This window comes from Cajanus cajan, chromosome 5, assembly GCF_000230855.2.
Source record: "Cajanus cajan strain Asha chromosome 5, NIPB_CcT2T_4, whole genome shotgun sequence".
Lineage (NCBI taxonomy): Eukaryota > Viridiplantae > Streptophyta > Magnoliopsida > Fabales > Fabaceae > Cajanus > Cajanus cajan.
The window spans coordinates 21,997,778-22,069,866 of NC_138521.1; the positions used below are offsets into that span (position 1 = coordinate 21,997,778).

General features: G+C 34.4%; 1 protein-coding gene, 1 long non-coding RNA gene and 1 other non-coding gene across 3 annotated transcripts; all 3 read right to left on the reverse strand.

The window, feature by feature from the left end:
* Nucleotides 1-4,583: 4,583 nt before the first annotated feature.
* LOC145958266 (uncharacterized) lies at nucleotides 4,584-6,235 on the reverse strand. Its single transcript, XR_014433986.1, has 3 exons — nucleotides 5,525-6,235; nucleotides 4,939-4,989; nucleotides 4,584-4,817 (listed from the first exon to the last, which is right to left on the reverse strand). It is a non-coding gene; the product is annotated as an uncharacterized LOC145958266 (long non-coding RNA).
* A 12,222-nt stretch (nucleotides 6,236-18,457) lies between these two features.
* Nucleotides 18,458-33,761, reverse strand: LOC109789667 (receptor-like cytoplasmic kinase 176). The gene is made up of 11 exons (XM_083075087.1): nucleotides 33,578-33,761; nucleotides 33,211-33,461; nucleotides 32,740-32,875; nucleotides 32,507-32,649; nucleotides 32,047-32,110; nucleotides 25,368-25,427; nucleotides 24,324-24,838; nucleotides 23,870-24,008; nucleotides 23,643-23,785; nucleotides 23,015-23,138; nucleotides 18,458-18,657 (listed from the first exon to the last, which is right to left on the reverse strand). The coding sequence occupies exons 1-11, from the start codon at nucleotides 33,642-33,644 to the stop codon at nucleotides 18,473-18,475; spliced, it is 1,827 nt and encodes a 608-aa protein (XP_082931213.1). The 5' UTR covers nucleotides 33,645-33,761; the 3' UTR covers nucleotides 18,458-18,472.
* Nucleotides 33,762-42,104: 8,343 nt separating this feature from the next.
* LOC145958495 (small nucleolar RNA R71) lies at nucleotides 42,105-42,211 on the reverse strand. Its single transcript, XR_014434336.1, has one exon. It is a non-coding gene; the product is annotated as a small nucleolar RNA R71 (small nucleolar RNA).
* Nucleotides 42,212-72,089: the final 29,878 nt, after the last annotated feature.

The following is a 72,089-nucleotide window of genomic DNA, read 5'->3' on the forward strand; positions in this document are numbered from 1 at the left end:
TCAATTCTAAATCAGCTTATTTAACTAGTATGACAAATGGATTTAAATTGAGCTGAGTTGAATTAGCCCTTTCAATTCACCCATAATTCAATAATTCAATTTGTTAATTTTTTAATATATTTATCATTTGAATGGTATTTATTTTGTAGTTATATTTGAATCATTGAATGTCTTAATGAGAAAAATTAACACTTCTTTTTCTTTTTTTAAAGAAGGGAGAGTGGGGAATATTATTCAGCCAAACCAATATAAATATAATTTAATTGAATTGATTAAGATTAAAGAGAAAATAATAAAAATATCAAATCAATTCTAACTAATTAAAGTTAATCAATTTGAATATAGATATATTTGAAATTCAACTCAATTTAACCAATGGCTACCCCTAAATCTAATTATATTGTTCTAAAAATATTTTAATTATATTAAATATAATTATGCAAGACTAATAAACTTTTGTCTCTTTTTTAATTTAAATCTATACTAATAATAAATGATATATCATGTTTTTTGTGTATATAAATTCTGGATAATTTTATCCTTCTAACTTCTATATTATATAATATTTTACTTTTTATAACTATCTAAAAATTATCAAAACTTCTGATTACTAATTATAAATTATTATTAAATCTTACTTAATTTTATATTTATTTTTTTTAAAATGCACGCAAGCACAAAATACTTTTTATGCTAGTATTTATAACCAATACATTTATAATTATATATTTGTTGTGTACACAATAAAATATATAAAGAGAGGATAAATTTGTTTATTACAAGATGAAAGTTTATCGAGAATTACTTTATTCAATAACTTATACTCTAAATCAAATTTCAAATATTCAACCGTTGAATTTAAAGTTCTTAATGCATAGACCAAGTCTTCAAATTTTTAAAATTTTTTAAGACCATTTGATATTTCATTTCATTAATTCAAATCAATATATAAAATAATTTTATAATTATCCATTAATTTGAATTAATGAAATGAAATATCAAAAGATTTTTAAATTTTTAAAACAAATTTAGACCTAATCTATAAGAACTTTTAAATTCAACAATTTGATCATTAAAATTTAATGTAAAATATGAGTTATTAAACGAAATAAATCTAAATAATTTATTTTTGAAGTAAATGGATCTCTCCTTATTATATATATATATATATATATATATATATATATATATATATATATATATATATATTACATTGATTGACGTCCACTTATTAGTATAGCCAATCAACTTTCCATTTTTTTTTTTTGAAAGAAAAAAAAGTCTTATTAAAATGACATATTAGCATCAAAACAATGTTCCCTTATCTAACGTGCAAAATACTTTCCCACTTAAAAATGTAAATAATTCAAAAAAAAAAAAAACATACATGTAAAAGCCTTGTGAAATTATCTCCCCTCCAACCAGCACTAGTAAAAAGGGGAACAAAATAACATATTTTAAGCGACCGATCAAACAATTTATTCTTTAGACCAGATTACTCTTACAACACAGTGCTGAGGAGGATGGTGAGAATTGTTGGTTTCAGATTACTTGGAGTTTTATGGATGGATGGCTTCAATGCCTACCAATTCCTCGAGTACATTTTGCATAGAAGGACGTTGGTTAGGACCAGGTTGTAGGCATTTTAGAGTAAGTTGTGCTGCTTGCATTGCTGCCTTGGGTGAATATTGACCCTCTATTTTAGCATCCATAATTGTTTTCAACTTTTTCTTGGAAGAAAGAAGAGGCTTGGTCCATTCAACTAGATTTTGCTGCCCTGTTGGACGATTTGTGTCAATTGCCCTTGTAACATCCCAAATTTTTCTACTAATACTACAAATTATTATTATTTATTTTTGTATTTATAAAGATTATTTCCTTATAATTATTTTGATTAATTAAATGAGTTTGATTGAATTTTTAAAGGTTTTTAATAATAATCATTTATGAAAATTATTTTGTATAATATTATTAATTATGATATTTTTGTTATAATTATTATTTGAAGAAAATCATGTTTTAAATTGTATTGATATTTTATTTTGATATATATATATATACGTTATTTATTTATTTATTTATTAATCAGTAATTTGGATTTTCATAGCTCTGGAACGGGCCGTTCCACTTTGGGAACGGGCCGTTCCAAATCAAGCATTCGTGGGTAAAATTTTAACCCAGAACGGGCCGTTCCACTTTAGGAACGGGCCGTTCCGGATGTGATTTTAAAAGAACAAAGTTTGACTCAGAACGGGCCGTTCCAAATTGAAACGGGCCGTTCTAGAAACCCCAGAACGAGCCGTTCTGGTTTTGGAACGGGCCGTTCTGGTAGAGGCTTTTGTACCTATTCCGTGTGCCCAGAACGGGCCGTTCCGAATTCGGAACGGGCCGTTCTGGCCGCGACCTGATGCCTATAAACACTACTAGAAAAATTAAAATTAGAGAGGGAAAAAATCCGTCACTAAACTTCATAAAATCCGTCACAAATAAGTTAGTGACGGAATTTGTGACGGAAATGATTCCGTCACAAAATTTGGCGTCACAAAATATTTAGTGACGGATTATTTTCTCCGTCACAATTAGTGACGGAATTAAGGCGTCACAAACAATATAATTTCCGTCACTAATTTGTAACAATAAATGTTTAGAAATTAATAAAAATCCGTCGCAATTTGTGAGGGATTAAATCCGTCACAAACTGTGATGACTCTAATTAAGTAGAATCCGTCACAATTTGCGAGGGATTAAATCCCTCGCAATTTGTGAGGGATTAAATCCGTGACAAACTGTGATGACTTTAATTAAGTAGAATCCGTCACAATTTGCGAGGGATTAAATCCCTCGCAATTTGTGAGGGATTAAATCCGTCACAAACTGGGATGAATCCCTCACTAACTGTTGATGACTAAATCTGAGGAAACCATTGTTTTTAAGAGTCTGGTAATCGATTACCTATACATGTAATCGATTACCAGACATCATATGTTCGAAATTTACTTATTAAAAGGTTCTCTGGTAATCGATTACCCATTTCTTGTAATCGATTACCAGAGCAAAATATCAAAATAAGGTTCAGCTAAAGCAATATTGAAATCAGAAACCCAAAATATAACAATTCTAAAAAGCAGGGAATCAAATTAAAAGCAAGGGATAGTAGAGCCAATTCAAAAGGATAACCAAAGCCACTTAAAAGAAATCCAATGTAGTTAGTGTTTAAAAACATCCAAGTAAATACAATATAGCGCAATGTGACCAGAAATTAACAAGAACACAGCAATCACACTACTATAGGTTTAAAAACCTCACTCTGTGCCAAAATATCACCAATCACAGTACTCCCTCTGTCTCATTAGAACATAGTTACATATCTAGAATCACTAGTCAAATGAAAAGATCAAGTCAAGTGAGCAAAAAAAATTAGGAAACATGTATTAGTTGTAGGTCATAACAGACCAAAAGAACCTTCTTAGTAAATATTTATACGTTACTCATCAACATAAATTCCAATACCCCTTTTTCTTAACATATTTGTGCACAACAAATATATAAATCTAGTGTTCAATGAATTATGGAAGGGAGATCTTCATAAATTTTATACATCATACATATTAACAAACATAAATAAGGTACCTTGCTATCAACATCATACATATATAAAGCATTAGGGGAATTGCTAAGAAGGCATTATCTTGTATAGATTATAATGCCTACTTTCCCCATCTGGGATCATACATATATAACATATTTGTGCACAACAAATATCATAGAATGCCACACGCCCATTGCTAGTTCCAGCAGCCAGCATCCAACCATCATCTCTAAAGGCCAACGAAGAGAAAGGTGCTTCATAAGAAATGCAAGATGATGGTCTTCTAGCAAGGCCAACACTAGCAATGATCTGTTGATTGCAGAAAGATACCAGAAAGCAAAATCATATTAAGTTAAAGAAAAGTCTCACTTTCAAATCAAGCTTTTATGGTTGCACCCTGCTTCCCAATCAAGCTTCCTGCTTGTGTATCTGCCACTAGAAGCCTGGTAACAACTGAACGTGCAGTAGCCAAAGTGCTATCCCCAAGGTCACGGTCTACATTGATAACTTGCTTATGGAACCTTAACAAACCATCAACAGCAGGCGGTATGGGGCGATCTGGCTCTTCTTTTGCAGAAACCATTACCTTTCAAAATCATCAAAGAAAAAGAATTCAAAAATACTAAATAAGAGATGATGAAAACTAAAAAGTATCAAAAACAGGGAAGTTAAAATAGACCGAATTGTATTCAAAGAACCAAGGAGATCAAATAAATAAGCATGACAAATAGACAATGATATATATCCAATGTCATCCTTACTGCATAAAATAACAGGGAAATTGAAACTCACTTCTTTTTCTGAGATTCCAGGTGGGCCATCAAGAATTTTAATCCGCGCCTTACTCTCTCCTGTAATTTTTTTTATAAACTTGCCCTTTCGACCAATGATACTACCAACCTTTTGCACTGGAACCAACATCCTGAAAACATTCTCTCCCAAAGAAAACTTGAGTTTCCTGATTCGTTCTTATGATTCCTGAAATTATGATTTGAAGGAAATATGTAAGATTAGTGGAAAAACATTAAATAAATAATTTGTCCCATACATATTACCGGCAAGGCATAGTTTGGAAAAACAACTACTGTTGAACGATTAAAAACTCTTCTCCAATCATTCAAAAAGTTCAATCTGCCCATTAGCGGCATATTTCCTTGATCGATAAGCAAGAGCATTTTCATGAAGGATCCATATAAGAGGGATAGACTTGAAAGGCTCCTGCAAAAAACTGTAAGAACTAAAATCATATGTGCTACTTGAATACGGATATTCATGACAAAAAACCTCAAACACAAATTATAGGTGCAAAATCAGAAAGGATTCAGGTTAAAAAAAGTCAAGTATCATACCAAGAAAAGGCACCCTTGGCTTCCAGAGAGCTCACAATTATACCATCATAGCTGAAAAAAAAAAGATAGAATAATTCTTATCAGTTGCAATCAGAATTTGCTAATCCGATCAAAACAATAGCATTTTCTTAGTCGGCAACAAATTAAGAAACAAGTCAAAGTGAATTCACGTGAATTCAGATATACTATTTTCAATGTTCAAATATTATAAGGATTAATTCACATCATTAAAAAGACAAACTGAACGTAATGATTAAGAGAATCAAATAACATTTTTTTTCTCAAACTGAAAATAAACATAACTGAGTAAAGGATAGAGAATTAATCAATATTGTAATCTAGCCATATAAAAACAAATTATTTTACTGCAATTTTCCGATGATTAACTTCAGTATACCTAAAAACCAGAAGTTATAGAAGGTGCATCAACAACAAAGTAGAAAAGATATATAAAGCTTGAAAGGATTAAACAGACCGTCATTTTATCAGTTACCAAATAGTTGGTTCAGATTTCTAGACATTCCAATTATTAAAACCATGCAAAATGCTCTTAGTCCAGAAGTAAAAACTATAACAACAATCATACTTTAGCCAGTCTACAGAGTTGTTGCGCTTATCACAAGTTCTAATGACAGTGATTGGAACTCTTAAGTTTCTGCACACATTATGCCCTGGTCCATCTTGAAGTGAAAAGACCTGCAAAACATAAGACAATATTTGAGCTAAAATAAATATATTAAAAATAAAACACTGAAAGAGACGTGGAGGCAAACATCTTAATATTTTTTAGCCTAACTTCGATAAGTCACCACATTCTTAAGGACATCAATCAACAATTTTAAACCCATAGGCCTGCTTCAATTTCAAACACTTCTCTAGCAAGGTTCTACGTGGAAGGTGAATTAACATCTAGTAGAGTTATCTTCACTTATCTCGTGAGGTGTTTGAAAGTTGAAACCAATAGTAAAATAAACACACGCACACACATTTGCGTAAGAGGAACATTTGACTTATTATCGACTTGTTTGCGTTCTCCATCTCTTCCAGAAATCAAGAACCACATTCAAACCCACACCGGTGCATAAACCTAAATTCAGAAGTATATACCTGCAGGCAAGCAATAAACCATGGCCAACTTAAAAGCTATTTTTGCACTAGTGGCAGCCTCTAACTCGCTGTCAAATAGCCCCAGATATATATACCTGCAGGCAAGCAATAAACCATGGCCAACTTAAAAACTGAACTTTGATTCATCACGAACGAAACCAACCCAAGTAAAATAGCGTTTATGAAGAGTAACTCCCCTGTATTTTGAGCTTCCCCTCGAAAAGCCAGTGCTCTGTCAACGCAGAATATGCACAAACTCCTCCTTCGTGAAATTACTCATCTGCACAACACAATAACGAAAAACCGAAGCTAAAGTCACAAATTCCATTCAAGCTTCTAAAAATACCAACAGATTAAAACCATCACTTCATTCACCTATAAGAAAAAGAAAAAAAAAGAAAAGCGAACATAGCATGGTTTCTTCCGCTTTGCCATTGAACAGTTCACAGCGGCGTGACCTTCCTCGCGGCGCATCTCTTCGATGAAGGCATAGCCGTCGAGGAGGATGGTTTCCTTGGGGGGGCGGTTGGACCAGTTGGGGTTGGGGTCGTTGAGGGAGGAGGTGGTGGCGCGTGTAGAGAGGGCGCGAAGGGAGGGGGTGGCGGTCTGGGAAAGCTCTTGGTTGGGGAAGGCGAGGGAGTCGGAGGGAGAGAAGGAGGGGAGGGTTTGAGTGATGTGGCGGAGGAAGAAGGGGGTTGGGTTCGCGGAATGAAGGAAGGGGCTTAGGGTTTGGTGAGAGAGGGAAACCAAAAGATAAGTGAGAGGGAAATGAAAAAAAAAATTATCATTACAAAAATAAAAAAAAAATTTAAAAATTATATTATTAAAAATATATTTTTTATTTAAAAAAAAAAACTACCATTTTAACTCCTATAAATAATATGAAATAAATATCTTTAAAATATAATTATTTTTAAAATTAGTACCTTATATTTTTATTAATTAAATTATATAAATAATATTTTGAATTTAAACTTGAAAATAATGATTAATATAATTTAATTTAAATGCAAAATATTAGTATTTCAAATTTAAAATAATAATATATTTATAATAACAATAATAATAGTTCAATTTTGAAATTTTAACAAAATTTTAAAGTTTTATGTACAACACTTTTTCTTTGGATATAAAAAAATTATATTCTCTCTAAATAACTACATAAAATCTTCTAACAAAAACACAAGATCGAGTAATACCTGTCATATTAATATTCTCTCTAAATGATTTAACACAGCTGGAGGTGTGGTGGCCGGCGAGAGACTGTTGGAACGGTTTAACACAAAAAGAGGTGTGGTGGCCGGGTGAGGGACTGTTAGAATGGTTAAACCGAGAAGGAGCTGTGGTGGCCGGCGAGGGAGTGTGGATTCGTTTAACAGAGAAGAGAAAGAGGTCTGCTAGGGCAAGAGAGAGTGTGGATTCGTTTAACAGATTTTAGATTTTATTTATTATGTTTTATAATAAATAAAATCCAATATTAAATCAAAAGATTATAAAAATCATAACTCAAATCTAGGTAAATATTTTGATATTAAATTTATTATATTAAAATTAATTAAATATTTTTATCAAACAAACTCATTCAGATTTTAAATTTTATTTACTATCTTTCATAATCAAAAGAAATCCAATATTAATTCAAAAGATAATAAAAATTATAACTAAAATATTTATAAATTTTATAATATTAAATTTAGTATATATTAAAATTAATTAATTAAATATTTGTATTTAAGAAATTGTTAAAGATTTTAGATATTTATTTTAAAGTTTTTATTTTATTAAATTAATTAAATTTTATCACTTTTTAATAAAGTGAGTGAATGATAATGAATTAACTAAAATTCAAAAATATATTTTAATTAAAAATATTTTTTTGGTTAATACAGTAACTAAAAAGTATTATAATAAATAATTAAACTAAAAAAATAAATTTTATAATGGTTATTTTTTTAATGATGTTAAATTAAATATTTTAATTATTTTACAATAAATTAAATAATAATAATAATAAAATATGTTAATTGATATTTTAAATAAAATATATTAAAATATCATAACCAAAAGAAATCAAGTATTATATCGAAAGATGAATAATTGATTTAGTATGTATATACCTAATTTTATTTAAATTATATATTGAATTTAATTTTTACGTATGAATTTTTTATTACCGAAACAATTAAATTCTTTGTTTAAATATATTTATATTATAAAAAATATAAATTGTTAAGATAATTCTATAAGATATAGTTTAGATATACTAGTTTATACTCTCTTAATTTATTGTTTAGTTTCCTTAGTCAGTTTTATCTAAATTCCTAAACTTTAGGGATTGATTATGTTTTATGTCTATTTATTTTATTGTATCCATCAATTCAATAACATGAAAATCATTCGGATTCAAGTACTAAGGAAACTAAACTAGAAATTAGGAGAGGATAAACTAGTATATCTAAACTATATCTTATAGAATTATCTTAACATAAATATATAACAAAAAACACAATATTTTTTTAAAAATAATGTAATTTACTCTACTCACATACAAAAATTAATAAACGTACAAAGTAATCAAATATAAAGATAATAAAATAATTTAATTATTTTACAATAAATTAAATATAAAGATAATAAAATAATTATTATTATAATTACTAGCAAGAAAAAGGCACTTCGTGTCTGCATTGTATTAAAAAAAAGTAAAAGAAAAAAAATAAAAAATTACTCATAAAAAAGTAGTTATTAAAAGATAAATAAAGGATAAAATAATTCATGTAAAAATAAAAAGTAAAAGTAATTATTGTAAAAATGATTTATTAGTTTCAAATTCTTAAATTTGATTAAAAAAAAATTTTCTAACTTTTTAACATAAAAGGGTATAATGGTCCAAAAAAAAATGGAGACCAAAGTAGTTACTGAAAATTATATTCCCTTTATATATTAGTATAGATATTAAATTTACAATAATATATTGAATTTATATATACTTTTATTTATCTTTTTAAATATTAAACTTGTTGATTTATATAATAAAGTGAAATTTATAAGTCTAAAAATTTGTATACTTTTATTTATCTTTTAATCAATATTAAACTTGTTCCAGACATGGCTGTTGTACCTTAAAATGTGATTCCAGAACGGGCCGTTCTGGATATACATGCTTCTTTTGTTATTTTTCTTATATTTAAATATAAATGTATAATTTTAATATCTCTATGGTTCCTATGAGAAACCTAAGGGAATGCATTTGTAATTGTAAGAGACAATTATATGAGTCAGATGTTTATTGTATGGATTAAAGTGCTCTGTGGGTTCTTAAGAGAACCATGAGAGAAACAAACAAACTATACAAGTTTATATTTTGCTTTTTGATTGTTCTGTTGTATTCCTTGTTGCATGAGATGTATGAATATCTATTTAATTTCACAAATAGATGAGTTTTGATTTGAATTAAACATGTTTGATCTCTTATTTCATTTCAACTTTTGAAATATATATATATATATATATTATTTATTTTATATTTTTCAATAAATAACTAAATTAATACTTTTGAAATATATAAAATTAAAAATTATGAAATTAGAAAGATATTTTTTAATAAATAAATAAATTAGTTAATTATTATTTATTTTATATTTGTGGACATTATCTTCTTATAGTTATTTTAATGACTTTTATAGAATATTTTAAAGGTTTTTAATAATTATTAGTATTTTAATAATGAATATTTATGAAAATTAATTTTTGTAATATTTTGATTTTTAAGTAGCCCAAAACGGGCCGTTCTCAAACTTGGGCTTCTACGCTCTTAAGTAAAAACAGTTGCGCCCTGACTATCAGTTGCTTTTGGTTTAGTGGCCTACCATGGTCATGTAATCGATTACCAGTGCGTGTTTGCTTGTTCTGATATATGTAATCGATTACAGAGTAGTGTAATCGATTACCAGGGGCAAAATGCACAGAATCTGAAAAGGGGTAATCGATTACCATATTAATGTAATCGATTACTCGGCGCATCTGCACTTATATTCGTGCAGTTCGTCTTCTTCCTCATGAAAGAAAACCCAAATAAAAATTTAATCTTTTGATTTCAATTCCAAGCATTTGTGAAATTCTTTGAAATAGTAGAATTTCAAATTCTCCCAAAAATGTAAGAATTTGAAATTCCTCATATTTTTTTCCCTTATTTCACTTATATATTTTATCTTATATCTTCATATTTTTAATTATTGAATATTCAAAAATACTTTAAAAATTATTAAATATTAACTAAATTAATTTTCAAAATTATTAAATATTTAAAAATTGGTTAACATTTTTTTTATAAAATTTTATTTAAAAATCTCAACATATAAATATCCTTTTAAAAGCAATTTTATCATGATAGAATCATATTATCATATCCAAATTAACAATTTAAAATTTAAAAAAAATTGAATTGACTTATCCAAACAAAATATTTTAACAATGATAGAAATTGAAATCAAAGTAATTCAAATATCAAGAATTTCAAATTCCTTGAATTTGTAAAATTACTCATCCAAACACACCATAAAGGAATGCAATTGTAAGAGACAATTATATGAGTAAGATGTTTATTGTATGGATTAGAGTACTCTGTGGGTTCTTAAGAGAACCTGAGAGAAACAAATAAACTATATAAGTTTAAATTTTGCTTTTTGATTGTTCTGTTGTATATTTATACAAATTAATAATTTGATAAATATAACTTATTACATATTAATATACTTTTACAAAAATATAAATATACATATCTTATATATCTACTATATTTATATTTTTGTAAAAGTATATTAATATATACTAACTTATATTTATCAAATTATCAATTTATCTATAAATATACTAAAAATATTATTGATATTAATTTATTAGCAATATTAAATTATTAATAATATATAAATTTTATTTATTTAGTAATAATAAATATATATCATTTGTTACATTAATAAAAATTATAGTATATGTTAACTTAAATAAGCAAATAATTGTATAATTTTAAATTATTATTATTATTATTAAATATATATATATATTAAAATTTTAAAATTATTAAATTTTTAATGGGAGAGATTCAAATTGCACAATTATGATTTTTGAGGGACTATAATTGTTCAATTAAAAATTAAACGACTAAAATTGCACAATTACAATCCTTTAGGGACTAAAATTATCCAATTAAAATCTTAGGGATCAAAATTGCACAATTACAATACTTGAGGGATCAAAAATGTAATTAAGCCAAAATTAAATTAATATTCTTTTTTTTTTTAATTTCACAAGTTTTTTTTTAAATATTTTTAATGAATGTCTTAGTTTCTTATGTTCAAAATTGACAATTTTTTATTTAATTAAATGAATTTCATAATTTTTTCAGTCCTTTAATGAAATAAAATATTTTTAATTTTATTATTTTTTTAAAAAAAATTTAACATATTTTCTTTAATTATGCATAATTCTTAAATATAAAAGTTTCATAAATAAAATTTAATATTTTGAGAGGAAACAATTTGTCACAAATTTTTCACAAAATATTTTAACCTATTTGTGACGGAATTTTCAGAGGGAAAAATCCGTCACTAAATTTTTTTATTTTAGTGACGAACTTTGTGACGGATTTTTTAGAGACGAAATTCATTCCGTCACAAAATCCGTCACAAACATTTTTTTTTATTTAGCGATGAAATTTGTGACGGATTTTTAGAGACGAAAATTTTTCCGTCACAAAATCCGTCACAAATTTTTTTTTTTTGATTCAGTGACGAAATTTGTGACGGATTTTTAGAGACGGAATATATTCCATCACAAAATCCGTCACAAAAGTCAATAAATTCTAGTCCGTCACAAAACTTAAAATTCCCTCACAAAATCCGTCACTATTAGCGATGCTATTTTTTCCGTCACAAAATTCGTCACAAATATGAATTTTTCTAGTAGTGAAATAAAGCGTTTTGCACTCTCTAAAACTCATTTTTTCATTTTCTAATCTTCTTCCTCCTTTCTCTCTGAAGACGAAGGGGAACCTAGAGGGGGCGACCAACAAGATTCGGCTCCTGCTTATCGAGGTAAGGGGGGGAGTGAGAAACCTCGCTCTGGGTGTGGGATTGTATGCTGGGTAGTGGGATTGGCCCCCAATCCTGGATTTGTTGCATTTTTTGTACGCTTATGTATGAGGGATTTTTCCTAATTGTATCTGTTTTGCCTATTGTTTTCTTATATGTAATTAATCGTATGAATTAAGATTTCTATGGGTTCCTATGGGAAACTCTAAGGGAATGCATTGATAATTGTAAGAGGAAAATTTTAAATGTTTTCTGTTTTACCTTCTGATTTTTCTGTTGTGTTTCTTGATATTTGTTGAGTGTAAATATGTATATAATCTTGAAAATAAACAAGTTTTGATATGAATTAGAGTGCTCTGTGGGTTCCTGTGGGAACCCTATGAGAAACAGATAAAATATGAATATTTTCTGTTTTGCTTTCTGATTGTTCTGATGTATTCCTTGTTGAATGAGATATATAAATATGCGTTTATTTTTGAAAATAGATCAATTTTGATATGATTTTGAGTGCTCTGTAGGCACTATGTGAATATGATGAGATGATGTGAAAAATGATGATTATGTGAATATGATGAGATGATGTGAAAAGTGATGACTATGTGAATATGATGAGATGATGTGAAAAGTGATAATGAGACATGATAATGTGATATGGGAATGAGAAATGATAATGGGATATGAGAATGCATAGAGTCTTGAATGACATGCATCATTTGCATAAGTGTTTTAAGGGTACGATATGGAATACACCGCCAGAGAAGGCCCCCTAGTGTAAAAGCTTTGGGGATTAGTCCTTGGGGATAGCTCGGTTTGGAAGTCCCAGTCTCGCCCATTGTGTGCATGGGATGTATCTTGCGCGGCTTAGCTATCCCGACGAGACTCTGGTAGTATATCCTTCTAGTGAGAGTGCGCAGAGGGTGTGACCCGGCATGTACTCCTAGACTACTCTTCGTGTATTGCTAGTGGCAATATGCCATGTGATGTTTTACTGGCGCCACATGCATGATAATATGTAGTCTGTGTCCATGCATATGCATTCTTAATGTTATATGATAAAGTGATGGTTTATGTCTTGGATGAGTGTGATGTTATTATTAATTTATCTATGTTATACTTATTTTGTTTGTGTTTGGCTATTCGACGTATATTTCTACACTGTGAGCCAGAGAGAGATGTTTCTCACTCCCTTTTCTCGTGTTGTTCTGTTTTGACTGTTATACAGGTGATCATCAGCGTGAGGCTGAGGATGTTGGTGATGAAACTTAGGCTTCTATGTTGGGTTTTGCTCTGATAGGACATGTGACATCGGGACATAGATAGGATTAGTTTAAAATGTTCTTATTAAATTATTTTGGAAAATTCAGTTTTATTTCTTTGTAATTTTACTGGCATGTTATTTGGATTAAGTTTATGAATGTGAACTCTTTACCCTTACGTGGTTGGAAATTTGATTTTTATTGATGAAAATTTTTATTTGTTTATAATTATTGTATATGTATGTTGGGGTAGAGGGTGTCACATTAAGTGGTATCAGAGCAGGTCGATCCAATCGGCCGTAAGTTATGTACTTATCATGATTCAGTTGTGTACTCTGACTATGTCTTGTTTGTTGTGTACTATGATGATGTTTTGCTTTGATGTTGATGATGTTCTTCTTGTGTTGATATTGTTGAGTTTGATATTGTTAAGTTATTTTGTAATTAGAGGAATGATAGTCATGATAGTGTTAGCTAATACCATTATGACCGCTCTTCTTCATTCTTATTATTGCTTATTTGTTTGATACTTCTTGCTTACGGAAGAAGTAGTGGTTGAGTGATATCGTTTGTGTTGCAAGCATATGTGCGAGTAGTGGTAGACGAGATATTGTGCTAATATTATAGGAACTATTAAGGCCTTAGACTTGGGTAAGACATTGATTGTTTTTAGTGTATTAAGAGTTTACGATTGGTGGAATTTTTTAAAGCTATAGTTGTAGCGATTGAATCTAAGGATGATGTATATTGAGAATTGGAGTTTTGGTATTCTTAAGGAGTGATTGAAGTGTTGATGATTTCTAGAGTTTGATGGTTGCATGTTGACCTTTTATGGTTTAGGTAGCATGTGAATTTTATTTTCTAAGCCTTTTATACTGAATATGTGAGTTGTTTTGGTTTAGGATTGTAGTGGAAAGCTTGAATATGAAGTTGAGGTGTGAGTTTGGAAGGGTTGAGGTATTTTTGTGGGCTTAGATATATTGATATACTATTGCTGTTTGGTGTAGAGGATATTTTCGCTGCAGTCTTGTTGTTCCAGTATGAGTACCATATTGACAGATTTAGAATTTATGGTCTTCACAAAAGTTGTAGCCTTGGACGTTATCTTTCCAATGGAACTGGAATCAGGTAAAACGGAGGTCTAGAACTCTAGTTATAGCTACTTTGGTGATCAAAGGTATAGCTGTAAGCGCTGAGTATATCTGCTGCGGTTTTTGAGATTTTTAGCTAAGAAGATGATCTTTTTAGAATCTTATGTCTTCATAGGAGTTGTAGATTATTCTCTTAGCTTTCATTTGAGATAGGTTTGAGATCATTTGGATGAGTAGAACTCTCTGTGTGTTATTTTATTTGATAGTTGTTGAAAGGAGAAGTAGGCTGTAATAATGTTTTTGGGTTAGTAGGCAATGCAAGGATAAGAATTGATTTTGTTAAGATGTTTTGAGGTGTTTTCATGTGGATTGAGAGGTTGTTTAAGATTATATGATGCTATGTGGTAAGGGTTGTTCATGTACATGCTTATGGATGGTATATTTGAAGGTTTAAAGTAGGTATTCTAATATGATTTAATATGCATGTATGTTGATATGTGGATAGATGATCTTAGGGATCAATTGGTGAATGTCGTGTGGTTAGTGAGATTGATCTTAGGGTGTGATATGATCATATTGTAGTTGAGGGTGGAGATATATTCAAGACGGTTGTATGTTAAGTTATCTAAGTATTACTATTTTATTTTATCTTATTTTATTTTATTTTATTTTATTTTTTTATTGTATGAGATAAATTTTCTAGTTCTTGTAAATTCCAGTTGAGGTAAACATGGATCTGTCTCAAGTAGAAGTTGTGTTTAAGTGGGGAGATATCTAAGTCAGTTAGTGAAGATAAGAGTTTTATGAGGTTAGCTTATTATTATTGGAGATTTATTGAAGGAATCTCGAAGATAGCATTGCCCTTAACTACATTCACTAGGAGGAGTATTCTCTTTATGTGGGATATTAAGTATGAGAGTAGTTCCAACTCTTAAGGCAAGATTGACTAGTGTTAATATTATTGGATTTTACTAAGCCTTTTGTGGTATATAGTAGTACTTATAAGATGAATTTGGATGCATTGTTAATGCAAGAAGGAAAGGTAGTAGCTTATGTTTCTAGGCAATTGAAAATTCGTGAGAGGAACTACCTTATCTATGAGTTAGTGGTTATGATATTACATTAAGATTTGGAGACACTACCTATATGATTCTAAGCTTGAAGTATTTAGTGATTGTTAGAGTCTTAAATATCTTTTGACCAAAAGAGATAGTTGGAATTTCTTAAGGACTAGGATTTTAATCTCAGTTGCTATCTAGGTAAAGGCAATGTGGTGACAGATGCATTGAGTAGGATGATCTTTCATCTATCATTTTGATGATTTAAAGGTTAAATTTGATTGTAGAGTTTAGAGATTTAAGCTTGATTTGTGAGCTTACCCTTAGAAGCATTGAATTGAGTATGTCGAAGGTGACTAGTGAATTAATGGATGAGATTAGAGGAGCCTAAGAGTTAGATCCTTTCTTAGTGAACCAAGTGGAGAGGATTGGTAAGGGTATAGATAACCCTTTTCGAGTGGAAGTTAATGGTGTTTTGTGGTTTCGGGATAGAATCTATGTGTCTAATAATCCCGAATTAAGGAAGATGATCTTAGAAGAAGGCAATAAGAGTACTCTTAGTATTTCACTTAGGAGCTATTAGATGGATTAGGACCTTAGGAGGATGCATGAGAGTAGCGTAGCGGAAGCGTGGTGGTCTAAGGTGAAGAGAGGAGTAGAGGAAGTTGTGAACTTGTGTGTAGTATTCCAAAAGTCTAAAGTGGAACATTAGAAAGTCTAAGGCAGGAGACATATCCATTTTTATTTGCTTTAGGTAATTTCGGGACGAAATTTTTAAAAGGAGGGGAGAATTGTAACATCCCAAATTTTTCTACTAATACTACAAATTATTATTATTTATTTTTGTATTTATGAAGATTATTTCCTTATAATTATTTTGATTAATTAAATGAGTTTGATTGAATTTTTAAAGGCTTTTAATAATAATCATTTATGAAAATTATTTTGTATAATATTATTAATTATGATATTTTTGTTATAATTATTATTTGAAGAAAATCATGTTTTAAATTGTATTGATATTTTATTTTGATATATATATATATATATACGTTATTTATTTATTTATTTATTAATCAGTAATTTGGATTTTCATAGCTCTGGAACGGGCCGTTCCACTTTGGGAACGGGCCGTTCCAAATCAAGCATTCGTGGGTAAAATTTTAACCCAGAACGGGCCGTTCCACTTTAGGAACGGGCCGTTCCGGATGTGATTTTAAAAGAACAAAGTTTGACTCAGAACGGGCCGTTCCACATTGAAACGGGCCGTTCCAGAAACCCCAGAATGGGCCGTTCTAGTTTTGGAACGGGCCGTTCTGGTAGAGGCTTTTGTACCTATTTCGAGTGCCCAGAACGGGCCGTTCCGGATTCGGAACGGGCCGTTCTGGTCGCGACCTGATGCCTATAAATAAAGCGTTTTGCAATCTCTAAAACTCATTTTTTCATTTTCTAATCTTCTTCCTCCTTTCTCTCTGAAGACGAAGGGGAACCTAGAGGGGGTGACCAACAAGATTCGGCTCCTGCTTATCGAGGTAAGGGGGAGTGAGAAACCTCGCTCTGGGTGTGGGATTGTATGCTGGGTAGTGAGATTGGCCCCCAATCCTGTGTTTGTTGCATTTTTTGTATGCTTATGTATGAGGGATTTTTCCTAATTGTATCTGTTTTGCCTATTGTTTTCTTATATGTAATTAATCGTATGAATTAAGATTTCTATGGGTTCCTATGGGAAACCCTAAGGGAATGCATTGATAATTGTAAGAGGCAAATTTTAAATGTTTTCTCTTTTACCTTCTGAGTTTTCTGTTGTGTTTCTTGATATTTGTTGAGTGTAAATATGTATATAATCTTGAAAATAAACAAGTTTTGATATGAATTAGAGTGCTCTGTGGGTTTCTGTGGGAACCCTATGAGAAACAGGCAAAATATGAATATTTTCTGTTTTGCTTTCTGATTGTTCTGATGTATTCCTTGTTGAATGAGATGTATAAATATGTATTTATTTTTGAAAATAGATCAATTTTGATATGATTTTGAGTGCTCTGTAGACACTATGTGAATATGATGAGATGATGTGAAAAATGATGATTATGTGAATATGATGAGATGATGTGAAAAGTGATGACTATGTGAATATGATGAGATGATGTGAAAAGTGATAATGAGACATGATAATGTGATATGGGAATGAGAAATGATAATGGGATATGAGAATGCATAGTCTTGAATGACATGCATCATTTGCATAAGTGTTTTAAGGGTACGATATGGAATACACCGCCAGAGAAGGCCCCCTAGTGTAAAAGCTTTGGGGATTAGTCCTTGGGGATAGCTCGGTTTGGAAGTCCCAGTCTCGCCCATTGTGTGCATGGGATGTATCTTGCGCGGCTTAGCTATCCCGACGAGACTCTGGTAGTATATCCTTCTAGTGAGAGTGCGCAGAGGGTGTGACCCGGCATGTACTCCTAGACTACTCTTCGTGTATTGCTAGCGGCAATATGCCATGTGATGTTTTACTGGCGCCACATGCATGATAATATGTAGTCTGTGTCCATGCATATGCATTCTTAATGTTATATGATAAAGTGATGGTTTATGTCTTGGATAAGTGTGATGTTATTATTAATTTATCTATGTTATACTTATTTTGTTTGTGTTTGGCTATTCGGCGTATATTTCTACACTGTGAGCCAGAGAGAGATGTTTCTCACTCCCTTTTCTCGTGTTGTTCTGTTTTGACTGTTATACAGGTGATCATCAGCGTGAGGCTGAGGATGTTGGTGATGAAGCTTAGGCTTCTATGTTGAGTTTTGCTCTGATAGGACATGTGACATCGGGACATAGATAGGATTAGTTTAAAATGTTCTTATTAAATTATTTTGGAAAATTCAGTTTTATTTCTTTGTAATTTTACTGACATGTTATTTGGATTAAGTTTATGAATGTGAACTCTTTACCCTTACGTGGTTGGAAATTTGATTTTTATTGATGAAAATTTTTATTTGTTTATAATTATTGTATATGTATGTTGGGGTAGAGGGTGTCACAGCCCTCATGCCTGTCAGCATTTCAAGCAGCACTACACCAAACCCATAAACATCACTTTTCACAGAAAAGTGCCCTGTTGAAACATTCAAACAATTCAAAGACGTTTTAGTTTGTGCATGGTCAAAGTATTAGTCTACACTATTGCTTATCTTTAAGGAAATTTTCTACTATGGTTCAAAATTAATAAAAGTTTGTTTTCATTAAGGTCCTTTTTCACTTAATTTCTTATTTTCATTAATAATGAAAATTTTTCTGTACTTTCATTTCCTTCTTACTTAGGGTTGCGGAGTTAGTAAGGCTCCACCAACCGTCTATTTTTATTGTTTTGGAAACACATTGCCAGTTTTCTTCGGTGGAGTCGTTCTGGTCGAAGATGGATTATAGGTTGTGCTATAGCATGGAGGCTACGGGGCACTCTGGAGGTATTTGGGTATTGATGGCGAGGTCATGTTTTGCGCAGGTTTCTGACTTTGCTTCCCACTCTCAGGCCATCTCGTTTACGATTGTTGAAGGAAGCAAGAGTTGGGTGTGTACTGCCGTTTATGCTAGCCCTCAAGTGGAACTCAGACAGCGAGTTTGGGATCATCTTCGGGAGTTGGAGGGACGGATTACGCTGCCATGGCTGGTGCTTGGAGATTTCAATGAAATTATGTTGTCAACGGAATGTAGGGGTGGTCGCTTCTCGACAACACGGGCTTCAAAATTTCTGGAAGTTCTGAATGATTGTAATCTTCTTGACATGGGGGCTAAGGGCCTCCGTTTCACGTGGTATAGAAATCAACGTGGGGTCGTGCTGGCAAAGCGGCTAGACCGTGCGGTGTGCAATGTTGCGTGGCAAGCAATGTTTCCAGAAGCATATGTTGAGAATCTGTGCAGGGTATACTCCAATCATTGCCCTCTTTTACTGCGGCGTGGAGGCTCAGGAGACAAGGCTCAAGATCGACCCTTTCGGTTCCAAGCTGCTTGGGCCACCCATAAAGGGTTTGAGCAGATTGTTAGGGAGGCTTGGGGCCGTAGCACACCGACCCTTGCTAATGGGTTACAGGCTGTTCGTGTGGATGCCATCAAGTTCAATAAGGAAGTGTTTGGGAATATCATTACTAGAAAGAAGGTTCTCCAACGACGTCTCAGAGGGGTACAAGTACAACTCGAGATGGGGGAATCAGAAAGCCTGTCATGCTTAGAAAAGTCCATACAAGCAGAGCTGGATGAAACTTGTCTTCAGGAGGAGTACCTATGGTTTCAGAAATCTAGAGAAAAGTGGGTGAGGTTTGGGGACCGTAATACGTCCTTCTTCCATGCTCAAACACTCGCGCGAAGACGGAGAAACAAGATTCAGGGGTTGTTTCTACCAGATGGGGCTTGGCATACGGATCCTGTGGTAATGAAAAATGAGGCAGTCCGGTTCTATAAGGAGCTTTTCTCGAGTACTAACGAACAAGGGCCTTGTTACATGCATGCTGGGGTGCCACCTAACCTGGGGGTTGAGGCCCAAACTGCCTTAACTGCCCCAGTCACGAAGGAGGAGGTTCGCCGGGCAGTGATGAGTATGAAATCGTTCAAGGCTCCAGGGCCGGATGGGTTTCAACCGTTCCTTTTCAAGCAATATTGGCCTATTGTAGGGGAGGAGTTATGGCGTACAGTGAAGGATGCCTTTCGGTTAGGGTTCTCGGACATATCCCTCTTGGAGACACAAATGGTGTTAATTCCGAAGGTGGACCATCCGGTTAGCCTCAAAGAATTTCGCCCTATAAGCTTGTGTAACGTTGCCTGGAAGGTTATTTCTAAAGTGATTGTGGCTCGCCTCAGGCCCTTCCTGCAAGACTTCATTGGCCCATTTCAGGGCAGCTTTATCCTCGGGAAGGGGACTCGTGATCACAATATTATTGCTCAAGAAGCCATACATTTTGTACGAAAGGACGGTTCAGGTATGGGATCTTTGGCCTTAAAAATTGATCTTGAAAAGGCATATGACAGAGTCAAGTGGGATTTCTTGGAATCGACGCTGGTGCAATTTGGCTTTCCAACCGTCACTACTAAGCTTATCATGTGGGGGTTGAAGAATTCGTCAATCTCACTTCTTTGGAATGGAAGCACACTACCGTCCTTTGTTCCGTCTCGTGGACTTCGATAGGGGGACCCATTATCTCCGTATTTGTTTGTTTTCTGTATGGAGCGTCTAGCCCTCAGGATCTCTGAGTTACTCCAGATGGGTCATTGGAAACCGATCCAGTTATCCCCTGGGGGGTTACCGCTTTCACATCTTCTCTTCGCTGATGATATTTTATTATTTTGTCAAGCTACAGAGGACCAGGCTCGGTTGGTGGCATCGACCTTGGAGGAATTTTCGCGGTCATCAGGCTTGAGAGTTAATTTGACTAAGTCTAAGTTTGTGAGCTCTAGAAGGGTTTCACAGAGGAGGATCGAAGCTATGGAGGGCTTGCTCGGGATTGGCCACACGGCTCAGATCAGGAAGTATTTGGGGGTTCCCATGACTCATGGTCAGCCTAGGTGCGCAGACTTTTATGATGTGATGGATAAGATCCAGGGTAGACTTGCGGCTTGGAAGTCCAAGCTCCTTAATAAGGCAGGGAAGCTGTGCCTAGTGAAGTCTACCATCTCCTCTATTCCAGTTTACAGCATGCAAACACGATGGCTTCCTCAGGCGGTGTGCAATAGAATTGATCAGGCTTGTCGTCGTATGCTCTGGGCAAAATCTGACAGGTCACGGTATTGGTCCCCAGTGAGTTGGGCTACTGTTACTCAACCCAAAGAGCACGGTGGTCTTGGGGTTAGGGAGGCGCAAAGGGTTAATATAGCACTCCTTGGGAAGTTAGTCTGGGATCTACTGACGGCGCCACAGAAGCCTTGGGTTCAAATCCTCAGTAGTTTATACCTACACGGAAATTCTATCTTGTGTGCCCAAAACAGGCGGGGTGCTTCTCCAATCTGGTCAAGTCTTGTTAAGGCCCTCCCTTCTCTTCGGGAGGGTTTCGAGCCTCGGCTAGGATCGGGTGCCTCATCCCTTTGGTACACGGATTGGTCAGGTACTAGGCTTTGGTGCGGGAGAGTCCCGTTCGTTCACGTTGCGGACATCAATAAAACGATCGCCGACTGCTGGGCTAGTGGAGTTTGGAACTTTACTAACTTGCATACTGTTCTTCCGGCGGAGCTGTCAAGTTCGGTCCATAGGTTGAGTGTCGTCAATTCCTCTTTGGGGCTGGATCACTTTGTCTGGAGGGGTGATAATTCGGGTTGTTATACAGCGGCCTCTAGATATCGATTTATGACCACGGTCCTGTCGACAGAGGGGGATGTAGTTTGGAAAAAGGTCTGGAAGTTATTGATCCCAGAGAAGGTTAAGTTCTTTCTGTGGCAATGCCTTCATTCAGCCCTTCCAACGAACCAGGTTCGGGCTGATAGGAGGCTCACTGAGTCCGGTGCATGCTCGCGTTGTTCTTGCCCTCAAGAAACTATCCTACATGCACTTCGTGATTGCCCGTACTCGCGAGAGGTGCTGATGGCTGGCGGGATCAGTACGGGGTGGTTCTTCTTGGAGAGGGATTGTTTTCAGTGGCTAAAGGGGATTATTCTGCATACGAATGTTATTAAGCTATCCATCACCTTGTGGTGGGTTTGGCGGTTTAGAAATAACATGTTGCTCAACGGCGAGCTTTGGACAATTTCGGCAGTTCGTAGGAAGGTGACACTGTCTACGGTGGAGAATAGTGTGTATAATGCTAAGAGGCGCTTGTGGACGGAGCAACCTTTATGGCGACCTCCGGAGCATCCGTGGGTCAAACTTAACACGGACGGGAGTTGGTTGAGGGACATTGCGGCTATGGGGATGGGTGGAGTAATTCGTGACTGTGTAGGTATGTGGCGGGGTGGATTCTCACGTGGAGCGTTGACTGGGGATGCGTTACGTGCTGAACTGTTGGCTTTGGAAGCTGGCTTATCGCTTTGCTGGGAAGGTGGGTTTCGGAAGGTGAGTTGCGAATGTGATTGCCTGGAAGCTGTTATGCCATTTCAAGATCGGTCAACGGATAGGGACTACTTGCACAACCATTATGATGTTATTCGTCGTATTAGGTGCCTGCTAGCCCGGGACTGGGTAGTTTACGTTAATCTTATCCCTAGAGAGATAAACTCAGTAGCCCATACGCTTGCCAACTGGGGGGTACGGAACACGAGTTCCAATGTAGTTTGGAGGAGTCCTCCTGATTTTATCTTGTTTCCGCTTGGAAGAGACTCTATGTCTTGATTTGTCTGTTGTTTTTACTTTCATTCTTTACCAAAAAACAAATTTCCTTCTTACTTGGCATAGCATATAAACTTGGCTCGTGTTATGCCTGGTGAGTAATTAATAAAGTCAAACCATACATTTAAAGCTGATTTAATTGTCAATTATGTGCAGATATATTATTTACCTGTTGCCATATATTCTGGAGCAACGTAACCATACGTGCCCAAGATTCTGGTACTTACGTGTGATTGTCCTTCAAAAGTCCCCAATTTAACCAAGCCAAAATCTGAGATTTTTGCATTGTAATTCTGTAGGACAAAATAATCGGTCTTCAAAATGATGAGAAATTTAGCATTAAATAAATATCAATTTTTGTTACTTAAAAAATATTTTGCATTAATAACATCATGTAACATGCTTAAACTAGTCAATGGGTCCTGTATTGACAACACTTAAAAAAGAGACAAGGAGAACAAATACATTTCACTTTTCAATTGATATTATATTAACAGAATAAGTTTTCATACCTTTTCAACACGAACTTGGTTAATGGGGTCAAATTTCATAAACTGTCTATTCATCCTAATTTGATAATGAGCCTATTTAGATACAAGCTATTTTGAAAGTTTCTCTACCAAAAATAAAGCCATATTTTCATTAGATAAACTCTCAAGCTCTTCTAAGCTTATATGCAAGCAAACTCATTACATTTGCTTTAGCTTCCATCAATTGAAATTTGAAACAAAGGAAAAAGACCTAACAAAAACATAACTGCTTCCATTGGAAGAAATCAACCAACAAAAGAAACTGACCCCATCGAGTAGTATATGTGAAGCCTTGAAATCTCTGTACATGGCTTGTTTTTCAGAGGCGTGCAAGAAAGCTAGAGCCCGAGCTGCACCAATAGCTATTTTAAGCCTGGTGTTCCATGAAAGTGGTTCCAAGTTAGAATTTCCTGCTCAGAAACACAACAATGAAATTGAATTAAATTTGTGACATGGAGTTTTCCTTGACTATTTTTATTGTCATTAATTCATACTTCTAAATAGATGAGTGTTTAAGCTTCCCTTAGGCATGAACTCGTACACAAGAAGAAGCTTATCATTATCATCCCTGCAGTAACCCAATAGGTTGACCAGGTTGGGGTGAGAAAGCATTCCTAAAAAGAATAGTTCTGACTGCATTTTACAATCAACGGAAAATTATGTTTAATAATCAGATAGCTAGCTATACTGAATTTGTGCAAAAAGTAGGATTTATTACATGGAAGGTACTCTAATTGTGTTGAAGGTTACACAAAAATATTAAATGCAGTATGATAAGTAACAGCACATGATAAAATGATAAACATTTAGCCAAAAAAAATGCCTAGTTATGTTTTGGTATTACTCTTTTAGTCTTTTTATTATTAATTTTTTTATATGATTCTTTAATTGTGAAAATATATGCATGTTTTCACCATAAATGTTAGGCTAAGGTCTGTTGTACATGACCTGCCACTCTAAATTCCCTTGCATGCTGCCCAGTGTTCGGCGAAGGTCTTTTATTGCAACAACCTTTCCAAAACGTTCCCTGACAGGGAATAAGGTCTTGTCATCCAGCCATCCCCAGTAAACTATGCCAAAACCACCCTCACCAACCACATGACTAAAATTCGTTGTTGCAGATTTCAGCTCCGCATAACTAAACACCCATTTTTCATGGATAGCTTCAATGGCTTCCAATTCCTTAACAACATCTTTCATAGAAGGGCGGTTGTAAGGGTGAGGTTCTAGGCATTTTAGAGTAAGTCGTGCTGCTCGCCATGCTGCCTTGGGTGAATATTGACGTTCCATGTTAGCATCCATAATGGTTTTCAAATTTCTTTTGGAGAAAAGAAAAGCCTCTCTCCATTTAACTAGGTTGTGCTTGCCTGTTGGCCGATCTGTGTCAAGTGCCTGCATGCCTGTCAGCATTTCTAGCAGCACTACACCAAATCCATACACATCACTCTTCACATACAAGTGCCCTGTTGAATAATGATACATTTCAAAGCCTGTTAGTTTTTGGTGGGTCAAAGGATTAAACTACAGTACTCCTTATTTTAATCTTGATTCCCCAAACTTCATCTTCCATAAATCATTGCTTTTTGTAGTAAGGCCAGCTTGGTTTAAGAAAACTGTCTGATTTCATTTCCTGTTTTTATTGATAATTACAAAAAAGTCAATATGCTGCTTTGTTTTCACTCTGTTTCCTATTTTCAGAAAGAGTGAAAACAACACAAATCTTGTTTTTAACTGTTTCTTGTACAAGTATTTCAAATCAAGAAACCATATGGTATGGCATTTTAGTAATTATTTATGGAAACATGAAATGAAGATGAAAAACGTTTTCTCAAATCAAACAGATCTTTTGTTTTTTCCTTTACTTTGCTTCCATTTCCTTCTTACTTGCAAAGCATGTAATCTTGGCTCACATTTTGCCTTGTGAGATAATAATAAAGTCAAAACATACATTTAAAGCTGATTTGATTGCCATATTTGCAGATATATATTTACCTGTCGCCATATATTCGGGAGCAGCATAACCAAGCGTGCCCATGAACCTGGTAGTAACATGTGATGGCTTTTTGACCCAAGTAATTAAAAAAAAAATACACAAAATAAATTAAAAAAAAAAACAATTTATCAAAATAGGTAGTTTTGGACATGTCAGCGCTGACTGGGCATGGATGGCGCCTGGGGGTTGGGCGTTTTATAGAAAACGCCTCCCTCCCAGGCGCCATCCATGCTGAGGTGGCATTGTGCAAAGAAAACGCCCAGGGGGGAGGCGCCATGCACACGTGGCACGTTTGTGTTGAAAACGCCTCCCCCCCAGGCGCCATCCATGCTGAGTTGTGCAAACAAAACGCCCAGGGGGGAGGCGCCATGCACACGTGGCACGTTTGTGTTGAAAACGCCCCACCCCCAGGCGCCATGTGTGCCTATGTGGCATGCACTGAACGCGCCTCCCCCCCAGGCGCCATTTGTGCACTGTTCCTCCTTCCCCCATTCGTTTAAATGATGCTCGTGGGTGGGAGCTGCGGAGGTGCTGATAATATTTGTGCAAAAACGCTTGAGGTTCCGGCGCTTCCGGCGCTTTTAGAGTACCTGTGTTGCTCACATTTTTTGCTCACACAAGTTTATTTAGACGTTTATCAGGTATGTTTTGAATTTTAATTATTTTAAAGTAAGAAAAAAATATAAATAGAAAATGTTGAGGGGTCTTCGTCACTCGTTTGTGGGTGTGGAACGGCCCGTTCTGTTTTTGGAACGGGCCGTTCTGGATAAAGTAAATGGGTGTTATTTTGGATGTGGAACGGGCAGTTGTGAAATCAGAACGGCCCGTTCTACTTTCAGAACGGCCAGTTCTACTTTTAGAACGGGCCGTTCTGAAAGTAGAACGGGCCGTTGTGGGGCCGTTCTCGTTGTTTCATTTAGTGAAGTATGGATGGGTTCAGAACGGCCCGTTCTGTTTTCGGAACGGCCCGTTCCGAAACCCAAATTTATACACTTTTTGTGCAATGAGAACGGCCCGTTCTGAAACCAGAACGGCCCGTTCTCATTGCAGTAATGAATGATTTCAATTTAAAATGTTGAATTATTATGAGGGTTTAAATTAGGTATTTAGGGTTTTATAAAATTTAGAAATAAATTGTTGTTTGAGTTAATTTAATTTGTTTGTTTGTTGAATTATATCAGGATGTCTAGACAGATTATTCATGCAGGACCTATGGATGATTCATTATTAAGGCTTCAGCCATTTCATATATCTGAGCATATATGGAATGGAGCTGAGGATAGGGTTCTGAAGGTTAGGAGTGCAAAACAATCAGAGTTGCGTGGTGGTGTCATTCCAGCTGCTGTTCAGGATCTTTTACAGAGGGCTGGATTTCTGGGGATGGCGCAGATTAGTTACTTTCCTGTGGATAATCATTTAATATCTGTGTTAGTTGAGCGATGGAGACCAGAGACCCACACGTTTCACATGTCCTTCGGCGAGTGTACTATCACGTTGGAGGATGTTGCAATTTTACTTGGGTTGAAGATCTCTGGGGCACCCATTACTGGATACGCAAGTATGGATTGGGGAGCTCTTGTGCAGCGCCTTCTTGGGATGACACCACCTGAGGCAATGCTTGTTGGGGGTAGATTGAGGATGAGGTGGATTGACCAGCAGTTTTCGGATGTTTCTGAGCATATACATAGTCAGGAACAGTTGGAACGCTATACTAGAGCGTTCATTTTACGCATGATCGGGGGATATTTATTAACTGATCACTCTAGCGCGTTTGTATCCCTCAGATACTTGAGTTTCCTCGAAGACCTAGATGTTTGTGGTCAAATGAGTTGGGGGTCATGCGTCCTGGCAAATTTGTACAGGGAGTTGTGTGTGGTGACGAATTATGATCACAAGGAAATTGCTGGGTCAGGTATTTTACTACAATTATGGGCATGGTATCGATTTCCATTTATTGAACCACCTCATCCACCTTTATCTACATTTCATGTTCCTCTAGGGGCAAGGTTAGTAACTATATTACTTGTGATCGATTTTAGAATAAATATATTTAGAATTAATTTGGAAGTTGAAGATTTGATGGTTTTTTTGTTTTTATAACAGGTGGAATAATGCCTTGCATAAACCTAGAGAGGAAACAAAAGAAAAAATTGTGAAGTATAGAGACTATTTTGACCGTTTAAAAAGAGAGGATGTAAGTATTTTATTAGAATATTATATTGAAGATTTTGATAAAAAAAATTGTGATTATAAATGATACTTCGTAAGTACTTAATTGATTGGTTATTTTGCAGTTTGTATGGCAACCATACTTGGAGTTACTACCTACATTACCTCCTTACTGTTTGGAGGACTCACATGTATGGAGGTCAACAGTCCCGTTGATTAATTTCCACATCGTCGAATATCATTATGCAGATCGTGTAATGCGACAATTTGGGATGGTCCAACACATTCCTACGCCTCCTATTCATCCGGAGATATTGCATGATCTTTCGTTGAGAGGCAAGGATAACACGGACTGGTCACGCATGCACGTTCAATTTGTGCAGGAGTGGCAGTCACGTCATCATCGTGTATGGACACAACCTGCGTGTGATACACCACACTTGAGCTATAGTTCAGAATACATGGTGTGGTATAGGAAACATACAAGGCGATGGATTTCTCCTTCTACTACAAAGGAAGGATATGTGGTGAGTACAAATGTACGCATGTTTTTAAATAATTACTTGTGACATATTTTTAAATTTAGTGTACTGATGATATTTGTTATGTTATTTGTAGACCGATGTTCTAGAACACATGTATCATCGCACTAGTGAAGAACATAGGGATGCCTTTGATTTTACCATGATGCATGAGAGCATCGGTCACTACTTGCAGTTGCGAGACGAGGTGAGCAGGGTCAGTTTTCCTTTTACACCGGCTGCAGCTGCAACATTACCACAGTGACAGATTTAAAAAATACATGATCTAGACCGTTGATTCTGTCGGTGCGATCATGACCGTTCTTTTCCCCTGCTACTAGGAGACAACACATCTGACCCATCAACAGTGACGAATTTAAAATCAAGATGATCTACACCATTTAATCTGTCGGTGCGATCAGAGCCGTTCATTTCCCCTGCTACTAGGAGACAACACATCTGACGCATGAACAGTGACGGATTTAAATTCGAGATGATCTACACCGTTGATTCTGTCGGTGCGATCAGGGCCGTCCGTTTCCCCTGCTACTCGGAGACAACACATCTGACCCATCAACAGTGACGAATTTAAAATCAAGATGATCTACACCGTTTAATCTGTCGGTGCGATCAGAGCCGTTCTTTTCCCATGCTATTAGGAGACAACAAATCTGACCAATGAACACTGAATTTAAATTTAAGATGATCTACACCGTCGATTTTGTCATTGCAATCAGGGAAATTCGTTTAACCTACTTTATACTTTACATTTTCAAATTTTATTTTTCATTGTAACCAATATATTATCACATTTGTTAATCACAAACGTAAATATTATTAATACTTCAACACTTTACTACTACATTCAAATTAAGACAATACTTTTAAACTTCAACAAACACTTAACTATTGTTTAACAACAACGACAACAAATACATGAAGTTAACAAAGTAAACATTGACTGTTTACAAAATAAACAACGATACAAACAAGAAAATCCTCAACCCTAAACCCTACATGAAGTTTAGTTGTCTTTCAAATGAATTGACCATGTTCCACATCTGCAATTGTTGAGGCTCCAGATCTTCAAAAGTAACAAACAAATTAAGTAGTAATTCATTCGGGTCTTCTGCAAATTTGTGAAACATGAATGTCACATCTTCATCACAGGTTAAAGGATATGGAGTATATTGCTTTCCACTATCTTCATATCTAACTGGACAACGATAATGAACTTGACTTATGCGTTTGCTATCCCCTTTGATCAACCTCCTATGTACCTCATTCAACAAATCAACAAGTGTCATGTCTTCGTTAAGTTTGATAACTCTCCCACTAGATGGCATTTGTATGGCATAATCAAGACCGTACTGAGTTTGAAATATCTGAACATTTTGAAACACAAGAGCAAACACTGTTGCTGAACCCATTCTTCGAACTCACTACTACAATATTTCTATCTTAAGTTGAAGAGAAAGTGTCTGAACATAAAAAACACACACACACACACTTATATTTATAGGCAGATGGACCCTAACTAAAATAATAAAATAATATGAAGTGCATAATTTAACAATTTTTTTTCATTACAAAATTATAAAACAACAACAACAAATACATATAACTAAAATGCACAATAAATATTTAATAAATAAATTATTTTTTCACGAATATTTAATAACAATATTATCCAAATTTAAATATTGCAATTCACAATAAAATTTACATTACAACCATTCGAATTAACAATAAACCTAAAACTAAATTACAAATACTTTTTGTCATCAAATCAAATATCCTTCGGAATAACCTGAAAAAAATTTAACATACATTTGTTAAACAATATTACTTACAAAATAAATTTTATTTAACTAATACTACTCACCCGTTTTATATTATTTTTAGTTATATTGAGGAAGTAAGGATCACGGAAACGCCTGGGGGCAAACACAACAACCTAAACAAAAAACAAACAAATTCAATTCAACACATAAATAACATATAATTTCATTTTATACAACAAATTTTACCTGTTTCAGAATTAACACACACCCCACAACAATGTCTTCCCCATATTGTCGATGTTGCTTAACTTTGTAATGTAAGCTTGCACCAATCGTTGCAGTTGGGTCCTGAAATAAATATTTACAATTAATTACAAAATATTTTCTTTTAATGTATAACAAATTCACTAACCATACCTTTAAATTAATAGTATAATTTCCCTGTCCAGTTGGGGTCATAGACTCCACAAAAGCAACAACTGTTGGGACTCTTTGTAAATTGTGGTCGATATTAATCAATGAAGTCACTTCAGGTAGACCTATTATTAAAAAAATACAAATTATAGTTAACATTATTTGCATCATTAAATTTACACACATCAAACTTAATATGCTAAACAAACCTCTAGATTTCACATAATGCATAGCATAGCGCCACGGGTTAGAGTTGAACACCAACATCGCAGGTCCATTAAGATCAGCCAAAAACTCTTGTGTTGGCAACGGATTTTCAGCTTCCCTGTTCCTCATTGTAGCTTGGACCAAACCAGCTGGTCCAGGAATAACACGACCAATGTCACGTGTACTCGATGTCTCTTCGTCATCATCCCCAAGTTTTGGTGTAGGGGGTGACAACGGAGACAATGGCTCCTGTTCTCGAGCCTCTTCAGCCTGTCTTGCTACCATTGCACTTCTCATTGACGCCAAAAATTGTTCATCTGTCCATAATTCATTTGATGGAACAATGTCTACTTCTTCATCACTATCAGGTACGTAATCAATACCTCTACGAGACATTCCTAATCAAATACAAATCAAATTAAATATTACTCTTATGCTGTCCCGGTTTCAAATATTCAATATAATATCACAACTTTTAACATTGCAATAAATACATATATTCAATTATAAAAATCAAATTAAATAGCTTTTTCATTTAAAAAAATTTTAATTGGGCCACTGGAACGGCCCGTTCTAATTCCAGAACGGGCCGTTCTGAATTTCAGAACGACCCGTTTTGACTTCAGAACGACCCATTGTGATTTCAGAACAGACCGTTCTGAATTCACAACGTCTCGTTCTGATTTCAGAACGGGCCGTTATGAATTTACAACGGCCCGTTCTCAGGGAACTAATTACAGGTAAAATTTTCATTCAGAACGCCCTGTTCTAAAAAGAGAACGGGCCGTTCCAAACCAAATCTTACCAACCATTCGTTAAAAACAGGAACGGCCCGTTCTGAATACGTGCTTTCTCAGAACGGCCCGTTCCACGTGTTTCATTCTCGTTTTCAACTTCAAACTAAAAAAAAATTATCTTTTAATTTTTATACCAGTCTACTATACAAACCTAACAATGATACATACATAGAACATATAAAATTTAAATTTTAAATTTACAAATATTTAAAAACCCTTACTTACTTGAAGCACCTGGACCACCAAATAAAAAATACGTTGGACCACAAACCGAACAAATGAATCTTGTGCAACCCAATACATTTAACTAATTTGATAGCGCCTGACCCTCAGGCGTTTTTGTAAATTTGTACTGAGGTGCGCACCCAGACATGGCAAAACGCCTGGAGGGGAGGCGCTTTCAGTGTGTGGCACATCGTCTACACATGGCGCCTGGGGGGGAGGCGCCATCAACAATCTTCTGCCACGTGTACAACACGCCTCCTCCCCTAGCGTTTTCTTTTTACCGTCAGCTTACATGGCGCCTGGGGGGGAGGCGCCATCAACAATCTTCTGCCACGTGTACAACACGCCTCCCCCCAGCGTTTTCTCTTCACCGTGCCACATCAGCATAGATGGCGCCTGGGGTGGAGGCGTTTTCTAAAAAACGCCCACCCCCCAGGCGTTTTCAGTGCCACGTGTATGCTTACCTGTCCAAAATCACCTATTTTGGTAATTAGTCTTTTTTTTAATTTATTTCATATATTTTTATTTTTTTTTAATTTACTGAGGTCAAAAAGCCAACATGTGATTGTCCCCCAGCAGGCCCCAACTTAGCCAACCCAAAATCTGAGATTTTTGCAATGTAGTTCTGTAGGTTAAAAGTCACAAAACAATGGTCATCAAAATAATATGAGAAATTTAGCATTAAATAAATATCAACTTTTGTTACTTCAAAAATATTTTGCATTCATAACATCATGTAACATGCTTCAACAAGTCAATGGGTCCAGTATTGGCAGCATATAAAAAAGAGACAAAGACAACAAAGACATTGCACTTTTCAGTTGATATTCTATTAACAGACTAAGTTTTCATACCTTTCCAATGAGTTTGGCTAATGGGGTCAAAATGCATAAACTGTCTTTTCATCACAACTAGATATGACATTTTCTTTTGCTTCCATGAATTGAAACAAGGGAAAAGGTAGACTAACCAAAAAGTAACTGGTTCCACCGAAAGAAAACAACCAAAAAAAGTAACTGACCTTATCAAGGAGTATATGTGAGGACTTGAAATCTCTAAATATGACTTGTTTTTCGGAGGCATGCAAGAAAGCTAGTGCCCGAGCTGCACCAATAGCTATCATAATCCTGGTGTTCCAATCAAGTGTTCGTAAGTTACGATTTCCTGCTCAGAAACACGACAAAGAAAATGAATTAAACTCAAATTAGTGACAAGGAGTTTTCCTTGACTATTATTATTGTCTTCAATTCATACTTCTGAATAGATGATTGTTTAAGCTTCCCTTAGGCATGAACTCGTACACAAGAAGAAGCTCATCATCATCCCAACAGTAACCCAATAGCTTGATCAGGTTGGGGTGAGTAAGATTTCCTAAAAAGTTTACTTCTGACTGCATCTTCCAATCAACAGTAAATCATTTTAAACAATCAGATAGCCAGACTGAATTTGTGCAAACAGTAGATTTTATCACATGAAAGGTACTCTAATTGTTTGAAGGTTACACTACAATATGCAATTGACAAGTAAAACCACAAGACAGAATGATAAACATTTAGCCAAAGAATGCCTAGTTATGTTTTGGCATTACTCTTTTAGTTTTTCTATTTTTTAAAATTTGTTCAACTTAGTCTTTCACTTGTTAAAATCATTAACATTATTGTTTAATTGTGAAAATATATGCACGTTTTCAGTAACAATGTTTAGCTAAGGTCTGTTATACATGACCTGCCACTCTTGAAAGCCTTGTGTGCTTTCGGGGTTCAACTTTTTGATGGCAACGGCCATTCCAAAACCAGAGTTGGGTCTGGCAGGGGAGAGGGTCTTCTCATTTAACCATCCCTTGAAAACTTGGCCAAAACCACCCTCACCGATCACTGTGTCAGGGCTAAAATTGTTTGTTGCAGATTTGAGCTCCTCGTAACTGAACACCTTCATGTTCGGCCATTTCAGAACTCGGTCTTCAGTGCTTGATGAACCTGAAAACAGAGGAATCGAAACCATCATGAAAGAAATCGAATTCAAGGAAACGGGGAACGACCCAGTTGCGTGTTGGGGTGAATTTAGAAAGGGTGGAGAAAAGTTGAAGACTTGCCTGAACATTGAGAGAGGTTGGGGGAAGAGGAGTGAGGTGCCGAGGCAGAGGAGAAGCTGAGACCCATGCAACTGTTACTGTGACGAAGCTCTCTTTTGCTTCTCAGATGAATTGACCCACAGAAGATGGCAGGTGGAATTGGTGGGAAAAGGATTCGTCAATTCACAGACGAATATAGATTGTTAACATTTTAATATTTTAAATTGATTTTATTTTTGAGGAAGGGCGATTAATTAAATTAGTAACAAAAAAACAAAAACCTATCAATCAAGTATTAAAATAATGCTATTTTAAAATATATCGTGAAAGCGTCATTGTTTAGTTAAGAATCAGGCTTTTTGACAAGAATAAAAAAAATAAATATATAAAATTACTGAAATAATTTAATAAAAAATTAATTATCAAAATAAATAATTTCTTCCATGATGTAGAAGACGTTATGGAAAGTGACCTCTGAAAAGTGCCCCATACCACATAAAAAGTACAGAAACATGTTACATAAAAAAAAGTCAACAATGTTGACGACTTCACTACTTGAGGAGTGTTGCATAAAACGCAACCTGAGTGACGTTTTGCATGCTTCACTGCACGATTTGACACATGAGAGATAGCATGTAGTGGAACAGAGAGACACATTGTTACAGAGAGGAACATTGCTACAACCTCCGAACGAAAGCCGAAATTTCATCCGAATCATTAAAATTTTTTTTTATTTTTTAATAAATTTATTATAAAATAATTATTTTACAATAAATTTATTAAAAAATAATAATTTTTTAATGATTTGGAGGATATTTCGGATTTCGCTTTCGGAGGATTAAGCATTTTCCTACAGAGAGACATGAGCATGCAGTGAAATAGAGATGGTTACAAGCGGGTTTGACCAAAAACTCAAAGAAATTATTACCTGGGTTGACGATCGACTTCTTTGCCACATGCACCAGTCCCTTCAACGTTGCATCTGTTGGGCTTGATAACGTGAAGAGCAAAGAAGGAAGAAGAAAAAAAAAAAAAAAAAGAGAAGAGAAAGAAAAAAGAAGAAGATATGATTGTTTGTATGGTTTTAGAATTTTAAGTTATATTTATGTTGTTTGTGAATAAATTTGTTATGCAGCATAAAATATGATTTACTAATTATAATAATCATAATAATAATAATACAAAGCCAAGATTCTCACCGTACTGACCATTATCATGGTCATCCTAATATCGTCTTATTGCCAAGGTTCTCAGACCCGTCTTACTGCCAATTTTCCCACTTTCACAAGCCAGAATAAGACGAACAAGACGTTATTTGTGATGACGTTTTAAACAAAAAAACACCATCTGCAAGACGTCTACAAAAATGATGTTTTTCTGAGCAAAATCCATGCTACTAGAAGTCTAGAATGGTGATATCTCTATTTGAAGAAATTTAGAAAGAAAATGTTTATCACGGTGACGTTTTCCTTATACATGTATATCACTAATGACGTTTTTCGCATCCTTTTTCTCTTATATGGCAAAAACAACTCATTTTGGTAATTAGTTTTTTAATTAATTTATTTCAGTAATTTTTTTTTTAATTTATTTTGGCTAAAAAGCCTAAGAATCAATCACAAAAATTGCCTATATAATGTAGTTCAGAGTCATCATAAAAATTAGAGAGACTTTCTGTGCCATATGACTTCTTTTGCATGTGCGGAAAGGAATGAAGCATTAAATGGATGTTCAGTGTATCTTAAAAAGTAGTATAGAAAAAGTTTAAAAGAGTTAAACAAGGAAATATGCAGTAAAAAAGAAACGTGGAAAGATAAGGGGAAAAAACGTGAAAATAAAAAAGATGAGTATTCTATTAAAGATTAAAAATAAAAACATGTATTTAATAAATGATATTTGTGACATCCTAATTTTTTAAATAAATAATATTTTATAATTTTTAAACTAATTAATTGAATTAGAAAAATAATTATTTTTTAAAAATTGATTTTTTATATGGAAGTAGTTTTAAGAAAATAAGAAAATTCTCGAGACTTGTTTAATAATTAAGATAGGACATAAAAGTACGATAAGTTATGTGTGGAATAAACATTAATTTTATCCAACATTTGGTACACATCATTATAATATATCAGTAAATATTTTTATATTATATGTTATGCATTTATATATACTAATATAAATCATATTTGTTTATAAGATTGATCTAGGAAGATTAAGAATAAATAAGTTATTTGTTTGTTCTACTGACATAAATTGATTTAAATCAATTTTAATCTTTTTTACTACCTTCGTATGTATAAGAAAGTATTAGATTCTATATTAATGTCACGTTAACTATTATGTAGTTGTAAGAACATACTTAATGAAATCACTTATATGATGTAAGGTCAATTATATGAGATTTTGGAAAAATCTCTAAAACACTAAGCATTCACATAGCTTATTGGCCCACAAAAATTATAACGATAAGATTGCGAGGATGTGATGTGATTGGTGTAACACAGTGTTTTTCATAAATACGTATTATTGTAATATATGTATTTATGTATATTGTTTATGTTGTTTTATGATGTTTTGTTTATTGTGGAGTGTGGATTAGAGATGAGATAACCCTTGGCTTGATATATTAGTGATATAACTTGAATGTGTAACAGTTGGTCTAGAAAGGATTGAGATATACAAAGAAACTTAAAAGGTTTCAAATTTCAAAATTCTATAAAGAAGTTAGAGAGAAGGTCTTTAGAATGTTGCTAAAGCTTTTTATCATCTTTGAAACCATGGATCTTCTTGGTAGGGAGCTCAACTACGGTAAGGGAATAAGCTTGATTGTTGTTTATACATATCATATAAATGTTGTTGTTTGGGGGGGGGGGCGTAAATCCTTGTTGCTTGAGTTGGTGCCTCAAAACTCATTGCATGTGTTGTTTCCTACTTAATGTTGAATTGAGGTTGTTTAGATGTATTGTGAGAGATTGCATGTTGAAAGTGATGCCTAAAAATGCCCTACACATTAAAGTTGTAGAGCATTTTCACTTATTGAGTTAGTTGTCATCAAGCAGGACTTCTTAGGTCCTTGATTTTCACTCGAGGACAAGGTTTCACTTAGCGAAACCTAATGAACATGATAAAGCTCTACTAAGCGAGAGGGGCTTACTCTAACAAGCATAGGTTACTAAAAAGGATGAGTGAAAGCTACTTAGCAAGGTGGTTTCGCTCAACGACAAATGATCCCTAGAAGTGGATCACGTTGTGAGTCACTTAGCAAGGGAGTCTTATTAAGTGACAGTTGCCTTTGGATTTGGGACATGTCGTAAGTCACTAAATGAGTGTAACCTATAAAGCAATGAATAGCCTCTGACTTTGAGGCCAATAACTATTGCTCAACAACGCGGATGTCGCTAAATGAAATTGTCCCATTGGGTTGGGCATGATGTGGTTCTATCTCAACCCAAGTTAGTGGCTAAGCAAGCATTTTCCTTTAACTTAGTAAGGTAAAGAGGGTTCCTCAATGAGTAGGGCTTATTTACTGAAAATCCATTGATGTGTGGTTTCTGTTAGAAAAGAATGGCATAATCCAAGAGGGGGGGATGAATTGGATTCTATGACCATTTTAAAAATTATCAGAGTATTTAGGATCTTTATTTCACTAAAACTTTTCTAAGACTGAATTTTCAAATGAAGCTCCTTTAAAGACTTGTTATGGAAGTATGAATGATATATGCTTTCTTGATTACAAAATAGTGAGGTTCAAATGTAATGCTCTAACTCAAATTAAACCATCAATATTCACACACACAAGTTAATCAAGAATTATCTTCTTTAATATTCAATTAAGAAATTACTCAAAGTAAAAGATAAAGGTAGAAGAAGATTGCACAAGTCTTTTATACTGGTTCAGCCACTCCACATGTGACCTACATCCAGTCCTTAATCAGCACCTGATCAAGATTTGTTCCACTATCTCAAGGAAGAAGGTTTACAAGCACACACACATGCATATACTTCAACACAAAAGATAACCACTTTCTTGACCCCAAGAAAGCACCCCTTGTAGAAACCCACTACAAGAAACCTTACCACTTGAGAAACCATTCTCAAGATTTTACAAGTATTCACACAGAATAAAGGAACGAATTCACCTGGAATTCTTTGACACAAATCTTAATCTTCCCCTTTCAAGAATGATATGATGATGATGATCTCCTTTCAATGTTTTTCATAAACATTTCTCTTCTTGGATTCACAAAGAAAACTCTCCAAGATGTCACAAAGACTCCACAAAAACGTTTTTCTCAATTTGATTATCAGTTCTAACTCTTTTTTGAAGTTTCTCAAAGTTCAAACTATTTATAAAAGTCTCAGACGCAGATAATCGATTATTTTAAAGAATAATCGATTATTTTGTTCTTCAGGTTTTCTGGAAATCAACCAAGAGCAATATAATCGATTATTTTGCTAGATAATCGATTATTCCAGAGAGTTGTTTCTGGGATAATCGATTATTTTGGCAAATAATCGATTATTGCAGCAAGGCATCCCATTTTTCCTGTTGCTGGAATAATCGATTATATTTAACGATAATCGATTATTTTGAGTTAGTTTTCAAAACTTCGTTTTAAGTCTCAAAATAACTTTCCAACCTTTTCACTCATCATCATATACTCCCTACTTAGCTCAGATATAGATTTTGCTTATGCACAAAGCATACTAAGCACACACAACATAAAAACTCATTCAAAACACTTTATTTTCTAAACTCTATTACATAGCATTTTCTTGACTTTGTTTTTGTGCATCCAAGTTGTTCTTCCAAGTTGTTGTTGTACACACATGTTGTGATCATCAAAACTTCTTTAAGCTTCAAGCTCTCCTAAGCTCAACAATCTCCCCCTTTTTGATGATGACAACCCATGACTCAAATCATGTCAATCCAATGCTATCGTGCTTCAATCTTTTCTTTAATTCCAACATACAAAACCTGCACAATACACACACAACAAGCACAATACCTGCAAAAATAACAACTAACCACACAACTACCTTTTCTCCCCCTTTGGCATTATCAAAAACAAATCAAGCTATGTATCACAATATCCAAGTCAGAATTATTGATTCAGCAATCCAAACTCATTCAATTCTAAACAATCACAAAACAGAGTATCATATACATCAACCATGATACCATCAACTATGAATCAATTATGACAATCATTTATACTCAAAACAGAGTATTGTAATCAGCCATCAACCAAGGCTCAATTTGCTCATCAAATTTCAAAACAGAGCATTCACACATGCTCTCAAAACCAGAGCATTTTTGCATTAGTTAAGCAAAACAGAATTATGATACCACATTCAAAACAACAAATCAGCAAAATAAAGTCCAAATTTCATCAGAATTTAATTGTTCAACACCAGAAAACATTAAAATGTTCAGAAATTGAAAACATTACAACCAAATCAAAATTAATTGTTCAAAAATAGAATTTAAAATCCTAATTAAAACTAATTATCAAACATCAAAATAGTAATCAATCTTCATCCTCCGGTATGCCAAGATGAGTCTTGAGCAGCCTTACTTCATGATCCAGATCATCAAACCTGTCAAGAATACCAGAAAACAAAGATTCATGTCTCCTTGACATTTCCATTACCGCATCCAGCTTGTTTATCATGATTTGCTCAAATGGTGAAAACGGTTTTGGCTCCGCTTCAGTCTCCCTATTAGGTTCAGCTTCCACCTGTGGTGGCTGATCCTCATCATGTGACGGAACACCGTCTTCATCAGTTGCCTGCTCCGGGGTAGGGGGTACATCTCCTTTGAACACCCATTTGTCTTCTTGTTTAAGCATTCCCATGTGATGTTGATAGTAATATTTTAGTATATCTTTATTTATGTGTTTTTACCTTATTTGATTCTTTTTAGTATCCTATATTCATGTTTTAGTTTAGATTTGCATTAGTGAATCATTTAGGAATTAGTTATAAATTTTACTAATTTTCCGTAAGAATTTCCTGTTTTGACACAGTTTCTTGTACAAGCCATATCTGGAGCTATTCAACTCGGAATTTGGCAAACTTGGTGTCCCTGTAAAGATAAGACAGAGATCTACAATTCTCATGTTGGACGAAAAACCCAGTTTGGACATTTCAGACCCAAAATCGTGCTTTAAAGTCGCGGCTCTGCACTGAATTGTTCAGCTTGTCATGAAACTGATTAGTTTAGTTAATTAGGCTTTTCAATTGTAATTAGTGGACTGGACCTTTGGCTTTAGGCCCATTATTTTGTCTTTAAAACCATGTAATGACTCAGGAGTGGTGTCTTGAAAAATTTTTTGTTAGATTTTCAGATTGGAGATTACTTCCTGAAGAAGTTTCTCTTCCAAGTTCTCTCTTCTCTCTTTAGAAACTTTGCATCTTTCTCTCTCACTTCCTCTTACACGAATTTTTCTCTGTCTCACGGAATTTCTTCTCTCAATTGGAATTTGCTGCAACATGATAATGAGGCAAAGCTAATTCCTTAATCGGTTTAAGGTTTCAAGAACTACGGTAAATTTGAGTTTCTAATTTTTACCGAACGAATTCTTTCTTCTTCTTCTCCTCTTTTCTGTTTAGTTTAAATTCGGTTTTCATGATATTGAATCTCTGTTTTGATTCCTAATTTAAAATGAGAAGAAGTATTTTCTGATTAGAAATAACCTAAATCCCTAATTCAATCGGTTACTTTTCTTGAATTTTGTTGAAATTTGGAATGTGCGATTGTAGTTTCTGTTTTAATAAAATTCAAAATCTAGATTTAGAAAACTGTTTGGATTAATTTCGGATTGAATTAGATGGATTGAGAATTCGTATTCATTGTGAACAATGATGATTATACTGTAGGAATTGAAACCTTGAACTGAACTCTTATACTACTGAAATTTTGTGTTGATTTGATTTCTTTGCTTTCTTGATACTGTTCTAATTGTTTGTTTGAAAATTTCCCCCCGAGTTCTAAATTGATTTACATACATGATTAAATTCAAAATACAATGTGCTTGTGTCCTTGAGAGATGACCTAGGTTAAGTCCTCTATATTACAGAAATTTGTTGAAGAACCTAGAATTGTTTAATAGTGATACGACTTAGCTATCAAAATGGCGCCGTTGCCGGGGACATAAGTCATTTTGTTTTGATTTTTATCATGTATACTAACTGTTTGTAGAAATTTTTTCGAATTTATAGTGTAGTATTTTGTAATTCAATTGTATCTTTGATTCTGTCACTAATTCTGACTCTAATCTGTCTCTAATTCATTGTTGTTTTTGCAGTTTTGTTTTCAATACTATTGTGTTTGTCTTTGAATTGTCTTGTTTAGGTAATTTGTAGTGTTTTTGTAGCAATATTGTGTGGTTTCTTTGCGTTTTTTTTGTGTGCTGTATTTTAGCTGGAAAAACAAGGAAAGGAAACAGAGGAAAAACAGAGGAAACACATTCCAAAAATAGAGGACTAGTAGAAATCATTTCCTGAAGAATTTGGTTTTGGCTCTCCATGAAACCATTCCAAAAATCTTCTATGAGTTCTGTATAATTTTTTGTAGGGGTATTTTGGTCTTTTTTTGCGAAAGTTGTCAGATTGGGCTGAAAATTGGTGGGAAGGTAGCTAAAATTCATACATCAAGGCACCCCTATTATGGAATAACTACAGGTGTTGGGGGTCCTTTTTGGCAAATTCCTTCATTTAGACCACTTTTTCAATTTTTTACTGTTTTTGATATTTTTAAAATCACAAAAAAAATCTCAAAATTAGGAAATCATGTATGAAATGATGTTCTGGTGGTGAAATATTTTTTAAAATTCATTTGGTATAGTTTTGCATGTTACAGTTGCTTATATAGTAAATATTGACTTTTCTGTTGACTTTTGACTTTTTTGTTGACTTTTGACTTCATAACCTTGTATGTGTTCTTACTTGCATGACTAGGTCCAACCCTGGTACATTACATGATTTTGATCCTGAGATAGAAAGAACACTTCATCATAGGTTAAGGTCTAAGTCTAGTCAGAATAATAATAGTAGTATAGTTAATTCTGAAGTAGTTATTAATTCTACCTTTAATTTTCAATCCTGCTCAAATAGTGATACTTTTAATTTTCAATCTTGCTCTTCTTCTGAAACTGATTCTGAATTTGATATCATGGCTGATAATCGTGAACTCACTTTGAAGGAATTGGCTACACCTAATGTTGTGTATCAACCATGGTGTGTCCAATATCCTGATAATCAAACAAATTATGAGCTTAAATTTGGACTTATCCATTTGTTGCCCAAGTTTCATGGACTTGCAGGTGAAGATCCTCATAAGCATTTAAAGGAGTTCCATGTAGTGTGTTCCACCATGAGACCTCAAGGAGTTCCTGAAGATCATGTCAAAATGAAGGCATTTCCTTTCTCTCTGGATGGTGTTGCAAAAGATTGGCTCTACTTTCTACCAACAACAATCACTACATGGAATCAAATGAAGAGGTTGTTCCTAGAGAAATTCTTTCCTGCATCCAGAACAACAACAATTAGGAAAGAGATTTGTGGTATAAGGCAACTGAATGGAGAGACTTTGTATGAATACTGGGAGAGATTCAACAAGCTGTGTGCTACATGTCCTCAACATCAAATTAGTGAGCAATTATTGATTCAATATTTTTATGAAGGACTAACCTGGATGGATAGGAACATGATAGATGCAGCAAGTGGAGGAGCACTGATGGATAAGACACCAAATGCTGCAAGACAACTCATTTCGAACATGGCAGCCAACACTCAGCAATTTGGATTTAGAGGAGCTATCAAGGGAGTAAATGAGATGGCAATTGGTGCTGGTGCTGGTTCTAGTTCTGTTTGTGGTGTGGATAATCAAAGGCTGGAAAACAAAATTAATGAGCTGACCACCATGGTGAGACATTTAGCAATTGAACAAAAACAACAAGCGAGTACAGCAAGTGAAGGTCCAGCAATAGTTTGTGGCATTTGTTCTTCAGAGGAGCATTATACACATTCATGTCCTACTCTACAAGAAATAGATGCAAATGTTTCTGGAATTTACACCAACCAGCAACAACAATATAGGCTTCCACAACAGCAACAAAATTACAATCCATACTCCCAAACATACAACCCAGGTTGGAAGGATCATCCAAATTTGAAATGGGGGCAACAACAACAACAACCTTCATTTCAACCTTCTGGAAAATATCAGCCTCCATTCAAGCATCAGCAACAACAACCACCAGCACCTACACCTCCTCCTGCACAAAAGAGTGGACCTTCATTCGAGGAGATGATGCAACAGATGGCTGCACAAAATTTACAGTTTCAACAACAACAGTTGCAGTTTCAGAGAAATATGGATGCCACTGTCCAAGATTTAAAGACTCAAATTGGCCAGTTAGCATCTCAGGTAAATCAGTTTCAATCTCAAGGTTCTGACAAACTTCCCTCTCAAACAGTTTTAAATCCAAAGGGGAATGTGAGTGCCATTACCTTGAGAAGTGGAAAAGAGTTACCACCAGTGCAGCAACAATCAGTTGTAGCACCAGTGGAATGTGATTCTTCCTTTGCAGGTGCAACTGAAAATAATGATGCAGCAAAGAGGAGATCAGAGATTCCACTCCCCTTTTCGAATAGACCAGCAAAGAAGAGATTAGAAATTGATACCGAACTGCTGGATATGTTTAGCAAGGTGGAAGTCAACATTCCTCTCCTTGATGCCATCCGACAAATTCCAAAATATGCAAAGTTCCTTAAGGAATTATGTACTAATAAGAGGAAGTTGAAGGGTGATGAGAGAGTGAACATGGGAAGAAATGGTTTTGCATTACTCCAGAAGAAAAATGTGTCTGCCATTATTCCACATGATCTACTTCCTGATTTGCCACAAAAGTGCAAAGATCCAGGAACTTTTACTATCCCTTGTACTATAGGAGAAGAAATGTTTACTAATGCTATGCTGGATCTAGGTGCTTCAATAAATGTTATGCCTGCATCTGTTTTTAGATCATTGCAGATTGGAGACTTGACCCCACAGGTGTGAGCATTCAATTGGCAAACAGGAGCATTGTGCAGCCACTTGGAGTAGTAGAGGATGTGCTGGTCAAAGTAGAAGATCTTCTTTTCCCTGCAGACTTTTACATTCTTGAAATGGAGGATGAGTCATCCAGTCATGCTACATTAATCCTTGGGAGACCATTCCTAAGGACAGCACGGACAAAGATAGATGTGCATGTAGGGACTCTTTCTATGGAGTTTGGAGATAATCTGGTGCAATTTAATATTTTTGAGGCTATGAGACATCCAATAGAAAACCATTCTGTTTTTAGTTTGGATGTTATTGATTTATTAGTTGATGATTGCACAGATTTTGATGATGATCTACTTGCTGATTTTTCTGATTTTACTGACCCATCATGTACTTGTGATGATGATTCATCTATGTGTGCTATTTGTGCAGAAATTAGTGTTGCTATTTCAGGTATAGCAGATTTAGCCACATCAGTAGATGTTCCATCACCAGCATCTGAGACATCATCTCCATCTCTACCTTCTTCATTGTCAGTACCATCCACTGTGCAGACACCATCAGTGGAGTTAAAGCCTTTACCTGCACATTTGAAGTATGCTTATTTAGAGGACAATCAAGGGCTTCCTGTCATTATAGCTAGCATTCTTGAATCTGATCAGGAGGAGAGACTGTTGCAGGTTTTGAGAGACCACAGGAAAGCCATTGGTTGGACTCTTGCTGACCTTCCTGGGATTAGTCCTGCCATATGCATGCACCGGATTCTACTAGAGGATGAGTTTCTACCTGTGAGGCAGCCACAGAGAAGACTCAATCCTACTATTTTAGATGTGGTGAAGAAGGAGGTCACAAAGTTATTGGCAGCAGGTATAATTTATCCTATTTCTGATAGCAAGTGGGTTAGTCCTGTGCAAGTGATTCCCAAGAAGACTGGGATGACTGTGGTGAGGAACCAGGATGCTGAGTTGGTTCCAACTAGAGTTCAGAACAGTTGGCGAGTTTGTGTGGACTATAGAAGACTTAATCAGGCAACTCGCAAGGATCACTTCCCTCTTCCATTCATCGATCAGGTGTTGGAGAGATTGGCAGGTAAATCACACTATTGCTTCTTGGATGGATTTTCAGGGTACATGCAGATTCATATTGCACCAGAGGACCAACACAAGACCACATTCACCTGTCCATTTGGCACATTTGCTTACACTAGGATGCCATTTGGTCTATGCAACGCTCTGACCACCTTTCAGAGGTGTATGGTAAGTATATTTTATGATCTATTGGAGAGTTGCATGGAGGTGTTTATGGATGATTTTACAGTTTATGGTTCTTCATTTGATGCATGCCTAGAGAGTCTATCTAGGGTATTAGATAGGTGTATCCAAACTAACCTTGTGTTAAATTTTGAAAAATGTCATTTTATGGTCACACATGGTATAGTTTTGGGTCACCTAGTCTCTAGTAGAGGCATTGAGGTTGATAAGGCTAAGATAGATATCATTGCGTCTTTACCTTACCCCGCTTCTGTGCGGGAAGTACGTTCTTTTCTTGGACATGCAGGTTTTTACAGAAGGTTCATCCAAGACTTCAGCAAGATTGCACTACCATTGTCCAAGCTTCTACAGAAAGAGGTGGAGTTCATTTTTGATCAGCCTTGTCAACTAGCCTTTAAGGAGTTGAAGAAGCGGCTTACCACCACACCTATTGTACAGCCGCCTGATTGGGATCTTCCATTTGAGCTCATGTGCGATGCATCCAACTTTGCTCTTGGAGCTGTTTTAGCTCAGCGAGTTGGGAGGCTTTCGCAAGTCATTGCTTATGCCTCTCGCACGTTGGATGCAGCTCAAGTCAATTACACCACCACTGAGAAGGAGCTTTTAGCTATTGTATTTGCTTTAGATAAATTTCGTTCATATTTGCTTGGCTCCAAGATTACTGTGTTTTCTGACCATGCAGCTTTGAGATTCCTGTTGAAGAAGCCTGATGCTAAACCCAGATTGATCAGGTGGATGCTTCTTCTTCAGGAATTTGATATTGAGATCAGAGACAGGAGTGGTGCAGAGAATTTGGTGGCTGACCATTTGAGCAGGATTGAGGGGGGGACTGTTGATCCCCTGCCTATTAGAGATGATTTTCCTGATGAGCAGTTGATGCACTTACATGATACTGCTCCTTGGTTTGTTGACATTGTTAATTATTTGGTTGCAGGTGTTCTTCCCCCCAGATTTATCTAGATCACAGATAGCTAAACTGAAAAGTGAAGCTAAATATTATGTTTGGGATGACCCTTATTTGTGGAGATTTTGCAGTGACCAGGTGATCCGCAGGTGTATTCCAGATCATGAGATCCAGTCTGTGCTTCAATTTTGTCATGCTTCACCTGTTGGGGGACATTATGGTTCATACAGGACAGCTAGGAAGGTGTTGGACAGTGGGTTTTATTGGCCCACTATTTTCAGAGATGCACATCAGATGTTCAGCACCTGTGAGCAGTGTGGGAGAGTAGGGATGGCCATTACACGCAGGCATGAGATGCCCCAACATCCTATCATTTTCTGTGAGGTTTTTGATGTTTGGGGTATTGATTTTATGGGTCCATTTCCTCTATCTTTTGGTTACACTTATATTTTACTAGCTGTTGATTATGTTTCGAAATGGGTGGAGGCTAAGGCCACCAAAACTAATGATTCTAAAGTTGTTGTGGATTTTGTTAGATCCAATATTTTCTGCAGGTTTGGTGTGCCTAAAGCCATCATCAGTGATAGGGGGAGCCATTTCTGTAATAGGAGCATGTAGGCTTTGCTTCATAAGTATGGGGTGGTGCATAGAGTGTCTACAGCTTATCATCCTCAAACTAATGGGCAAGCTGAAGTTTTTAACAGGGAAATCAAGCAAATTTTGCAGAAAATAGTGCACCCCAATAGGAAGGATTGGAGCAAGCTTTTGGAGGATGCTCTGTGGGCACATAGGACAGCTTACCGGACACCTATTGGGATATCTCCTTATAGGATTGTGTTTGGTAAAGCATGTCATCTACCTGTTGAGGTTGAGCATAGAGCATATTGGGCAGTGAAGAATTGTAACTTGGCATTTGACCAAGCTGGTATGCAAAGGAAGCTTCAGTTGCAACAACTTGAGGAGCTTCGGTTGGAAGCCTATGAAAACTCCAAGATTTATAAAGAAAAAGTCAAGCGCTTTCATGATAGTCATCTTTTGAGAAAGGAGTTTAAAGTGGGCCAACAAGTATTATTGTTCAATTCTCGCTTGAAGCTCATTGCCGGTAAACTTAGATCAAGGTGGGATGGTCCTTTTGTTATTACTAATGTGTTTTCCCATGGTGCAGTAGAAATTAAAAATGAAGTTACTGGCAAAACTTTCAAAGTGAATGGGCATCAACTTAAGGAATTTCATCAAAGTCCAAAGTTGGAGGACAAAGATGTGGAGGACATTTCATTAGAAGAGCCAACTCTTGGACCTTGAGGGAGTTCTACCCCTTATCTATAATTTGAAATTGTCTTTATTGATTGCATTATTTGTTTCATTGAGGACAATGTGTGTTTCAAGTGTGGGGGGAGTTGTTTGCATTTATAAAAAAAAAAGAAATTTCTGTTTTCTGTTTCTAAATTTTGTTTCTGTTTCTGTTTCTGTTTTTAAATTCTGTTTCTGTTTCTGTTTCTGTTTCTAAATTCTGTTTCTGTTTCTGTTTTCTGTTTCTGTATTCTGAATTCTGTTATGTTTCTGTATTCTGAATTCTGTTTTTGTTTCTTTTTTCTGTATTCTTTTCTATTTCTGTTTGCTGTTTTCTGTTTCTATTTTCTGTGCTGTTTTCTACTTTTTGTTTCTGTATTTTGTTTCTGTTTTATTTTCTGTCTTTGTTTTCTGTTTTTGATGTTTTGCTGTTTTGTTGTTTTGAAATAGAAAATAGAATGAAAAAATTTTCTTATTTTTTTTCTTTGGATTTGTAAATGTATGGATTTAGAAAGTTGCATCATTTTTGTTGATTGGTTGAACATCATGAAGTGTAAATCATTTGTGCATTTTTAGTTTTGTAAGTTGATTTGAAAAATTAAAGTTTGATTCTTTGATAATAGAATTTTAACCTTGTGAGATTTGAGCCTATATTTGATGGGTGGAATACATCACTCCATTCCAATTTCTTTCTTGTGTGAATTTGCTCATGATTGCTAGATTACTCTAGGTTTTGCCTTAACTCTTTTGAAGCTTCTTGTTCACATGCTCTATTGATATGATTTAGGCATTTAGGCATTTGTTTCTTAAACTACTAGCCAAATAGCCTACCTTACAATTTTTTTCCCCTAGTTTCCCTCTTTGAGGCTTTATATCCCTTCTTTGATTTTAGCTCATTATAAGCCAAAAGTGAAAAACCATGATATCCCATAACCTTAGGGATTAAAGGAGCTTTGGAATTGTTTTGGGAATGAGTTCTTTATAAGTGTGGGGGTGCTTTTAGGGAATGCTTCTATATTGTTGATATTGAGTTATTTGGCACTTTAAAAAAAAAAAGGAAAAGAAAAAAAAAATAAGAAGAAAAAAATCAAAATAAATAAAATAAAAATTTTCCATTGGGAGGCAAAAATTCAAAATTCAAAACTGAAAATAAATAAATAAATAAATAAATACATATGACAATGGATAGCATAACAATTTATAGGAGTTTCTTCTAGGGGTAATCTTTATGCTTATTGAACCTATTCCCCATTGCTCCTCTTTTCTCTTTGGTTATAAAGCTTAAATGACATTTTTTTTCTTTTCTCATCTAACCTTTACCTTGGCCAAGTTACAACCTAATAAAAGTCCTATTGATCTTTAATTGCATGTGATTCAAGTTGTGAAATTTAGAGGTTTGTCAAAGCTTGGGTGTGCTAGTTCTACATGATGCATTTGAGTGTAAACACAAACTTAAACACTTGAGTGATGAGTGTAAACACTTCCTTGTGAGGGTTCTATTATTTTTGAATCATTCTTTAATTGAGCTTATCACCTTGCTAGCTTCTAATGTTGCATTTGTGTTCATGGATTGTTGTTTTACCTTGATGCTTGAATGTTGTATTCTTTCTTTCTTCTTATACATTTGTGAATTCATTAGAAAAATTTAAGAAGTTTTGCTCATTCTTTGATAAAGTTTTAGAAAAGTTGTATTAGAGTGATTTTTAGTTTTGCCCGGGAGTGCAAAAGATTAAGTGTGGGGGTATTTGATAGTAATATTTTAGTATATCTTTCTTTATGTGTTTTTACCTTATTTGATTCTTTTTAGTATCCTATATTCATGTTTTAGTTTAGATTTTCATTAGTGAATCATTTAGGAATTAGTTATAAATTTTACTAATTTTCCGTAAGAATTTCCTGTTTTGACACAGTTTCTTGTACAAGCCATATCTGGAGCTATTCAACTCGGAATTTGGCAAACTTGGTGTCCCTGTAAAGATAAGACAGAGATCTACAATTCTCATGTTGGACGAAAAACCCAGTTTGGACATTTTAAGACCCAAAATCGTGCTTTAAAGTCGCGGCTCTGCACTGAATTGTTCAGCTTGTCATGAAACTGATTAGTTTAGTTAATTAGGCTTTTCAATTGTAATTAGTGGACTGGACCTTTGGCTTTAGGCCCATTATTTTGTCTTTAAAACCATGTAATGACTCAGGAGTGGTGTCTTGAAAATTTTTTTGTTAGATTTTCAGATTGGAGATTACTTCCTGAAGAAGTTTCTCTTCCAAGTTCTCTCTTCTCTCTTTAGAAACTTTGCATCTTTCTCTCTCACTTCCTCTTACACGAATTTTTCTCTGTCTCACGGAATTTCTTCTCTCAATTGGAATTTGCTGCAACATGATAATGAGGCAAAGCTAATTCCTTAATCGGTTTAAGGTTTCAAGAACTACGGTAAATTTGAGTTTCTAATTTTTACCGAACGAATTCTTTCTTCTTCTTCTCCTCTTTTCTGTTTAGTTTAAATTCGGTTTTCATGATATTGAATCTCTGTTTTGATTCCTAATTTAAAATGAGAAGAAGTATTTTCTGATTAGAAATAACCTAAATCCCTAATTCAATCGGTTACTTTTCTTGAATTTTGTTGAAATTTGGAATGTGCGATTGTAGTTTCTGTTTTAATAAAATTCAAAATCTAGATTTAGAAAACTGTTTGGATTAATTTCGGATTGAATTAGATGGATTGAGAATTCGTATTCATTGTGAACAATGATGATTATACTGTAGGAATTGAAACCTTGAACTGAACTCTTATACTACTGAAATTTTGTGTTGATTTGATTTCTTTGCTTTCTTGATACTGTTCTAATTGTTTGTTTGAAAATTTCCCCCCGAGTTCTAAATTGATTTACATACATGATTAAATTCAAAATACAATGTGCTTGTGCTTTAGACGGGAATTCTTTTTCATACCTCCCGCCAGAAACTTCTCATAGTTGGTGTTCACTGGGTTCCTTTGACAGTCCCGGAAGGTAATCAGCTCTTCAAAATCCCCAAAATTGAAAGGTTGGGGTTTCTCCCGTCCAGTGCCACTTAGCCCCGCAGCAGCCTTCAATGTTGGCCCGTCCAACTTAATCAGCTTTCCTTTCACCACCGATTGCATGATGCCGTCGTTACTCGAGGCGAAACAGAGAAATAACCTGATTAACTCAGGATAGTAGGGACCCTCCATTTCCAAAAACTTGCCCAGTTCTTGGTGCTCTAGAAGGGTTGCAAAACTAAAACCCTCGTTCTTAAACCATTCAAGTTTAAGAGACTTCGGAGGAATGATTCTCCGCCCGGCATACCACTCAAAATAGTACTCTTGAGCCTTCTCATCAGCAAACCATTTCGTAATCAGTTGCCCAGAGGGTAGAGGACGTCTGCTCCCCCTCACTTCAAGCTTCTTTTGTCTCTTTGATGAAGATGCCATGAGTGGGTATTGAAGAAGATGAAGAAAATGAGAGATTTGAGAGGTTTTGAGAGGGTTAGGGTTTGTCGATTTGAGAGAGAATGAGAGAAAATGAGAGAAGAGAAGGTTTATGCCCTAACAGCTTCTGAGTGGGAGTTATAGGAGGTTCCAAGGGTTTGGCGCATATTTAACCGTTTAAATGTTTTAGGAATTTCAAAAACCGCCCAGATAATCGATTATTTATGCAAATAATCGATTATTTACATTAGCAAAATCCCCTTAAAAACGCAATCTGATATGGATAATCGATTATTTTCAAGATAATCGATTATTACAGAGGGTATCTTCTCCTAACACAGCTCAGATAATCGATTATTTACAGAATAATCGATTATTTCAGTGGCCTTTCAGATTCCACTACTCAGATAATCGATTATTTCCCAAGATAATCGATTATAACAGTGACTCTTTAGATTCTTCTTACCAGATAATCGATTATTTACAGAATAATCGATTATTCCAGTGGCTCTTTGAATTCTTCATGTTCCAGATAATCGATTATTATCCAAATAATCGATTATTTTCATGGGTTTACTTAAGATAATCGATTATATTTTAAGATAATCGATTATTCCAGAGAAGTTTTGCTTAGAAATTTTAACTTTTCAAGTTACACCAAATCAATTTGCCACTTGAATACTCTCTTCTAAACATCTCTAATTATCACTCTCAAAGCATAATCAATTCAAACATGATTCATTGATTATTCCTAATTCAATTCTCAATTGGTTGAATCTTTCCCTTGGTAGAGGTTTTGTAAAAATATCAGCTAGTTGTCTGCTAGTTTCTACAAACTCTACAAAACAATCATTCCTTTGAACATGATCTCTCAAAAAGTGGTGTCTTATCTCAATATGTTTTGTCCTAGAGTGCAAAATTGGATTCTTTGGTCAAATTTATTGCACTTGTATTGTCACACCACAAAGGAATTTTGTTCAGCTCAACTCCATAATCTCTTAATTGTTGTTTCATCTAAAGAATTTGAGCACAACAACTTCCAGCTGCTATATACTCAGCCTCAGCTGTACTCAAGGCAACACAAGCTTGCTTTTTGCTATGCCATGAAACAAGTGCACTACCTAGTAAGTGACAAGTTCCACTTGTGCTCTTTCTATCTAGTCTACACCCAGCATAGTCTGAATCTGAGTAGCCTATCAGACTTAGTGAGACTCCCTTTGGATACCACAACCCCACATTGGTTGTACCTTTCAAATACTTAAGGATTCTCTTCACACTCTTCATATGAGATTCTTTAGGATTAGCCTGAAATCTTGCACATAGGCACACAACAAACATTATATCAGGCCTACTTGCTGTCAAGTACAAGAGTGATGTAACACCCCAGCAACCCGCATATGGATATTGTCCGCTTTGGCCGCAGCCCTCACGGTTTTGCTTCTGGCAATGGCACGCATGCCACCCCAAAACGCGTCCACACAAGGAAGGTATCCACACCCATATATATGGCATGCTTCGTTCTCCTTCCTAACCGATGTGGGACTTCACAATCCACCCCCCTCATGGGAGTCCAGCGCCCTCGCTGGCACACCGGCCCGGGTCCAGGCTCTGATACCAAATGTAACACCCCAGCAACCCGCATGTGGATATTGTCCGCTTTGGCCGCAGCCCTCACGGTTTTGCTTCTGGCAATGGCACGCATGCCACCCCAAAACGCGTCCACACAAGGAAGGTATCCACACCCATATATATGGCATGCTTCGTTCTCCTTCCTAACCGATGTGGGACTTCTCAAATTCCTTTCTCATCTAAGTCAAGATTGCAATTATTTGATATGGGTGTGGCAGCCTCCTTACACCCTTCCATACCAAACTTTTTCAAAAGTTCATTGCAATACTTGCTTTGACTTATGAATATTCCATCATGCATTTGTTTGATTTGCAAACCCAAAAAGAATGCGAGCTCTCCCATCATTGACATCTCAAATTCTCCTTGCATAGTTTTAGCAAATTCTTTACAAAGAGAAGTATTTGTGGATCCAAACACAATATCATCCACATATATTTGTACATACATTATATCATTTTCAAACTTCTTGACAAACAATGTATTATCCACCTTTCCTCTTTCATAGTCATTCTCAATCAAAAATTTGCTCAACCTGTCATACCATGATCTCGGAGCTTGCTTCAAGCCATAGAGTGCCTTTTTAAGCTTGTACACATGATTAGGATTCTTAAAGTCCACAAAGCCAAGTGGTTGTTCAACATACACTTCCTCTTGTATCAACCCATTGAGGAAAGCACTCTTCACATCCATTTGATAAAGCTTGAAATTTTTTATAGAAGAATAAGCAAGAAGTAATCTAATGGCTTCTATCCTTGCTACAGGGGCAAAGGTCTCATCATAGTCAATTCCCTCTTCTTGGTTATACCCCTTAGCCACTAGTCTTGCCTTATTTCTTAGAATTATCCCAGATTCATCAAGCTTATTTCTAAAAACCCACTTGGTTCCAATAATAGGATAATCTTTTGGTAATGGCACTAAATCCCAAACTTCATTTCTTTCAAACTGATTTAGTTCCTCTTGCATTGCCATTAACCAATGTTCATCTTTTAGTGCTTCATCAATGCTCTTAGGTTCAACTTGTGACACAAATGCCATAGTGTTGCAAATATTCTTAATAGCACTCCTAGTTGAAACTCCCTTACCAATATTTCCAATTATGTTATCTATTGATAAGTCTCTAGAAGTCTTCCACTCTTTGGGCAATTGTTCACATGTTTCCCTTGCTTTCTCATGTGATTTACTCTCCTTAGACACTTCATTTGGTTCATTCTCCAATAGGGATTGATCAAGCAACTCATTTAAATCTTCAATTTCAGTTTTCCTTGTCTCTTGTTTATTAGACTCATCAAATACCACATGGACAGATTCTTCTACAACTAGAGTTCTCTTATTATAGATTCTATAAGCTTTACTATTTGTAGAGTATCCTAGAAAAATTGCCTCATCAGCCTTTGCATCAAACTTTCCAAGTTTCTCTTTCCCATTATTCAGCATATAGCACTTACACCCAAACACTCTAAAGTATGAAATGTTAGGCTTCCTTCCATTATATATTTCATAGGGTGTTTTCTTTAATATAGGTCGAATCAGAACTTTGTTTAACACATGACAAGCTGTGTTAATAGCATCAGCCCAAAAATATTTTGGCAAGTTTGTTTCATTTAACATTGTCCTAGCAAGTTCTTCTAAGGACCTATTTTTCCTCTCAACAACCCCATTTTGTTGAGGTGTCCTAGGTGCTGAGAAATTATGGTTTATGCCATGTTCCTCACAGAATTTCTGAAACATCATGTTTTGAAACTCACCTCCATGGTCACTTCTTATAGAGGTAATGTTTGAACACTTCTCATTTTGAACAAGCTTGGCAAATTTTCTAAAAGCATTAAAAGCATCATTTTTGTTTGCAAGAAACATAAACCATGTGTATCTTGAGTAGTCATCAACAATCATTAAGCCATAGTAGTTTCCGCCTAAGCTCATGGTTCTTGAGGGACCAAACAAATCCATGTGAATTAATTGCAAAGGTCTAGTTGTGGAAATCTGATTTTTGCTTTTAAAGCTAGCCTTCACTTGCTTGCCCTTTTGACAAGCATCACATAATTTGTCCTTTCCAAACTTGAGTTTAGGTAGACCAATCACTAATTCTTTCCTACTCAACTTATTCAAATGATCCATATGAATATGTGCAGCTCTCCTATGCCAAAGCCATATGTTTTCTTCTTGAGTTATTAAGCACTTAGTGTTTGAAATTGCTATAGAGTGTTCTAAGTCAAGCATGTATATATTGTCAATCCTTTTTCCTATGAATCTGATTTCTTTAGTCTTTTTATCACATATCAAGCAACATGTATTATCAAATTCAATTCTAAAACCTTTATCACTTAGTTGACTTATACTCAGCAAATTATGTTTTAAACCATCAACACGCAATACATTTTCAATCAATGTTTGAGAGGAGGAATTACCAACATTGCCATGGCCAAGAATTTTTCCTTTGTTGTTGTCACCATAGGTAACATACCCTTCATTCTTCAATTTCAGACTTGAGAATTTTGAAGGATCCCCAGTCATATGCCTTGAGCAGCCACTATCAAGATACCAAAGTAGATTTTTGGCCCTCAAGCATTCCTACAACAAAGATTCAAAGAAAAAATTTAGGTACCCATGTGGAGGGTCCTTGTTGGTTAGTTCTCAGCCTTTGACTCTTTTCAACCCAAACCATCTCTCCATTTGGAACTCCATATTTTCTAGAATAGCAGTTCCTAATTGTATGGCCTCTCACTACAAGAAAATTCGCTATTACAGATGGCCAAAATCCGTGGGAAATGCCAAAAATCCGTGGGAAATAGTGCATTTCTGACGGACACTAATCCGTCGGTAAATTGCTCGTCTGAAATATTTACGGACGAATTTTTATTCGTGGGTAACTTTTCGACGGATTTTCCCACGGATTTATTCGTGGGTAATTAATTACCCACGGATTTACCCACGGATATATCCGTGGGAAATTTCCCACGGATTTATCTGTGGGAAATTACCCTGAAGGAATTTTTCGTCGAAAATTATAATTTTTTTTAATTTTAATAAATTTATTAATGTAACAACCCTCATATTTGACCTCTCAAGGGTTCTATTTCACGATATTTCATTATGCAATTTCTGGGAAACTTCCCAGAAAGTCACCCATCTCAGTACTACTCCAGCTCAAGCACGTTTAACTGTGAAGTTCTTATGAGTAAGCTACCAAAATATATATGTATGTTGTCAGTATAACTTGTACAAATTAATTCATTTAAGTCATCCTCAAATATACAATCTCATATTTGTACTATAATAATAATATATAATAATTTTATATTACAAATAATAATAATTAATAATAATAATAATAATAGATTTAATTATTATTTATTTATATCTACTTACTTTTATAAGTAATATCTACTTATTTTTATTTAAAATTATAATTTAAATTATTTAATTTTATAATTTATAATGATAATATAATTTATAAAATTATAAAGATTTATTTGTTACATACTTATAAATTAAATTTTAATATTTTAAATAAATTATTAATTAATTTAATATATTTATTTACCTTAAATCAAACATATAAAATTCAAAAAATGTATTTATCCTTGTTTTTTTTCTTCTAATTATCAACTATTAATAAAATACTAACTTAAAATCTTATCTAATTATATATAATATTCTCATATCAAATTTAAAACCAGATATTAGTTATACAAAAATATTAAGATCATATAGTAAATTGTCAATAAGATTCTAGTTAAATAATTTAAAATAATTAATGTTTCAATTATATTGTTAATTAGCAAATAATTTATTTCAAAACTAATTAATTTTTTATATTAATTATTAGTAAAATTTAATAAATTTTAATTTAACAATTAATTGGATCGATAAAATTCAACACACACCATGAGTTATTGAGCGGAATAACTTTACCAAGAGTTATTTTGTAAGTTATCTTAAATCAAACATATAAAATTCAAAAAAAGTATTTATCCTTGTTTTAATTTTTAATTATCAACCATTAATAAAATATTAACTTAAAATATTATCTAATAATATCATAATATTTTCATATCAAATTTAAAACTAGTTCTTACATTTTTCGACAAATATAAATTTGTCTGAAATATTTCATCAATAATATAGCTTTTCCTACAAAAATTTTCTCATCAAAAATATAAATTTTCCAATAGATTTAATTTTGTTTTATAAGAAATTATCTTCGATTAATATAACATTTTGTATATATGATTTAAGAGTAAAAGATTTTTAATTTAACGGTTAAATTTATAAAATTCACATTTAATATAAAGTTATACGTCATCTTGTAACTGATTTTGTCTAAAAAATAATAGATAATCATACCCTTAACTGATTTTTCTTTTATATATTCTAATTTTATTTGTAATAATATGGTTATATATTTAAATAGTTTAATTTTAATAATTTTTTAAGTATATTTTTATCTTTTCACTTAAAATATTTGAATTTCTATATTTTAATTTAAATTATTTTTTAAGTATATTTTTGTCTTAAATTTTTGAATTTCTATATTGTAATTTTAATAAATTTTTATTTCTATTATTTATTAATTCTTTTCTTTTTTAATGTTTTATAACATTATTAAAATTTTATAATTTTAATCTTTCTAATTTTATCTTACTTTTTATTTTATAAATATAATTTGGATTATTCATTTTATAATTAAATTAATTTTTTAAGTTTTTTATGAGTTTACATTATAAAAATGTATTGAAACCCTTCAATCTTTATGAATGAACTTGTTTTGATTTACATAATTATAATTGATTTAATATCTTTAAATAGGATAATTATTTAATACAATTTTGAATTAAAAACAAATTCACAGAATTTCCCATGGATTTGTCCGTGGGTAATTTCCCACGGACTAATCCATGAGAAATTCTGTGAAATTTTTTTTTAATTCAAAATTGTATTAAATAATTATCCTATTTAAAGATATTAAATCAATTATAATTATGTAAATCAAAACAAGTTCATTCACTGCTTCAAAAAAAAAAACAAGTTCATTCATACAAAATAAAATGTCATACATAAAAAATAAAGTTTAGGAGCTCAAATTTAAATATAACATATAGTACGATCAGTAGAATTATAACATAATGTTTAATAATCAGAATATTCATGTTGTTGCTATCAAATAATCAAAGATTGAGGGGTTTTAATACATTCTTAGAATGTAAACTCATAAAAAATTTTAAAAAAATTAATTTAATTATAAAATGAGTAATCCAAATTATATTTATAAAATAAAAAGTAAGATAAAATTATAAATAAAATTATAAAATTTTAATAGTTATAAAACATTAAAAAAGAAAAGAATTAATAAATAATAGAAATAAAAAATTATTAAAATTAAAATATAGAAATTCAAAAATTTAAGACAAAAAGACAAAAATATACTTAAAAAATAATTCAAATTAAAATATAGAAATTCAAATATTTTAAGTCAAAAGACAAAAATATACTTAAAAAATTATTAACATTAAACTATTTAAATATATAATCATATTATTACAAATAAAATTAGAATATATAAAATAAAAACCAGTTAAGGGTATGATTATCTATTATTTTTTAGACAAAATCAGTTACAAGATGACGTATATTTCCATTTATCTATTACTATAGATAATCTAACAACTATATATTTAACTATTTTTCTTCCATTCATTTTCTCTTTCTTTATCTCTACTTTCTATATATAGATCCATTGAAGTTTTAAATACTCATATTTATACTCGTTACTTTGTATTTTACTGATTTACTTAAATATAAAATTCAGAAATCAATAAAATGTAAATTTAAGAAATTACTACAACTTAAAGAGATATTTTTAAATTAATCATAATAGGAACAAAATTAATTATTTAGTGTAATTATTTTAATTTTAATGTTTTAAGTTTTAAATAAAGAAGATTTAATCTAGAAAAAATTTTATTAACCCCTACTTGAAGTTTTTCTCAATAACGTCATACGTATATATCTTCTCAAATTTTTAAGTGAGTATTAATTTTCTTATTTATTTATTTAAGTGGCACATAAAGATAATACTATTTATATACTAATAAGAGAAAATAATTTATTAATACAAATATCATTAATTAAATGAGATTTGATCTCTTATTTCATTATTTCAACTTTTTTGAAATTTATTTTAAATATCATGCACACTGTGATTTAAAAAATATATTAAATTTAAGTAATAATTTTGAAAATGAATTGAAAAAAATCTTATTTTCAAAATTGAAGATCAATGAAAGTTTTCATGAAAATGACATGCATAGTATTGGATGTAATTTATAAATAAATGATAGATACATATATATGATATTTGCAGAACATAATTTAACTTTTTTCCCCCTTATTTAATTAATAACGTTATTTTCAAAGAGATGAGTGATTTTTAATAATTAAATAAAAGATATGGTATTCTTAAATTTGGACGTCATGTGTTGGTATTTTAAGTAAAAAAAACACATTTATGCTAATTAGTTTATAATTTATAATAACCTAAACATATAATTATATATAGGTAATATAATATAAGTCATACCTCACACACTTTGATTTATATTTATCTTATTTATATTTTGAAAACACCCATATAATAATGAAAATATTATATAGTGCATTGTTGTGTGTATTGATGCGATTAGGATTGGTTGCATTTGAAAAATAATTGGCTTAAATTTTATTTAATAATTTCAGACGAATTTAAATCCGTGGGAAATTCTGTTCAGAAATTTCAGAAGGATTTAAATCCGTGGGAAACTCTGTTCAGAAATTTCAGACGGATTTAAATCCGTGGGAAATTCTGTTCAAAAATTTCAGACAGATTTAAATCCGTGGGAAACTCTGTTTAGAAATTTCAGACAGATTTAAATCCGTGGGAAACTCTGTTCAGAAATTTCAGGAATTTCAGACGGATTTAAATCCGTGGGAAATTCTGTTCAGAAATTTCAGACAGATTTAAATCCGTGGTAAATTCTCTCAGAAATTTCAGACGGATTTAAATCCATGGGAAATTTCGTCAGAAATATTAGACGGATTTAAATCCGTCAGAAATTCCGTCGGAAATTCCATCATTTAAAAATCCGTCGAAAATTCCGTTGAAAATTTCCCACAATCTAAATCCGTGGGAAATTTCCGACGGATTTTTTTCCGTGGGAAATTTAACTTTTTCTTGTAGTGTCTTTTACAGCAATAAAAACAAGTTGTTTGTCTAGAGAAATTGCTTTTATATTTTCTAAAGTTTTGGTTTCTCACAAAAGCTTCTTTCTTTGACTTAAATGGCATGCTCATGCTTTGATTAAAACCAAGTCCACTCCTATCAAAAGTGTTTCTTTGTTTTCCCAAAAGAATGTTTAAGTTTGAATTTCCATTTGTGAACTTTGCAAGAGTGGATTTCAAATCATCATTTTCTCTTTCAAAAATTTTGCAATGTTCACAAGCATCTTTTGAGGAAGTGGAGTTTTCAGAATGAGCTTCATTAAAGTTAAACATAGTTTGAAGATTTTCATGCTCACGCTTTAAATCCTCAAGCTCTTGTTCAGCTTTAATTAAGGCATTTTCATACCATTTCAGCTTGTTTTTCAACTTTGAATTTAAGGCTCCTAATTTGACAACTTCTTCATGAATTTGTATAAAAGCTTATTGGAGTTGATCATAGTCCGAATTGGATTCAAGGTCAGAATCACTTACAATTGTGTCTTGTTCAGTTCCAGCCATCAAGCACAAGTTATTCTCCTCACATTCGGATTCATCACTTGATGTGCTTGAGTCATTATCTTCCCAAGCAATGTAGGCTTTCTTCCCTTTTCCATTTCTCTTGCTTTTCTTCTCCTCTTGTTGCTTCTTCAAGAAGTTTGGACACTCAGCTTTCATGTGTCCCGGTTTTCCACATTCAAAGCAATTGAAGGAGGATGTGCTTGCTTCCTCTTTCTTGTTTGTCTTTTTATTGAATTTGTAGGGGGAATTCTTCTTTCTTCTTATGAATTTTCTGAACTTCTTCACCAGCAGATTGAAGTTCTCGGTTTCGGAATCATCGGAGTTTGTTTCTTCGCACACCTCTTTTCCTTTGGCAGATTTCAAGGATTTCAATGACACTCCTTTGCCTTTCTTATCTTGCTGCTCATGTTCATCAAATATGTGCAGCTTTTGCTCATGCTCTCTCAGCTTCCCAAAGAGAGTAGCTAATGTCAAGGAGGTCAAATCCTCCGATTCTTCAATGGCTGTCACCTTTGCTTGCCATGATCTGTCCAAGCATTGCAGCACTTTTAAATTCAGCTCTTCTTTCTCAAATTTCCTGCTAAGGTCAACAAGGTGATTTATCAAGTGTGTAAATCTCTTTTGAAAATCAGAAATAGATTCACCGTTTTGCATTCTAAATAGCTCATATTCTCTAATGAGAGTATGCTTTCTTGATCTCTTTACATCACTTGTTCCTTCATGAGTGACTTGCAAAGTATCCCACATTTCTTTAGCAGATATGCATTGTGAAATTCTAAAAAATTCATCAATAGACAATGCAGATGTTATGATGTTTTTGGCTCTCTTATCATGTTGGGCTCTTTTCTTTTCCTCATCACTCCATTCACTCCAATGTTTTTCCTTCAGCTCATCACCATCTTTTTTCATAGGGATATAGGGTCCATTTTCTATAGCATCCCATACAGCAATATCAATAGCTTCAATGAAAATTCTCATCCTAATTTTCCAGTAGACATAGTTTTCACCATTGAAAATAGGAGGTCTATGAATAGACACACCCTCACCATAGGGTAGGTTGTTATTGGCCATTTTTGAAATCTTGAATAACTCTCAAGAACCTTGCTCTAGATACCAATTGTTAGAAAAGAATGGCACAATCCAAGAGGGGGGGTGAATTGGATTCTATGACCCTTTTAAAAATTATCAGAGTATTTAGGATCTTTATTTCTCTAAAACTTTTCTAAGACTGAATTTTCAAATGAAGCTCCTTTAAAGACTTGTTATGGAAGTATGAATGATATATGCTTTCTTGATTACAAAATAGTGAGGTTCAAATGTAATGCTCTAATTCAAATTAAACCATCAATATTCACACACACAAGTTAATCAAGAATTATCTTCTTTAATATTCAATTAAGCAATTACTCAAAGTAAAAGATAAAGGTAGAAGAAGATTGCACAAGTCTTTTATACTGGTTCAGCCACTCCACATGTGACCTACATCCAGTCCTTAATCAGCACCTAATCAAGATTTGTTCCACTATCTCAAGGAAGAAGGTTTACAACACACACACATGCATATACTTCAACACAAAAGATAACCACTTTCTTGACCCCAAGAAAGCACCCCTTGTAGAAACCCACTACAAGAAACCTTATCACTTGAGAAACCCTTCTCAAGATTTTACAATTATTCACACAGAATAAAGGAACGAATTCACCTGGAATTCTTTGACACAAATCTTAATCTTCCCCTTTCAAGAATGATATGATGATGATGATCTCCTTTCAATGTTTTTCATAAACGTTTCTCTTCTTGGATTCACAAAGAAAACTCTCCAAGATGTCACAAAGACTCCACAAAAACGTTTTTCTCAATTTGATTATCAGTTCTAACTCTTTTCTGAAGTTTCTCAAAGTTCAAACTATTTATAAAAGTCTCAGACGCAGATAATCGATTATTTTAAAGAATAATCGATTATTTTGTTCTTCAGGTTTTCTGGAAATCAACCAAGAACAATATAATCGATTATTTTGCTAGATAATTGATTATTCCAGAGAGTTGTTTCTGGGATAATCGATTATTTTGGCAAATAATCGATTATTGCAGCAAGGCATCCCATTTTGCCTGTTGCTGGAATAATCGATTATATTTAACGATAATCGATTATTTTGAGTTAGTTTTCAAAACTTCGTTTTAAGTCTCAAAATAACTTTCCAACCTTTTCACTCATCATCATATACTCTCTACTTAGCTCAGATATAGATTTTGCTTATGCACAAAGCATACTAAGCACACACAACATAAAAACTCATTCAAAACACTTTATTTTCTAAACTCTATTACATAGCATTTTCTTGACTTTGTTTTTGTGCATCCAAGTTGTTCTTCCAAGTTGTTGTTGTACACACATGTTGTGATCATCAAAACTTCTTTAAGCTTCAAGCTCTCCTAAGCTCAACAGTTTCTCGTTTAGTGAAGCCTTTATTTGCTAGATGGTGATTTTGGTGTTGTGTTTTGTGCGTCTTATGACCTTGGAGGCTAGAAAATGGGAGTGTTGTGAGGTCCAAGTGTGGACTATGTTGTTCTTGTTCTAGTTTGGGATGAGTGATGAGTTATAGATAGCCTTGAGGGCTAGGTACAAGAGGCTTTTGCTTGGACGACCATCCTTGAAGACCATAGAACCTTTGACAAGGTCTATGGTTAATAGGCTAGAAGAAGTTACTAAAAAGGATGTGTTGCTTAAACCTGTGCTTATCATGAGCATAAAGTATGTGTTTTCTTCCTAGTTGCATAGCCTTCTATTGTATATACTTTGTATAGTTTGTTTTCCATTCCTTTGTATGTAGTAGTTAAATATATAAGTTGTTTTTACCCTTGTATTTAGGCGTGCATGTTTTCTTTTTTGTAGATCTTGCCTTTAGGAGTTAGACACATGTTCCTTATTGAAATGTATTCCTTTTGACCTTGTATTCATGGTCACCATTTTTATTTTTCTTGAGTTTTAAAAGTTGGAGTGGAAATAGTCATTATAATGGTGTAGCAATAGCCATTATAGACGGTGTAGAAGTAGTAAAGGTGTGGAAATAGCCAAAGGTGATATTAGACTTGTTTTTCTTATGTTGACCCAAAGAATTAATTTGTCTTGGTTTAACCTTCATTTGGTTAACCAAAGTAAACCAATTCATTGTTTTTGGTTCGGCCAAGACAAGCCAAAGGCCACCTTGGTTGCCCATTTTGGCTACTTCTCACCTTGGAACTACTTCTCCAACCACCTAGAGATAAGAGGACACTTGGCACTTACTCATTGGCTCTTCTAGATCTTAATGTTTCTTACTTGTCTAGTAGAGCTTGTTTGTGTTTGGTGGATCTAGATCTAAGTGTATCCTTGTCTCCTAGATGTCTAGCTTCTTTTCCAAGCTACCTCTACTCTATATATAGGTATTTGGAACCATTTGTACATAAATTTTGAGCATTTATTACGATTCGATGAAATTCTCCATTAGAATTCTTTATCTCAAAAGCTTAAATCTCTCTTTGATTTACTTCTAATTATTTTATCATCTTCCTAAGAGTGTGGTGAGATTTGAAGTGGTTTATCTTCTTCCTTGAAGTGGCACCACTTGAAGAGAGTCCTTCACCACTGAAGGTGATCTCAAAGATCTCTTCCTCCATTAGAAACCTTGAAGAAGCTTGAGGAGTGTCAAGAAAGAAAAGATCTAGGAGGAAACTTGAAGGAGAAGTTAGAACAATCTAGTTCCTCTCAAGGTTTCCATCATTTGGTATCAAGAGCAAGGTTTTCTTGGTAAACTATATCCATAGCTTCTTTGAGTCTTTTGATTCAATCCATGAGTTTGCTCTTGATTGTATTGTGTTTGTATGGATTAGAATTGTTCTTGTGTCACATATATAAATCTATAAAACAATTCACTTTATCTTGTAGTTTTTGATTCATGCATCTATTCATATGAATCTTCATTGTGTGCTTTAGGTATTCTATAAACTGGTATTTTCTTTTAAGTACTGCTTATATCTTGATTGAATCCATTAAAATTCAATCAAAACAAAAATCCTAAAACAAAAGTGTATGATTAAGTGTTTATTCAATTTTTATTCCACGTAGTTTTGTGTAGGTGTCTTGTTTAGTCCTTATATGTCATTACCTCCATTATGTGCCTTTTTTTTAATAGTTGAACATTACTCTCTGTTTTGTGTCATAAACATTGTGTTTTGCACCTAATACAAATCTTAGAAGTGTTCATTATATGAATTATATGCATGTTATTAGATATCGCATGTTCTAGTGTCATATTTTTATGAACTTTATTTGATAATTCTTACTTAGTAATTTAAGATTAGCAATTCCTTGAGTCTTTTCTACTTTAATTGAACCTTAAAACCTAAATAGAAAGTGTGAAAGAAATAATAAATAGAACTGTACAAAACGTAGAGAAAATTAGAACCAAAAACTAGTCTTAAATGTCTTTAAAACTTTTCTAGTACACTCACACTTTCTATAGCATTTTCTCCACCACTACTAAGCCATTTGTTCCCAGTTTTATCCTTTGTTTTTAGTTTTCACATTCAATTTTTTTAAATAAGAAAAAAGGAAGAAAGATCCAAGAAGGAAGCCAAAGAAAAAGAACAAAGGTATACAAAAGTTTGTGAAAAAGTGAGGGGAAAAAAAAACAAAACAGATTTTAGAGCACTTGGCATTATATTTTTTGAATTTATTTCTTGGATTTACTATATGTTTTTAGTGGCTGGACATTGTCTCAACCCGAAAATTTCCGATCTTGCAAACTATGGTTTAGACATCTTTTGAAAATCTCATCAATTAAAGAATGCTCGGACACCAGACTAATCCTTAATCAATGGTTTTGAAAATAGGTTCATGGAGTCGCCACCAATGTTTTATTCAAAACATTGGAAAAAGAAAAGGTTTTTTTTAGGTCCAATAATGACCTTGATAACCAGAATTGGATTCGGGGGTCGATTACGTGTAGAAAAGGTATTAAGCACCCCTACAACGCCCTAAATCGGTACCCTATGATGAAATTAACAGGATAAGAATTAATAAATTAAATATTGAATCCCCTTTATTAATGTTTATTTACATGCTTAAAATATAAATTAAGCGATTAACCCTAAAATATCTATATTATGACGTTTATTATAACAAAAAAAAGACAAAGATGAGAAATAAAAGGGAGAGAAGAAGATTGACTGAAATACCTCTTGAACAAGCTTTATTAAATCTTCAAATATGGAGAATATGCTTTGTGGCGACCTTTCACACTACATTATGCCTCACAGATCTCAAGAAATACAATAGGAGAGAGAGAGAAGATAGAGATGCGACACAAATCTCAAGAAATACAATAGAAGGGAGAGAGATAGAGAATTTTCGTGCTCAAAAGAGTCTTATTCGAAATTTCTCTGGCCGCGCCATGAGAACTGTGCTCGAGTCTTCTATTTATAGGCATCAGAAGGGAGACAGAACGGCCCGTTCCGGATTCAGAACAGCCCATTCTGGGCTAATCCATTATGGGTAAAATAAGAAACTGGAATGGCCCGTTTTGGGTTTGAATTTTACTTACAACAAGATGTTCTGGAACGGCCCGTTCCAAACTAGAGTTTTAGGCCCATTTGATGATTTGGAACGGCTCCTTCCAGTTTTAGAACGGCCCGTTCTGGGCAAGTTTTTTATAGGTAAAATAAGAAATTGGAATAGCTTGTTCCTAAAGTGGAACGGCCTATTCTGGGTTCAAATCTTGCTTATAACAACCTGTTTTGGAACGGGCCATTCTATTTTGGGAACAGCCCGTTCTGGGCTATCAGAACCAGCTTATTTAGGCTTTAGGTCTTCTGATGTCATGTCTTGTTGTTTCCATGCTTCGGGAGCTCCTTTCCTTGATAATAGATGACTATTTCATTTCTTTTGTGAGCCCGGACGAAATTGGGTGTCTACAGCTGCCCCTCTTCACTCGTCCTTTGGAATAGCTATGTGTTGCTTTGCCAAAGGCAAGTAAAGACGTAGACATTTCGTCCAGGTCTTCTCTCCGTCTCTTTGTGTTGGTGCTACTACGCTGCTTTTCTTAGATAAGTGTATTTGCTCGTATCCTCGCCCTTTAGAGCAGTTGAGTGTTGGTTGCGTACTCTATTAGGTAACAAGGCTGACGAACTGTATACCTGACATTTGGTCTTCAAGTAGATGCTCCATTGTTTCTCTTGTGATAGTACGTTCTTTTACTTATAGCTTGTTGAAGAGGGAGTATTTTCGTAGCTCAGCTTCCCTCACGACTTTGTCGTATACCAAATTGGGAGGTGACTACTGTCTCTCCAGACCTTTCCCTTACGGCTTTGTCATATAGATGACTACAGTCTCTCCATACCTTTCCCTCATGGCTTTGTCGTATACCGGATTAGGAGGTGAGTACAGTCTCTCCAGACCTTTCCCTCACGGCTTTGTCGTATACCAGATTGGGATATGAGTATAGTCTCTCCAAACCTTTCCCTCACGGCTTTGTCGTATACCAGATTGGGAGGTGAGTACAGTCTCTCCAGACCTTTCCCTCCCGGATTTGTCGTATACCAGATTGGGATGCGAGTACAGTCTCTCCAAACCTTTCCCTCACGGCTTTGTCGTATATCAGATTGGGATGCGAGTATAGTCTCTCCAAACCTTTCTCTCACGGCTTTGTCATATACCGGATTGGGATGCGAGTAAAGTCTCTCCATACCTTTCCCTCACGGCTTTGTCGTATACTGGATTGGGATGCGAGTACAGTCTCTCCAGACCTTTCCCTCACGACTTTGTCATATACCAGATTGGGATGTGAGTATAGTCTCTCCAGACCTTTCCCTCACGGCTTTGTCGTATACCGGATTGGGATGTGAGTACAGTCTCAGTCTCTCCAAACCTTTATTATATTTTGAGGAAACTGTTGGTGCCCTCATTGGTTTGCTTGACTTATGGTAGATATTGCCCCAAGGATGTTGGGTAGGAGGTGTGTCGTGATGCCTCTAATTTCCTTTTTGGCTTTTCTTGTTGGTGTTGTGGGATGAAAGACTGCCCCTAGGTGGATGGGCAGGAGATGTTTGATGTGCCCCTGTGTTGGTGGGCAAAGAAGTGGATGGCTGGTAGGGATTCCAGTGTTGCCCCTGCCACGTGAGTATTGTGATGCCTCTCCAGGCGCTTATTACAGAATCCTTTTGATTCATTGATGATTGATTGTTTGATTGTTGATGGATGGTTGTGGATGCCCCATGGTGAGTATGGATGCATGGATGCACATGAAAATGCAAGGCAGGAATGGATTGAATTTTTTTATTTTTTATTTTTTATTTTTATATATATCCTTTTTGTGCATCCTTGTGCCATATGCATGCTATGCAATGGTGTCCCTATGCTAATGCTTAAAATGCAAATTTATTTTACTTTCAAGAAATTAATCTATGCGCATTGATCAATGACATGGATTGTTAGCCTTTAGCCATGTCGAATTTAGTGTTGCTTCTTGAACCTGAGGTTTGTGTAGTTCGACCCTCTCGCTTGTATCGAATATGATATTTTAGCCCTTAGATTAGGTGTACCTAGACTCTTTTCTAGGACATCTCCATCTTATCCTTGTGAATGTTCACTGTGCATACTCCGTGTATCTCTCAAATTTATCTTAATGCCATATAGGTCAAGAGGAAAGAGAGGAAGGGGATATATACATATATATTTTTTTTGCAGAAGTTTTGTTAGAAAGGATTTTTTTTTCAAAAATGGTTTTTAGAAGAATGGTTGGCCGAGGTAGGCTAGTGGTTTAGGCTGATGAACAAGCACATTCAAAGTGAGGAAATCATTTTTTGCGTTGGATTATTATTTCCTTCAAAGTTAAGCGATGACTTGGGATTGCATATTGATTAAATGATCTTCCCGAGCCGCCTTTCGATTTTCATCTCAGGATGCTGCTTTATCCTAACTTTTGCCTAGGTTACTTGAGGTGTGTTCCCTAGCGGACATTTTTTTTTATCCTTGCTTTTGCCTAGGCTACCCTTTTTGTTTGTGGGTCTCCTAGCGGACCTTGCTCTAATCTTTGCGTTGCCCTCTCAATGGGTTTCTTGCGGGGCTTTTGTCTTTGCAGCATTTGTGATCATCTTTCATTCCTCCATTAAAGAGGGGTGCCCCTTGCACTAATTTCATTTGGACTTTTAATCACAAGTCATGCCGAATTTGATTGATCTTTATGTGTATTTTTATTGCGTATTAAGCCATTGTTTCTAATGACGTCCTTATTTCAAATGTACTTGTTCATCTAAGGTTTGCTAACAAGGCTTAGAGTAGATAAAAGGGAGAAGATAAATGAAGTAGAAAAGTGTATGGCATTAAAATAGAATTTTCAATTTACACGTGCCCATTTAATGTAGCTCGAGGGCCCGGGCATGCCCCGAGTTCGTGATTCATACACAGAGAAGTAGAAAGAGGTTGCCCCTTAGAGAGGCCTAGGTCATCTGACTGTAGAGCTAGTCTTCCACTTGCTTGGATGTAGCGCTTCAGAAAATCTCGTCTAGGGAGAGTTCCTTTGGCTTCTTCTCTCATAAAGGTGTTGTCAACCCATATCCTGAGTCTTTCCCAAGAGATAGGAATGGGTAGAGCGATGATAGAGTTTTCTATGGTGTCTTGTTTCTCAAAAGGAACATTCAAGCTTTCTCTTGATTTTTAGCTCGAACAAACATTATTTTTTTTTGCCTAGAACGTCCTTTACGAGTTTTCATTCTACTTCTTAACAAGCAATGCTTCTCTCTTTGTTAAAATCATCTTTTAAGAAAGCTCTATTCATTTTGACTCAGTGTTTGAGGGATTCATCCTCCTCAAGTTCTATTCCGCTTGGATTTCACGGTTGTACGACACGGCTTTATCCTTTTAGGGCAAAAGTTAGCATCTTGATGATCATGGAGTTTTTTGTCCTAAACTCTTTATGCATAGTTCACTTTCCATTACTTCCGACTAACGCACATAGATTGATTTCTCTTTTTATTCTCATTTATTCTTTTTTCAAGAAGGATATGTTCTACATGAATGCAATGCAAAATGAAGAGAAAGTTGAGAATAATAAATATCAGTCTCATTGATTTGTTTATTTGTGAATGCTCAAATAGATTTTGACAGTATTAACATATCAAAGCAAGGGCCCAACCATAGTATTTTTTTTATAAAATCGATTTGGACTTTGTGGTATATTAGAGCATTCACTTTTCTTAACTTTCTCTATATGTTGCTACTACCTAATCTTAACCTAGAATGCATGTCATTTTTTTTGCCTAAACTTTATCATGTTTTGATTAACTATGAGATATGATGCATGATACGAATATATATATATATATATATATATATATATATATATATATATATATATATATATTTTAAAGCTATTATACATATATTTTTTTGGAAAGGAAACTACTTATATAATGCTATGATATGATGACCTAAGAATGTATAAAAGGGGTATAAATTTCTCTATTTTTTTATATTTTTATTATTAGTTTGCTTGTTTTAAAAATTTAATCCATTCTTATTAGAACAAATAATGCAAACAAATGCACACACACATGCTTAATCAACATACACCCGCAAACATTCAAGTTTAAATCCTTGGTCTTTGGTCCCTGTAAGAAAAGTGCATTGTATAGGATAGTTCTAATCTCACTGGTCTTAAGGCCCCCAAGGTGCCCCCATTATAGGGACCCAGTACCTCTGTCACCGTCACCTGGCAAACTCTAAGGTCTGTCGCAGTATTTCGGGCTAGAGTAACCAGTTATCACCTTAAGTGTGATTTACGACAAGGCTCGCAAGCTCCAAGGCCAAACTTGGGCCAGTCGTACATTAACCACTCCCTATGTTTACTACCCTCATGCCCCCGGGTGTAGGGGGAACTGTTGTGTGTAAAGGTTTGTGTGCAATTGTTATTTCAAACATATATGGAATTTAAACAAGCAAATAGATATCAAAGTCAAACAAAGAAAACAAACAAGGTAAAGGGGAAAAATATTTAAATTATTTATTCTTATTTTATTAACTTATCATTTATTTGGGTCTGACCCTCTTAAAACGTCCACAGTGGAGTCGCCATCTGTCCCAACCTAAAAATTTCCGATCTTGCAAACTATGGTTTAGGTACATCTTTTGAAAATCTCATCAATTAAAGAATGCCTAGACACCAGACTAATTCTTAATCAATGGTTTTGAAAATAGGTTCATGGAGTCGCCACCAATGTTTTACTCAAAACATTGGAAAAACAAAAGGTTTTTTTTAAGTCCAATAATGGCCTTGATAACCAAAATTGGATTCAGGGGTCGATTACGTGTACAGAAGGTATTAAGCACCCCCTAAAATGCCCTAAATCGGTACCCTATGATGAAATTAACAGGATAAGATTTAATAAATTAAATATTGAATCCCCTTTATTAATGTTTATTTACATGCTTAAAATATAAATTAGCGATTAACCCTAAAATATCTATATTATGACGTTTATTATAACAAAAAAAAGACAAAGATGAGAAATAAAAGGGAGAGAAGAAGATTGACTGAAATACCTCTTGAACAAGCTTTATTAAATCTTCAAATATGGAGAATGTGCTTTGTGGAGACCTTTCACACTACAATATGCCTCACAGATCTCAAGAAATACAATAGGAGGGAGAGAGAAGATAGAGATGCGACACAAATCTCAAGAAATACAATACCATGAGAACTGTGCCCGAGTCTTCTATTTATAGGCATCAGAAGGGGGACAGAATGCCCCATTCCAGATTTGGAATGACCCGTTCTGGGCTAATCCGTTATGGGTAAAATAAGAAACTGGAACGGCCCGTTCTGGGTTTGAATTTTACATGCAACAAGTTGTTCTGGAATGGTCCGTTCCAAACTAGGGTTTTAGGCCCATTTGATGATTTGGAACGACTCGTTCCAGTTTTAGAACGTCCTGTTCTGGGAAAGTTTGTTATAGGTAAAATAAGAATCTGGAACAGCCCGTTCTGGGTTCAAATCTTGCTTATAACAACCTGTTTTGGAACGGGCCATTCCGTTTTGGGAACAGCCCGTTCTGGTCTTGGAACAACCCATTCTGGGTTATCAGCACTAGCTTATTTAGGCTTTAGGTCTTCTGATGTCATGTCTTGTTATTTCCATGCTTCGGGAGGTCCTTTCCTTGATAATAGACGTTTATTTCATTGCTTTTGTGAGCCCAGATGAAATTGGGTGTCTACAGACATACATTATAATTATTCAAATTAATTGCGCAAATTTTTGTTTCATTTTGTAATTAACTCTATAGTCATTTATAGGACTTTTCCTTTGAAAGCTAGTATTGAAACTATCCTTTATTTTCTTATTTTGTGTCGTCTTGCATTCTTTAAGTTTGTCACATATATTCTCATTTGATTTTAGCCTTTTTTAATTGTATCTTTTAGTCTTGATTTTATTGGCTTCCTCTCTCTCTTGTTGGTTGTTAACTCTTGGTGGTGATAAATTCACTTTCAAGTTATCACACTTGGAAAGAAGTTGATAATGGAGACATATTGGAACCACTTCAAAGGTGGCTGCAACTTTTGGGAGATTGAGGTACCTAAAATCTTGAGCGAAACACTTTGGTGAGGCTAACTTGTGTGTTTGATGGTGGAGAAAAGAGGAGTGATTGATGAAACTTCTCCTTGACTTCACCTTGTGTAGGATCTTTTCTTGGAGAGGGGAAACCGAATGTAGAAGCTTGAATGGAAGGAAGTTCTCAGATCAAAAGAAGCCTAAACTATGGAGGGAAGTATCCAAGCTTAAGCAACAAGAGATTGCTCACTTCAATGGTAGGAAACTAGACTAGGTTCCTAGGGTTGAAGGCACTACCTCTCTCGGTGACTCTTTGAGGAATTTGGCTGAAGAAAATGTTCAGAAATTCTATATCTCAAAAAGTGATTACAATAAGGAGAAGGATCACTTAAGTAGGCACGAATTTGAGTAGCATTGGCGCCTAGACAAGGCTACACAAATTGACGCCTAAAGTTTGAATTCAAATTTGAAATTTGAATTAAATTTAGGTGCACATGTGCTTGGCCGTGAGTTTAGGTGTTCCCATGCATTTAGGTTTAATTTAGATAGCATTTAGGGTTGATTTAAGCAAGCACATGTTCAGCCACTAGTGGTGGAAAACATG

Coding starts and splice junctions, on each gene's coding strand:
- LOC109789667 (XM_083075087.1), bottom strand. CDS start 33,644: ATGGGTCTCAGCTTCTCCTCTGCCTCGGCACCTCACTCCTCTTCCCCC. Junction 32,876..33,210: donor AAGGCTTTCAAGAGTGGCAG/GTCATGTATAAC, acceptor TGGAAGATGCAG/TCAGAAGTAAACTTTTTAGG. Junction 18,658..23,014: donor TCCAGAATATATGGCAACAG/GTAAATAATATA, acceptor ATGTTTCAACAG/GGCACTTTTCTGTGAAAAGT.